This window comes from Carcharodon carcharias, chromosome 14 (genome assembly GCF_017639515.1).
Source record: "Carcharodon carcharias isolate sCarCar2 chromosome 14, sCarCar2.pri, whole genome shotgun sequence".
NCBI classification, from domain to species: Eukaryota; Metazoa; Chordata; class Chondrichthyes; order Lamniformes; family Lamnidae; genus Carcharodon; species Carcharodon carcharias.
In genome coordinates this window covers 143,392,995-143,448,091 of record NC_054480.1, presented here as the reverse complement: position 1 = coordinate 143,448,091, position 55,097 = coordinate 143,392,995, and the positions used below count along the sequence as shown (strand labels likewise).

Genomic DNA, 55,097 nt, shown 5'->3' with positions numbered 1-55,097 from the left:
TAAGTCCTGCTTGCTCATCACACTATAACCTGTACTGGCATCCTGTCCATCACCTTGATTTTAAAACTTTATGTTCAAATCCCTCAAAGGCCTCCTTTACTCTTACAACGCTCCAAGAACTCCAAATTCATTTACCTCTGGTCTCTTCTGCATTCCAAATATCTTTCATCACACCATTAATGGCCAAGTCATCAGCCATCTAGGCCCTAAATTCTGGAATTACCTCCCGAAACCTGTCTCTCTCTTCTCCTTCAAGACCCTCTTTTAAAAAAAAAAATGCTTTTGGTCACCAGTCCTTTCTCCTTGAGATCAGTGTCAATTTTTGTCTGATTGTATGCCTGTGAAGTACTTTGGAACATTTGCCTATTTCAAGAGCTCAAAATTGTGGACAGCATAGGAATCGTGGAGTCTGACGGTAGCAAAATCATAGATGAGGTTTCATTAGCAAATAAGTGGTAGTAGAGGCAGAAATGGATGATGTCAGCAACAGATACATATACCTCTACAACCAGAATCAGCAGCTGTGTTTTAAGAGCTTTCTATCAGCTTCCAGCTGGTTCAATTTGATGACCATCACAAGTGGGTGCATGCTAAAATTATAGATTGAATACAATAGTTCATATTGGTTAGCAAAGGCAGTTTATTAGCGATTATAGGCTTACAATTTTACAATAAAATATGCATTATTCTGACCACAAAGTACTGTCAGTCTTGCCTATAACTAGCTTTTTCTTAAATAAAACAATATATTTTCCCTTAAATGGGAAAGAATACTTTTTATATTTAACATTTCATGCACAACAGATTAAAATCTTGAAACAGGTAATGTCCATAACAGGAACTTTTTGAAATATATTCAAATGAATAAAACTGTCAGTTACAGGAAAAATAGAATCTCTCCAAGGAAATTTAATCTATTTTTAGTTCCAACAATCAGGTGACAAGATTACTTAAATAAAGAATTTTTAAAAAGGCCACTGATGGTCATTGGTAATGACCATCAACCATCTGGAATATACTGACAGCAATCAATTGTCTTCTGTGCAGCTGCACACTAAATTAAGTACTTTGGTAGTAAAGCATTCATATTAACCTGCTTTGAGAATAATCCATCAACTCCAAAAGTATCTAGACCATTCAAAGCTATCCTATCAATTTGTTGTACCACCTTTTGTCTAACATTCCCCCACAGTGAAATTAAGGCAAGAAAGCTGTTACACAGAAATAATGAAGGAAGAGGAAGGAGTAAAGAGCCAGACAGCCCATTCCCCAACATCAAGCTCCCAAGTGGCAATGCCTGAGGCTAGATGAAAGTTGCCGCTGAAGATTGTTGTGAGATGGTGAATTTTTTGTTACTATTCAATCTATTACTGCACTCTGAATGTGAAACATTTAACAGAAAGTGCATTAAAATCAGAAGTACACAAGATGTATATATTAATAAGATATATAAAATCCAAACAGTATTTCAATTGGTTTTTCCAAAGATAAATATCTTCCATAGTTTTGCTTTTAAATCTGATAATCAGAGTTTAAACAAGTTACTGCAATAACTGTCTAAGATGGCCAAAGGGAAGGAATCAAAATTCAACATCTTTAGTTTTGTTTTGCACCTAGTACTTATGTAAAAGTTGCAGCTAAAACCATAAAATAAAAATCTGTTGAGTCCTTAAAGGGAATGATCAATTAAGTTTTTTTTGAAAAGATAAAGTGTATTACAGTCCTAATACAAATAAATGCCAAAAGTCAATGGAAAGTTTTATTTAAATTACTTTCTCAAACTTCGTAGATTTAACAAACCCCCTTTCTAAATATCTAACTCAGAACATGTGGATGAAATTACACAATTATTTGGCATGAAAATCAAACACTGAAGGAATGTCTGGTGCATTAAAAGTAGTGAGTTAGAGCCAGTGTTTGCTTTAAAGATCTTGATTTTAAATATAAGTATTTATCTTTACAAGTGAATGAAATTACTGATCCAGTCATGACTGACTAGTTGTGGATGAAAAAGGACCTAAAGCACAGGATACATATTTCATTTACATGTGTTAACTTCAAATAAAGCTGCATATTTTACAAGTAATAACATTCTGAAGACTGAGAAATTGACAACAATCCCTGTTGTTTATGTAAAGTGAGTCTATCAGTAGAAATCGAACTGAAAACAATTTCAAACATTGAGCCACAACCAAGACATCTGATACCCAGTCAAGATATTAGCAACTTACTTAGAATGGTTGTATCATTCGAACAGAAATTGGTTGAAAATTGGACTTATTCAGCACATTTTCCTCTCTAATCTGTACTAAGATGTTCATGAATAAATGTGCATCACTGTCTTAAATATAAAAGCAGAAAATAGCAAAGTTGCATGGTAAATCGTAAGAAAAGGATTAGCGTAATATATAACTTCAATGATGAAGTTTCATACATATTTACATACGAATGAAAATTTTATGGATACATTTTTCTAGGATGAATGCTTTAAAGTCTAGATCATAATCATTTTACTCTTCACACGTAAAAACAGTTCCAAATATTAGGTATGGTATGCCAAATTAGTTTGAATTTAATACAAGAAAAACTTTTTAGCTAAATGTAGAACCAAAGTACATACCCTAAAAGACTTTGCACTGTACATCATGCATGGGCCTTAACCATGCAACATATATTAAAATGCTTATTGTTTTTAATCTAATTCCCACACCGCTTCTTAAAATGCTTGTTAGTTGCGCGATGTAGTCTTTCAATCAGCTAACAAAGTGCATTTTTGCAACATAGGTTGGTCAAAATGATTTATTTCCTTCCTTCGACTTACAAAAAGCTAAAAAGCATGCTGATGCAAAGTGTTTTCATGTTGTTCAGTCATTAAACTTTTGCAGCCCTGAACATTGAGCATCACTTCTTTTAATTGAGCAGGGAATCCCAATGTTTGCTATTTCAAAAATATAATAGGATTTTTAAGGCTTGCTCACAACGGGTCCTGGCTTGCACAATTCAGTGGCAAAAAGCAGCACCATGATAAAAAAAATCATAATATTGAACAGTTTGAATAGCGCTTGAAGTACTAAGAGACCAGGAGCAGTGTGCTAAAAGCTGAAGAAGTCACAGCTTAGCGCACTTTCTTCCATTTGAAAATAAGTATCTGCTTGGATAGCAGTTGGCGAGCATTAAAAGTGAGCAAGTTTGTGTAAACAACACACACACACACACATACCTGTAAGTATTTCCAAAGCAACACCAGATATGAAACATAGTAACTATTGTATAACAAATCTCTGTAGAAAGATCACTCAGCTCATTTTTTTCCATAAGAGCCTGATTATACACACTACATATGAACATTTCATCTGATTGCAACAGATGTAACCAATCTCAGATCTACAAACATATAATTTAGTACTCATTTTAAGTGTCTTGAGAATCAAAATATTGGATTTTTTCAGAAATCAACACCTTTAGAATAAATGTTTTCCACAGAAAAAAATGTTGAAAATTATTACAACAGACTATAGGGAATTACAAAACGAAATGTGTCAACTTGCATATAGAAAACCTGGAGGTGAACATTTCTATTTTCAGACATAAAGCAAAAAGACCAAAAACTTAAAACTTTTGTGCACTCTGTTCAGGCCACTAATTAAAAAAGGTAGAGACTTCAAATGCTAAGTCAGAAACAACTCCAGTCAACTACTTAATTTTAATTTTGAAGGTACTACTGTAGTTACTTAAAATTGATAAATAAAGTTCAACCAAAAGCATGCCCTTAATGCATATTGCGCTCTACTTTAATATGGAATGTTGAGTGTTATATATCCTATCATACCCTAAATAAACTAAACAGCCAAAGTTAAACAGCAAGCTTCAAGTCTAGATCCCATTATCTAACCAGACCTCTGCCGATTCAGCAAGGCAATTATTGAAACCTACATTAGCATACTTGACCAAAGACATTTTTTACATTTCCCTTTATGAAATAGCACTGTGCATATTGCTAATAAAAATAGTAAGAAATTTAGTTCACAGCTCTTCCTCACATCTGCTTGTATTTGATGACCCACTTCAAATCAATTACAATCTGAATATTCCAAAATTAAGTTATGGTTATTCTATACATTCCCAATGGATTAAGAGGTTAGCTTTTGGGTTATTATAACCTACTGCTAAAGAATTAGGTTTGCCAATTTACATGGATGCATATATTTTATTTCAAAATGAAGGTTTCTGTAAGAAACAAGGAGCCAGAACTATTATTTTGTCATATTGTAATAAACTTTTGTCATCATTCTCAGTCTTTAAAAATTTTCAAAAATGCAATTAAAATTTCTGAAAAAAATGTCCATGTTGCTTACAGCAACAAAATGAGTAAGATCTTTCATAAATATCATAACACTTCAACTAATTGAAAGGAAGCGTTTTGCGCAGGTTAAAGACGCGAGGTATTGCACTGATTTGCCACACAATCCAAAATGTTGAGAGATGCCTGCAAACATTTGGATGACCTTCAATTCTCCTTAGTTGCTGCATTTTAAGATTTCAAACAAGCAGCCTTGACAATGTACTATTTAGCTGATAAATACCTTCTCCATGAAATTAATGTACGCCCACAGCTCTCTCTCTCTCTCTCCCCCACTACTCAGCGTCACAGCAGACAAGATTTTACGTAAAACATCTACTCACTAGCTGACTTTGGCAAGCAAGGCCAAAACACAATACAAATTCAAGCTCCAGTAATTTTACAGCTACTTCCAATTTTAACACCTCGGCTTATGTGACAATTGGCAAAATACATTTCTCCTTTAATTCCCAATTAAAGTTGTTTCCATGAAAGCTATGTCAGATGTTCATGCAAGAATTTAAACATAGAAGGCAAGCCTGTGATATTATGCATCTACAGTAATTAATATTTAAACAGAATATTTTTGATAAACCAAGGGAAAACGTGTAATTTGCTGAATTCTCAGATTCCTAATGAATAACACTTATTCATGCATCAGTCATTTTCTGGCACTTCAGCTAACAAATTCTGCAATTAACCAGCTGTTCACAAACATTAAGAGTCTCTGCAAGTTTACATCAATATATCAAAGCAGTCCAAGGGTACAAATATGTTTGTGTTGACTAAGTAAACATTTAAGTCCAATTGCTTGAACAGCTAGCTTACAACATAATGACATTTATTTGGGCATATATTTTAAAAATGTTCCTCTTTTAAACCTTCTCTCCACGTCCGTCCCCCCCCCACAGAAATAAATTGGAAAAACAACAATTCAGAGGCAAATTCTTCTCTAATTTTCAAGAGTCTTAGTGACCCCCACTGCTTAATACACAGAAGTTCCAATTATACCCTGTACTTGGGAGGTATTTCAGTTAAAAACTGGAAATAAAGTTGTTCAAGGCGACACTAACTTATTCCCAAACCACACTGTCCCCGGTGTTGAAAACTATTCATTTTGCAACATATTTCTAGTTAGAAACACTTATAAGGCACTTGCACCTATCAGGCTTTGGTAGCAACAACATAATGACACTATAGGTAAATGCACTTGGGAAAATGGTTACAACACATTTAAATAAAAAGTTCAAAATATATGAATGATCACTGTTGAGTATCTTGTTGGTCCCTAAATTGTTTTCTAGTTGCAAAGAAAGCAAACAGAATATACATCCTTCTTTTATATAGTGTCGAAAAGAAGTAGATCTCTAAAGATGTGCGAGAGAAACAGCTTAGAAATGGTAGCTGCCATCATATTGGTCCATTAACTCCTTTTTATTCCTTTATATAACTACAGTAGATGTGACCAGTTGGATTAACTGGCAAGGATAATCTTCCTCCATAGGAAGCATGCCTGCTGTTGAAATAGCACTGATGTCAATGCCAGAGAAGCCAGTGACATTTTGGGAACACAGTTTCTTCATATTGCCTACTAAATACCCTCAAAACAACCCATTGATTTTATGAAGGTAATCCTTCACAAAAGGTTGACAGGAATAAGCAGCCAAAGAAAGGATGGAAAAGCTTCAAAAATTATTCAAGCTAATTTCAGAACTCTAAGGCTCAATATAATTTTCTGATAAGCAATAAACATATCTTAATTTAAAATATTTTCACAATTAAGTGAAGAAAATTTATTTTGTTTCTGATTTATGCAGTTATTTGGAATGCATGTAAAGTTTAACTGGCTCTTCATGTTCTTTTTGAATGACAATCACCAAATTTCAGATCACACTTCCAAGTCAACATTACAGCATTGAATAATATCCTGGAATGTTTTTGCTTTTGAGGCCAAGAAAAGTTTCACACATGGAATTAGGGTTTAGTATTACTTAAACAATTTATGTTGGAATTAGGTATTATGAAAAATTTTCACACCAATTAACTGATGAAAACAGCAGTCTTTAACTTAAGTAGAATTTGAGGGTTATAGGGTGAGTTTTTACATTGGGTAATATCTAGAACATCAAACAATGAAAATTAATGGTAACATTTCAAGATTTTTCAGATGTCTGTAGTTTATATTGATCTATCAACCAGTATCAAGTCACCTGTCATTTAGTACGTCTGCCATTATAAATATTTAAGGAGATAGAGAGATTTTCCAAACACAGGCAAAACCTGCATTTTTCAAATGCACTAACAGTTTCTCAGTTTCAGATGCTGTTACCTAAATCACGTTTTAAGGCCAAATATACATCGAGTAACTATTGCATTGAAGAAAAATAAAACTGGGAAGTAAACTTCACAGAAATAAAGGCTTGGTAAACAGCGTTGTCTTAGAACTTATACAAACGGTAACGCTAATGATTTATACCACAAAAGCAGCTCCATAATTGGTGATGCAATGCTTCACGGAGCCACCATATTTGCAACAGTGTCTCTCTCCCAACACTGTTAGCCACATACGTAATTTCAATTTTCAAATAATTGTTGCCATTATCTTCAATATCCAAAACATTTTTTTCCAAAGATAGTTTTGATTTGATGAAAAGTTGAGTATGAACCAAAGTTTATTAACCACTTCCATCCCCCAAAAAACTACAGACTAAGTTAGCCTAGTTTTTACCACCATGCCCCTTACTTTAAAAATTAAATTGATTCATAATCCTGGCTAAATGCATGTTGCCTCTCATGGCACCTCTCCTGAACATAAGCATATTCAGGCTAGGTTTGCTTAACTAATGTAAACTTGTATAATTCTGTTATGTCGTTCAAGCAATGGCAGCAACCTTTTTTGTGGAACTTGCACATATTAAAATCAATGCACAGGAACTTTACCAATTAATGAGGTAATTTGCAAATAAAGTTCTATTGCAGTAAAGAACACAGATGTCTAGCAGTGATTAAACGGGAGAAGTCCCATTGACAGTTCAGAACACTGTGTTCCAAAATTATTCCTGGGCAACAAGTTGAATAATGGATTCAGCAAGGATAGCTTTTACCTTTCTTTTTGATAGCAAACGGCAAAGCAGACCATGTATGGCCCATAAACCTTATGTCTTTAAAGTGGGGGGGGGGGGGGGGGGGGGGGGGGGGGAAAGAAGAGGTTGGGGAGAACACAAACTGAAGAAATTGTGATCTAATCAAAGTTTAAACAATATGCAGTAGATTTTGGGGAAATGACATCAAATATGAAAAGCAAGATACTGCAATGCTGAAAACCTGAAATGAAAACAAAATGCGGGAAATACTCAATTGATGAGGCAGCACTTGTGGAGAGAGTTAGCACTTCAGGCTGATGATCTTTCATCAGACAGTAGATCATCAACTTGAAACATTAACTGTTTCTCTTCCCAGTTGCTTCCTGATCCTGAGTATTTTCAGCATTTTCCATGACACTGCTGCATTTGACTGGTACAGGTCAACTGCTCTACATTTTGGTGAGATTCTGAAGAGTGGGGAAAAGTAGTCTAACTCTAGATCATGATCAGAATGAAAATAGCACAATATACTTCAACTTTTAAAAGTCACAAACTAAATTTTGGAAGCATTCACATCCAATCCGAGGTCTTTTTGAAGTCCGATTCCACAGCAGTTAGCACTGATCACAAACCTTAGTCCGAGAAGCAAATATGATGTACACATAATACAAGAAAATTAGGCAAAAAATCCCTTTCCGCTGCTACTACTCATGATTTGAGGCCTTTGTAGTATAGTTCCAATTAAAGATGCTTAACCTTTTCAGTACGTAGCATACCAGGCATTTACATTTTCTATTAAGAAATGTTGATTTGTGATTTAATGTAAATTTGCATCACAAAAACTAAGTACTTTTTTTTTGAAAGTTCACATCCTAAGACCACTCATCACCACAAGGGTATCTTGGAACTGTGGGATATTGTGGTAGAGTATTACCAGCAACAGTCTGAAATGCTAATTGCTTTGGTGGGGGATTTTGCCACGTGCCAGCACTCCATTCTTCTTGGGCCTTCTGAAAGCTTCCACCACCACCCCGATAGATTCTGTGCACCTGTTAGATTAAATTATAATAGTAAATATAAAACACATTTTAAATCTGTTTTCTAAACCTGTCCTTAGCTTTTCATATTTTACAATGTCTGAAAAGATTTGCAAACTCTACAAGGTTTCTACCAATCACGTTTAATATGCAATCATGTTTAATGTGAGGTCAAATATTCATTGAATCAACACCACCTCTTACATGAAGAATTCTACTTACTGTCTTGAAAATTGACAAAACTAAAAATCATCCAATACTTCAGATCAAGAGCTCTGCAGGGAGTCAAAGGCTGAAACCTATCCACTATACCAAGCTATGACACGTTGCATTGAAACATGGGCAGCAGAGTTTTGGATGTGCTGAATTATATGGAGGATGAAAGATAAGAGGCCAGCCAGGAGAGAATTGGAATTTTCCTGGCGGTTAATAAAAGCACGAACGATTTTAACAGATAGTCTGAAGCAAGGTTGGAAATGGATGATTAAACAGAGGAAAGAGAAAGAAGGTAGAAGATTGAAGGAGGAAAAGCAAAAGGCAGAATGAATAGTAGGAAGGAAAGCAGGAGAAACGGGGAGGGAGTAAGGGATGGATAAAATAGAATAATGTTCCCAATCTTTTAGATTACAGGCTTTGATTAGTCTCAGGCCAATGACATATCCTGTTAGTTGGCTCTAGGGGTCCCAAGTCAAATGCATTGGTGAAAAGTGCTCTCTTTTAAAAGAAAAATAAATTATATTTTCTATCTCTCCACTTTTGTGTGCATCACGCACTACTGGAATAGAGATGTTAAGCGAACCACCTACAAACAAATTTCCAATACTGAACAGAAACAATTGAAGTAACTACCTGTTCATGAGGTAATTCGGTCATCATTCAAAGCTTCTCCATGACTGTGACTTGAAATTCAACAAAATGAAGCAGACGGAAACCCATTCTCTTCTACTCAATAGTGGTGCTTATTTTTGCCACTACTCTATTGAGTTTGGGCAGTCTCCACCATCTTCCAATTCAGCATAAGCCCTGAACACAACTTGCATACATTGGCAAACCTCAACAGGGATTATTCAGTGAATGTTATGTAAAAAGTAAAAGTGTTCTGAGGTTAGGGTTGCAGCACATTTCTTAGCAAAGTAGAGGGGGCTTTACGCTATACTTAGCCATACTGTGCCAACCTAGGAACACATGATAGTGGCAAGTACCCAAACTAAAATTGACAACTTCATGAAGACAAGTATAAATACCAAACAGTTTAACTTAAATAGAGGTGTTTACTGACTCTACAATACATCACACTGGAGAAGATTCTTGGTAAACTTGGTAAAACTGCATCATGGTGGTGTAGTCCCTCTACTAGGCAATGAACATTGATAATGGAAATACATTTGCCTTCGAGATGAGAGGATACAAAAAAAGGGCAAGGGACTTAAACATTAAAAAGCACCTTATTTGTTTGGTGAGTATCTGGTAAGTGGATGAGGTCTAAGTTTAAGTTTAATAGTATACAAGCTGGTGGTAAAGTTAATAAAATGTATAAAAAAGGAAAATAATGAATAATATAAATAATTAAAACACATTAGTGATGGCAGGACAGGTGATGTGTCAAGGCTGCAGCACGTGGGAGCTCCTGAGTGCCAATGTGATCCAGGGCAAATGCATCTGCAGTTAAGTGTTTGCAGCTTGAGGAGTTTTAGTTCAGAATCATTGAGCTGATGGCTCAGCTGTGTACATGGTTACACATCAGGGAGGGGGAAAGTTACTTGGATGCTTTGTACCAGGAGGCAGTCACACCACTTAGGGTAACATCTTCTGATTTGGTCAGTGGTCAGGGACAGGTGGGTATGACTGCGAGTGAGGTAGATAAGCGAACTCAGGGGGCAGGAGTACAGGAGCCCCAGCCTTTGCAATTGTCCAATAGGTCTGAGGCTCTCTGAGCTTGTTTGGATGAGAGTGGGGGCTGCAGGGTGGATGAGCAACTGACCATGGCACCATGGTACAGGAAGCCACTCAAGTTGGAGAAGCACAAAGGAATGCAATGGTAGTAGGGGACAGTATAGTGAGGAGGATTGACAATGCTCTCTGCAGCAAAGAGCGAGAGTCAAGGCGAATGTGTTGCCCATCCAGTGCCAGGATTCAGGACATCTGCTCAGGGCTGGAGGGGAACTTGCTGTGGGAGGGGCAGTATCCAGTTGTCATACTCCATGTAGGTACCAATGACATAGGTAGAACTCAGAAAGAGGTTCTACATTCAGAGTATGAGGAGCTAGACATTCAATTAAAAAGCAGAACCTCAAAGATAATAATCTCTAGATTATTAGCTGAGCCATGTGTAACTTGGCAAAGGTTACATAAAATGAGAGAGAGATGAATATGTGGCTGAAAGACTGGTGTGGGATAAATGGGTTCCGGTTCTTGGGGAAAGTGGGGGCTGTACCGTTGGGACGGAACGCACCAGAATTGTGCTGGGACCAGTGTTCTAGCAAACTGCATAACTAGGGAAGTAGAGGGGGTTTAAATTAACTAAGCGGGTAAGGAAATTGGGAAGCTGTGGTAAATCAAAGAGTTGAGAAAGGCATTAATGTGTGGAATGATAAACAGACAGTGATAGAAAGAGACAGAGAACATAGGGAGTACAAATCTAAGAGTAAATCAGTAGATAAGGCTAAGGGTTACAAAAATGATAAAAGAGCAAAACTAAAGGCTCTGTGTACAAGTGCACGCAGCATTCAAAACTAAACAGATGAACTGAAAGCGCAAATAGAAATAAATAAGAACGATCTGATAGCCATTACAGAGACATGGCTGCAGGATGACATAGATTGGAACCTGAATATTGAAGGGTATATGACATTTAAGAAGCCCACAAAGCTAGGAAAAGGTGGAGAGGTGGCTGTTAATTAATGATGGTACTAGCATAATAGAGAAGGATGACCTGAGTTCAGGAAACTAGGATGTAGAAACAGGTTCGGTAGAGATGAGAAATGGTAAAGGCAAGTAGTCACTTGTGGGAGTGGTATACAAGCCCCCTAAGAGTAACCATACAGTAGGACAGGTTATAAAGGAAGAAATAACGTGAGCTCGTCAAAAAGTTAAGGCACAAATCATGGGGGATTTTAATCTGCATTTAGACTGGAAAATCAGATGGGCAAAGATAGCCTAGATGAAGAATTCATAGAATGTTTTTGGGATAGTTTCTTAGAACAGCAAGTTCTGGCACCAGAGAGCAGGCTATACTAGACCTGGTATTGTGCAAAGAGATAGTATTAATTAATAACCTCAGTGAAGGCACCCCTAGGTAGCAGAGATCAAAATATGATCGAATATTACAATCTGACTGAGGGCGAGAAGAGTGGGTCCAAGACTATTTTAAACTTAAACAAGAGCAATTATGAGGGCATAATTATGAGCTAAAAGTGAACTGGAAAATCAGGTTAAGAGAAGGTCAATAGTTTGCAGTGGCAGACATTTAAGGGGATATTTTAGAATACGCAGAATAGGTACATTCCAATGAGAAAAAAAATTCCAAGGGGAGGAGCCACCATCTGTAGTTAACAAAAAAAAAATTAAGGTAGTATCAAACTTAAAAGAAAAAGCACATAATAGCACAAAAATGGGTGGCAGGTCAGGAGGTTGGACAGAATATTAAGAACAGCAAAGAATGATAAGATTGATAAGGAAGGAAAAATTAGAGTACAAGGGAAAGCTAGCTAGAAATATAAAGACAGATAGTAAAAGTTTCTGTAGATATTTAAAAAAGAAAACTTAAAGTGAGTGTTGGTCCTATAGAAAGTGAGTTTGGGAATTAGTAATGGAAAATAAGGAAATGGCAGATGAATTGAACCTGTACTTTGCATTGGTCTTCACTATACAGGATACAATAACATCCCAGAAATAGCTATAAATCAGGAAATGGAAGGGAGTTAGGAACTCAGGAAAATTATAAATCACCAGGGAAGTGGTACTGAGAAAATTGTTGGAACTGCAGGCTTACAAGTGCCTGGTCCTGAAGGACTTCATCATAGGGTCTTAAAAGAAGTGGCTAGTGAGATAGTTGATGCGTTGATTTTAACTTTCCAAAATTCCCTCGATTTGGGGAAGGTTCCATTCGATTGGAAGATAGTGAATGTAACTCTTTTATTCAAGAGAGTGAGACAGAAACAGGAAACTACAGGCCAGTTAGCTTAACAACTGTCATTGGGAAAAAGTTATTAAATATGTTATAGCAGGGCCCTTGAAAAAAATCAAGGTAATCAGGCAGAGTCAATAGGTTTTGTGAAAGAGAAATCATGTTTAACCAATTTATTGGAGTTCTTTGAAGAAGTAACATATGCTGTTGATAAAAGGGAACTGGTGGATGTGCTGCATTTAGATTTACAGAAGCCACATCAAAGCTTACTGTGAAAAATAAAAGCTCATGGCGTAGGGGGGATAACATATTGGCATGGATAGAAGATTGGTTAGTTAACAGGACACAGTAGGCATCAATGGGTCTTTTGCTGGTTGGCAAAAACACGAGTGGTGTGCAACAGAGATCAGTGCTGAGGCCTCAACTTTTTTACAATTTATATAAATGACTTGGATGAAGGGACCAAAGGTATGGTTGCTAAATTTGATGATATAAAGATAGGTAGGATAGTAAGTTGTGAAGGAGGACATAAAGAGGCTACAGAGGGATATAGATAGGCTATAAGACCTGGCAAATGGAGCTTAATATGGGAAGGTGTGAAATTGTCCATTTTTGGCAGGAAAATTAAAAAAAGCAGCATATTATCTAAATGGCAACATAATACCAAGCTCTGATCTGCAGAGAAATCTAGATGCCCTAGTGCATGAATCTCAACAGGTTAGTATGTAGGTAAAGCAAGTAATAAGGAAAGCTAATAGAATGTTATCATTTACTGCAAGGGTAATTGAATACAAAAGTAAGAGGTTATGCTTCAATTTTACAGGGCATTGGTGGGACCACGTCTGGAGTACAATGCTCAGTATTGGTATCCTTATTTAAAGGAAGGGTGTAAATGCATTGAAAGCAGTTCAGAGAATGTTTACTAAACTAACACTTGGATTGGGCAGGTTGCCTTATGAGGAAAGGTTAGACAGGCTAGACTTGTATCCACTGGAGTTTAGAAGAGTAAGAGGCAACTTGATTGAAACATTTAAGATCTTGAGGAGTCTTGGCAGGGTCAATGTGGAGAAATGTTTCCTCTTGTGGGAGAATTTAGTACTAGGGGCCACTGTTTAAAAATAAGGTGAATATTTTTTTCTCTCAGAGGTTTCAGGGTCCTTGGAATTCTCTACCTCTAAAGGTGGTGGAAGCAGAATCTTTGAATATTTTAAGGCAGAGGTAGATAGATTCTTGATAAGCAAGGGGATGAAAGATTTTGGGGGTAGGCAAGAATGTGGAGTGAGGCTACAATCAGATCAGCCATGATCTTACTGAATGGTGGTGCAGGCTCCAAGGGCTGAGTGGCCTACTCCTGCTCCTAATTCCATGTCCTGAAACTTGTTTTGCCCAAGTTCTCAACGTTGCAACCCATTTTCTTGAAAAGGAACTTGAAGAGTGCAATTCAATATTCATCTTGGATGAATCCCAGTCTACTTGCAGAGAGATGTCCAGGTTCATAATCAAATATTTCTTCTAAGCGATTAACTTTGCAACTCAATAGAATCGATCATCATCTCTAGGAATGTACTGCAGAATGCTTACAGCACCTGCAAGTAGTATATTGAGCTGCTCATCAGTTTACTGAATAATCTGTTCATAGTGTGGGCTGTATTATCCTGGTGGCACCTCTAGATACCTATCACTGAAGGCCACTTGTGATTCAAATAGAAAAACGCACTTGAAAGAACATTTTCAGAGAAGGGGAGAGGGAGCTAAACTTACACGGAAAATAACAAGTGCACTCAGGATTGCAACTGCTGTGAACATGATCGCAGGGAACAGCATTACCACTCCAGCACCAACATTAACTGAGAAGAAACCTATGGCAGCTATCCATCCACTGAAATAAAAAAAACAAGTAATATGGTTAACATGTTATACATAATGATTTTTAATGTTGGTCCAGTATTCACTGCCGATTTAAAAACCCACTTCTTTCAAGATTTTTTTTTTAATTGTTAATGCCAGAAACGGAAGGAAAATCTTAAATAAACTTCAGAGAAAGAGATTTTGCTTCCTAATAGTTAATTGAATAAATGACTTTGCATTCAGACTTTCAGCTCAAGAATCCCAGATCACTTCACAGCCAATGAAGTACTTTTGAAGCATAGTCACTGTTGTAACATGTGAAAAGGCAACAACTAATTTACACAAAAGGTCAAACAAACAGCAATTATATAACCAGATCATGTTATAGTGGTCCGCAGAGGGATGAATATTGACAAGGACAACAGTACAGCTCCCTGCTCTGCCTTGGATAGCACATGGGACTAACATCTCAGACAGGCCCTCAGTTTGTCTGATCTGAAAGACGCACCTCCAAAACAGTTCTGCATTGAAATGTCAGCTTAAATTATGCACTCAAGTCCCTGGTGTAGAGCTTGAAAATGCAACTTGCTGATTCAGTGAGCCCAGGCTGACACTAATTTAAATATTATGTCATTTAATTATTTTTAAATAAACATCAATATTCCTTTGTCCTTCAGTATGTTTCTACAGTATCCTGTGACAGACTTTACTGCAGTACCATCTAGTATCAGTATGTCTTGGTGGCTTTGATTATATATTAGTTTAGTTAATTTTCTATAATTCTTTAAATACCTTACAATCCTTTTTAAATGACTTCTCGTAGATATTTTGCTAATCTGTTTACACGTGTCATTATCCATTTCTTCATACAGCTTTATATTTGGTGATCTTTAAACATTCTTTTCTGACTATAATATTACTCCATGTAAACAGATCAAACAATAGTTATTTTCAGCCTTTAGACAGGTGAAGGCTGAAGTGAAGACTTCACAACAAACTAGGTGAAAGCTTTATTAAAAATTATTGTTAAGGATAAACAAAATATTTGTTGCCATCTTGTGATAGGTATGAAGTACTGCATTAACATAGCTCAAGTGGTACACATTGGACCAGACCATACAATACCAAAGGGCCCAGGTGGAAAAGGGTAAAGCAAAGTGCTATATAAATTGGGAAAGGTTTCTAATTATGCTTCCTCCATAGTGGTAGGACTCACCAGGCTCCCCATCCTTTGAATCCAATTGCTTGTAAAGCTGCCAAAACAACTTGGGCAGCAAAAACGAAGAAAAACGCCATGAAATTAAAAGAGCTATCAGATCTGTTGGAGAAAAATAAATGCAACAATTACAAGCTTGAAAAGGGTCTGCTTAAGGTTGCTCAACATCTTTTATTTCTTTCATCACAAGTATTTACCTAAATGCTTTATAAATTGGACGAAGCCAGCAGACGTATGAACAGGGGCTGAAAAGAACTAGCCAAAGTATTGCCAGGCCAAAGTTGATAGCGCCACCTCCTGCTATCAGCCAAGCTAAGCAGCCTATTAAATTCACTGCTAGGGTAATGCTGTAAACTGAACACAAAGAAAAGCTCAGTTAGGATATCACTGTGATCAGTAATCAATGTGTTTTATAAACATACAAAAAAAAAATCTAGTGAAAATGGTTGAGAAAGTCAAAACTGAAAATAACCTAATAACCAAACTTGCAGGCTTTGCCTAGGAAGCAAACACCTCCACTTTATATTAATCTGCTCTTACACTATGCCATTCACTTGCAGAATACTGTGCTCCCATTTGGCCTCGCTCACCATACATTAAACTGGTTCATACTCAACTGCATGCTACTACACATCCCACGTCATTGCACACTACTTACATGCTGTCAACCAGAATTTAACTGGCCACATTATATCATATTCAAACTGGGTTGCATATAGGAATTTCCTTACCCGCCTTGATGGGCTCCATGCTGAGCACAAATTAGCCTTTGAAATGGAGCTGTCAAACAAGCTCCCTTTCCTTGCTGTGCTAGTTGAGAAATTTGCCGATGGGTTCTCTACTACTGTCTACCGCAAGCCTACCTTCACTGGTCAATATACACTTTGGGATTCCTTCATTCCACATCCTAAGATTGGCCTCATTGGCAACATCATAAATAGGACCCGAGCCATTTGCTCACCGTGCAAGTTTGATGCTTAAATAGGGCCATCCTGTGAGATAGTGGCTACACTGATCAGATCATTGCTCGCTGTATATTGCGCAACCTCAGAAAAGGACTTAAGGCCACCACTTTTGGTCCTGAAAGGTGCCCAGTCTCTAAGATTACCCCGGAACAACAAGGTGTCTCAAAAATTTGAGCATAAGGTGAAGCTAGCCATTTCACGCTGCTAGTATGCAGTGGCAACAAAAGTGGTATTCTAGACTAACAGGATGCTACCATCAAGCCAAAAAGATGTTCTGCCCATCACACAATTGAGTAACGTGGTATATAAATTTCAGTGCTGGTGTGATGCTTGGTATGCAGGCTGTACATCCCAACGGCAGGTGGATCATATCAAACAGCATGTCCTTCCCACTGTTCGCAACATGCAAAGTACTGACTTACCCAACCAGCCCACGTTTTCAAAACATAAATGACCAAGATTAGATGTGATTCCACGACTGTACAGCAGAATCAGGTTTGTTAAGTGCTAGGAATTACACTGACAACCAATTTAAGATCACCAGTTGGGCTCACAAGTGTGGCTCACTTACGTGTGCTAGAAGCTTTATACATGCACACACAAGGCCCTGTCCTTTGCAGATAGAAAGAGCAGGTCCACACATTGTGCCTTTTACAACTAAACAAAAGCTTGGAACAACCATTTCCTGGGGCATTCTCCATGGCAATTCTCCTCTACCAATTAGAGTCCACTCTCCTCCCATGCAGCATAAATTGTTGTTCCCTTTACAATTGGTATTCTTGCAAATCTGTCCTGATGAGCACAAGTTAAAAAGCTTCAACAGCATGTCTCTCCTTTCAGCAATACTAAAAAATACTTTATTCCCTCTGAGGTTGTCTTTGCGCAAACCACTCCAGTGACTTTAATGAGGGCAGGAAAGGATCTTCATGCACCCAGGGACAATTCATAGTAGAAAGGGAAGAAAGTGTGCAAATTCGAACAGTCTGAACAGTTACTCTGCAGGTGTCAGACCTCAAAAATCATGCTATAATGGGCATGCAAATTTCATCCAATTAGAATTACACTTTCCCAATCCTGTTTCATATAAGGTTGGACAGGATCAATTCCTGTCAACAACATTACCAGAGCAGGGGAGGGAATCCATTCTCTAGCATCTCCACACCAAGATCAAAATTGATGTTTTACCAAAGTGCAAAACTCAAATGTTAATATTTTCTTCCATAAAAATGGAATGGTGTGTTTTGAACAACAATCATTTCCCTTTTCTTTAAAAAGTTTGGAAAGGGGAAGAATGGCACAGGTCTTTCAAAAGTTTACCTTCCATATATCCAAAAGTGAACAACCAACCACAGACAAAACTTTCAATCCATTCTCTAAACAGATATTTATCCAATAAAACAGAAAAAGACAATTGAGGCTCCAATAAATTTGATAAACTTCCATAACATTAGCCCTCACAGCCATTTACATAGCTCAGGTATCCACTAATCAGCACCCAGGTGGGGTTTTTAAGAGGTGTTCTCAAATGAATTCATATCATCAGTAAAGATAACTCTCTGGGGAGGGAGGGTACCTGAAATGGTCTTTTAGGCTCAAAATTAATTGTGTTACAATACTGAAAATTCTCATCCTTGTTTTAAAATCTACGCATGGCCTCACCTCTGCCCATCGCTGTAACCTCTTCCAGCCCTACAATTTTCTAAGCTTTTTGCATTCTGCCAATTCAGGCCTCTTGCACATCCTCTATTTTAGTTGTTCCACCATTGGTGGCTGTGCTTTCAGCTGTCTAGGCCCCATGCTCCAGGAGGCTGCTCAGTAAGATAAGAGCCCATGGTGTTAGAGGCAAGGTACTAGCATGGATAGAAGATTGGCTGTCTGGCAGGAGGCAGAGAGTGGGGATAAGGGAGTCCTTCTCAGGATGGCAGCTGGTGACTGGTGGAGTTCCGCAGGGGTCAATGTTGGGACCACAACTTTTCATTTTATACATTAATGACTAGATGAAGGAACTGAGGGCATCCTGGCTAAGTTTGCAGATGATACAAAGATAAGTGGAGGGACAGGTAGTATTGAGGAACTGCAGAAGGATCTGAACAGGTTAGGAGAATGGGCAAAGAAGTAGCAGATGGAATACAATGTGGGGAAGTGTGAGGTCATGCACATTTGTAGGAAGAAGAGGCATAGACTATTTTCTAAATGGGGAGAGAATTCAGAAATCTGGAGTGCAAAGGGATTTGGGAGTCCTAGTCCAGGATTCTCTTAAGGTTAACTTGCAGGTTGAGTAGGTAGTTAGGAAGGCAAATGCAATGTTGGCATTTATTTCAAGAGGACTAGAATATAAAAGCAGGGATGTGCTGCTGAGACTTTATAAAGGTTCTGGTCAGACCACATTTAGAATTTGGTGAGCAATTTTGGGCCCCGTATCTCAGGCAGGATGTGCTGGCCCTGGAAAGGGTCCAGAGGAGGTACACAAGGATGATCCCAGGAATGAAAAGCTTAACATATGAGGAACGTTTGAGGACTCTGAGTCTATACTCAATGGAGTTTAGAAGGATTGGGGGGGGGGGGGGGGATCTGATTTAAACTTACAGAATACTGAAAGGCCTGGATAGAGTGGACATGGGGAAGATGTTTCCATTAGTAAGAGAGACTAGGACCCAAGGGAGCCTCAGAGTAAAGGGAAGACCTTTTAAAACAGAGATGAGGAGAAACTTCTTTAGCCAGAGAGTGGTGAATCTATGGAATTCATTGCCACAGAAGGCTGTGGAGGCCAGGTCATTGAGTGTATTTAAGACCGAGATAGATAGGTTCTTGATTGGTAAGGGGATCAAAGGTTACGGGGAGAAGGCAGGAAAATGGGGTTGAGAAACTTATCAGCCATGATTGAATGGCAGAGCAAACTTGATGGGCCGAATGGCCTAATTTCTGCTCCTATGTCTCATGGTCTTATTCCTTTCCTAAAGCTCTCTACCTTGCTACTTTTAAGAAGTTTATCAAAACCTGCCACTTTGTCCAAGCCTTGGTCATCTCTCCCATTATCTTATGTGGTTTGTTGACAAGCTTTGTTTAGTAATGCTCCTGTGAAGCACCTTAGGACACTTTACTGCTTTAAAAGGCACTAAAGAAATGCAAGTTTATATGCCAATTCTTATCTCCCCCTCTGCAAGGAACTACTCCCTGGTACTAAAAATGAGTCTGGTGGAGGCAAGCAAGGAATCCCATGGGTTGTCACACACAAATGGTCTGGACCCCAATCAGGAGACACATCAACCAAAAAAAGAGCTGATAAAATAATAAACACTTTTCTTTACCCTCCCCTCTGTTTTATTGCTAGAAACATCTAATTAGCAAGGTTGAAGCTAAGAATAATTAATAAACTCTGCTATTGAGAATGACTGTAGATAGGAAGCATATATGAAAAGCAGCCTACCTAGCAAAGAGTATATTCACTGATTACACATGCCACCCTAGAAAAATATATAGTTTGAAAACAAAATAGCTCAACTTACAGATCCACAAATGGTAGATTCGCTTTACAAGATGACAGTGATCTGGTGGGATCTCTTCTTCAAAATTTTGATAGAAACAAGGCTTCAAAGGAATAAACTTTGGAAGTGGGGGGAAATTGTTTGCTTTTTCTAAAAAAAAATTTTATAACATGACAGTTACAGGTGCATTTACCTTCTTTTGTTATTTATCATCAAGCATTAGACCATGCTCTGTGTCACAGAAAACAGGAGCAAACACGAGCAAAAGCAAAATACTGCAGATGCTAGAGATCTGAAAAAAGTGACAGGAAAGTGCAGCAAATACTCAGCAGTAATGCTCCTGCTGAACTGTGCACATGTACAGCTGCACAGCAATCTGGAAGGTATAGTGCAGGCCATTCACATTGTTCCCTGTAAGATAGCGTGTGTTCTAGGAATTCCTAGCTTAGTAGCATTGTGTTAATTTTAAAATGTCTGCTTTCAGGAAGCTCAAGAGTGCATCTCCATCAGGCAAAATATATACTTCCTGGCTCACACACAGCCACCACTTCAGAGAGAATGATTCACCTCTAAATGAGTTCTACATACAACTGTCATTGGCAGTGAGATTCAGTCTACCATTGGAAGGCGATCCCTATCAGAATTACCTGTTCCACAGGTATAAACATATTTCAGGTAGTTCAGGTAGAACCCAAAGACCTTTGAACCATGGCAATTATTTATTTGTGAAAGTTCCCTTGAATACTCTTCAGTATGGATTGCAAAGCAAAGGATGCTTCTGGTTAATACCCCCTATCTGGACTTTGCAGCTGATTTTGGCAGGCAGTTGGCAAGCTAGGAGTATAGTGAATGCTCATCAATATCAGATTTCACGTATAAACTTTGCCAGCACAGACACAGCTTCAAACTAAACAGCATGATCTCAGAACTACATAGAAATTACAACATGAAAATAGATCAGTTCATAAGAGTGTTAATCTTCCATAAGAGCAATACACTTAATCCCACATTCCCATCCTGTTTCTATACACCTTTGCCTTCAACCACTTATCAAACATTCTTAAATATTGGCACGGACCCTTGCAGAAAATTAGGACACTCAATCCAGTGTCCTAATTTTCAGTGTTAAAAAAAACTTTCTTCTGCTGTATCTCCTAAATCTCTTACATTTCTTATATCCACTATCCATGCCTCCTATTTCTAGATTCTTCAACCACTGGAAACTCCTTTAATCTGATCGTTCGCATCCCTTAAATGATTTTAATTACTTCTATCAAATACATGGAGTTCAAATTCCATCTTGGAAGATTGAAAATTTGTATTTAGATAATAAAATGGTGCCTTTAAAATAAGTGACCATGAAGCTATCAGATCATTGTAAAAACTCACTGGCTTGTTGATATCCTTTATAGAAAAAACCTGACAATCTTCTGTCTAGTTTATGGTGTGATTCCAGTTCCACACCAATGTGGCTCACTCTCGGTTGCCCCCTGATGTGGCCTAGCAAGACAATGTGTTGTATCCAGGGTAATAAATGCAGTGAGGGGGAAGGAGGAAAAGAAAGAAAAAGCTTGCTCCTCTTTGAACTATGCTTTTTAAAATTAAAAACCAGATACTTCCCCCAGCTATTTCTTCGTTCTTCCTAACACTCGTGCATCTTCGAACCACTCAGTGAAGAGGTCAGACAAATGGCTGTGCCCAGGCTGCTTTTGGCAAAAAGATCCGAGTGCATGAGGAAGGATGTTATTGTTCCATCATTCTAACAGACAGATCATTATGACATCTGTTTGGTTAGTCCTCTCTATAACTCAACACAATTAGAAACCTTCCATCTGAGGGCCATCACAAAGTTATTAATCTATGCTGTGCAAGTGTTTCAAGAAGATTTTTATTATTTATCATATCAGGTGTTAGAAAGTCAACAGAACCTACCAGTCATGGTCTTCAGTTGGTCTTAGCTACTGCTTTGACAGTTCTGAAGAACAGAAAACAATAGTTGGAAAATATAAGTAAAACAAATTAGGTTTTATTTTCAAATTATCTGAATATACAAATTCACAAAATTTTTAAATATATATTTACAATGGTAGCTCAATGACAATGAGTTGGTGTTATAACATATCATGCTAAAGGGCTTAGACATGAAAAAGCTCCTGATTTAAGTTAGGCCATCTGGGAGGTGGAAAAAGTGGAGAAACCAAGTAGTTCTAATGTTATTTCAGTCTGACCCCTAATGGATGAAATGGAGACAGCAATCTCAAAGGTTTATTGAAACATATAACATTCTGCAGGGGCTTGACAGGGTAGATGCTGAAAGGGTGTTTCCCCTCCTGGAGGAATCCAGAACTAGGGGTAGAGTTTCAAAATAATGGGTCTCCCATTTAAGACTAAGATGAGGAGGAATTTCTTCTCTCAGAGTTGTTACTCTTTGGAATTCTCTTCCACAGTGAAGGCTGAATCATTGAAAATATTCAAGGCTGAGTTGGACAGACTTCTGCTCAAAAAGGGAGTCAAGGGTTATGCAGTGGTGGGGAAAGCAGGCTGAAAAGTGGAGTAAAGGCCACTCTCAGATCAGCCATGATCTTATTGAATGATGGAGCAGACTTGACAGGTCAAATCGCCTACTGTTGCTCTTATGTCTTATGACTTATTTTGTAAATAAGATCATAACATTGCATGAGGAATCTGGTGATATTTCTTCCTGATTAAAATGGAAATATTTGCTTAAATGTTATTTACTTCATAAAGTTGAATCAGTTAATACTTTTCAAAGCATAAGTCTATTTATTCATACATAATATATTTGCTATATTCACAATAGTTATTGAAAAATGAATCTTAAAAGGAAGCTCTCGGATTTCAAATATGTCTCAAGGTGCTTCTGTGCACGAGGAATACAAGATCAGCAAACTGGCAAACAATATGGCAGAAGCACGCCAATATTCAAAGTAAATTGGCAAGTACTATTCACAACAATTAAATTATTTCTTGCCAAATTTCCAACACAATGATTACTCCTGCATTATACATGTCAAGTGCAGACAGTGCTCACGTAGACAGAAACCCAAATGAGGAAGAACACTCAGTGAAATACAAACGTTGACACGATACATATGCTTAAAAGTGGATAATTTTTCATCTAAGTATTTTTAAGTAATTGCAAAATTAATTTAAATCAAGTATATGTGCTTTTTGCAACTTGCTACAATCAGAGGGGTATCTACAGGCATGTAATTCAGTCAGATAACCATCTGTTCTCCTTTCATGCTACTTTTCCAGAGCATTTATATGGCACTTTTCATGACCATAGGACATCTCAAAGTGCTTTCAGCCAATGAAGCAATTTTGAAGTGCAGTCATTTTTGTAATGTAGGAAATGCATCAATTTGTACACAGCAAGTCCCCACAACTGCAACTTGACATGATCTGTTTCTGTGATGTTGATTGAGACACAAAGCTTAGCCAAAACATAGGGATAAATTCCCTGCTCTTTGAAATACTGCCATGGGATATTTTACGTTCAGCCAAAAGGGCAGACTGGGCCTCAGTTTTTCTTATTTGAAAGATGGCACCTCTGTCAGTGCAGAAGGTTTAAAGTTTCATCTCAAAGATGGACGACAGTAGTTAGCAAGACAATGCCAAATACCATGTCAAAAATGCCTTTAGTTTGGAGTATTGGTCACAATCCACAGCAAGATCAAATCCACACTACATAAAAGGCAGTTTTTAAATGATGTTACAAGCTGCTATACTAGAATTTTGCACACTGTATTGTAACTTTTACAATTAAATGTCTACACATTAACAATTCAACCATAGGGGTACGTTTACCTAAAACTGCATGATAATGACATTAATGACAGAAGAAAGTTCTAAAGTCATGACCCATAAATTTCTAAAGAAAAATCTTTAAGTGATGAGAATCACTTTCACTACAGCCCAATAAATCTTATATTAGCTCTATTCTGCTGCAATACCAAACTGTGATAGAGAGGGCCAAATAAGCACAACAGTGAAAGCAGTTCAATTTATTTCAACATTTCCACTTCAAATTGCAGAACAGCTTTGCGCAGATAACTCAAGCAACCTCTGTTACTTTAATTTCCAAAATATGAGTACCAAACTAAAATTTAAGTTTTTGACTAATATTTGGAACTCAAGAGGGAGCAGGATAACGCAGTCATCTGACAAATCCTCAGAACATACGCTGCAAATTGGCCCAGATTTTCACTTCATGTCTAGATCCATAATGGTCATCCCAATGGCAGAGTTTACACTTCACTATCAAAACTCAAGTTAAAACAAAATTACGACTTTTAAGTACATAAAGAATAGAATTAAAAAGGAATCACCCCCCACCAAAAAAAGGCTAGGGAAATGGGTGGGCCAGTGAGAAAGAGATCAAAAGTCTCCACAGTCCACCTCCCTGTACCAGCAGCTAAGTATTTACATTGTTGAACGTTTAAAACCATCTTAGGAAACCACAACATGCAGTCTCTTAATCATGAGACCAGCTTGGATTCCCTGATGGATCACTTTGCAACATTTCAAGGGGTGTTGGTAATGACACCCTTTCCCCATCTTGGCTGGTAATACTAGCCTAACAGTTCAATACCTTATTTAAAAAGTTTTAAATTTTAATTATCACCTCTTATGCTTTAATAGCCACAGGTTCCGGCAAAATCCTGGGATGTCAACTTTGTGTTGTTCGTTGGCACGGTAACATTAGGTTCCCTACAGGAGCCATTGCCTTTATCAGTTCTAAGGTATCCTGACTAATGGTGCTTGATTGACAGGAGCATTTAAAATAACAATTATACATATACACTATGATACAAAATGAAAAGCTATTTCTGTCAGCAAACAACCCCCATCCAGGAAACTCATTTTCAAGTTTTAGATTTATCAAAATACCAGTAAACAAATTTTACGCTGTAGATACAATTTTCTCCAGATATTGTAAAGGAGTAATTAGTACAATTTTATGATCTGAAGCACATTTTTAAAAACTTAAATGGCTTTATCATTTGTATCACCAATTCACAGCACCCTATTGTATTTAAATCCCTTTATGGCTTTGCTCCCTTATCACTGTAACCTCCTTTGGTCCTCCATAAACCTTGCCATTTCCCCACCTCACTTCTTACAACATAGCACTGTGACCAAACCTTTGGCCACCTCCCCTCATGGCTCAGATTTTGCAGTCAGCCACAAAGTGATTGCATTCACCACTGAGAGTGAAGAAAGCTACCCACAAATATCGAGCGTGATTTAATCTTTCCCAACATTACGTTCATTCTGGCATCCGCACAAGATGACCTCTGGCATCTGACAATGATGTCATCAAGCAGGTTAAACAGCCTAGATAAAAAATGAAGCAGTCTCACAGGCTGGATAGCAAACCAGGAAATAAAATGCATTAATTATCTTTCCATTTTTAACCATTTCACAGAAAGGAAAACGGAGATTGGGGCCATACATGTGAAATTAATGTCAAAGCTGAATTATCGAACAAATTTTAAAAAAAATCCAGGGTGTTTTAACAATTTTTTTAATCATAATAGAGAAATTTGACATTCTGCATACACAAAATTAGTTTTTTCAGGAACAGTGAAGTTGTTCAGCAGTAATTATGAATTTAGTATGCCATGAAAAATCCAGATACACCTCATTCCATAAGGCATAACTTTATCAAGTTTTTAAAGTGAGACTGAGTGGAAGTTCACACTAGTTCAAGTGATTCCTAAAGAATTCCATCTGTGTGGATGTTAATAGCACCCCCTGTGGAGAAAGGGGTAATCACAAAGTAACTTCCAGATTTCCACATTTAACGTGCATATAAAAACACCAGAATTGCTGTCAATTTTACAGTTATGGTACCAAACACTGGACTACAAAATCCAGATCTGTATCTTCTTTGGCTCAGTGTCCATTTTGGTCTGATTTTGCCTCTGAAGTGCCTTGAGATGTTTTTCCTCTGTAAATAGTACTATATAAATGCAAGCTGCTGACATTGCCATCCATCTGGGCAGATGCAGAGCTTTAAACTTGAAGTTGGTCTCCTAGCCAAAGACCAACAAGTATTGGTCTGTGGTTAATCTTAATGGATCAGTGAACACATCCCAATGTTAATGCATCCTCTTATTCTGTATCATATTGCAGCTATTTATCCAGACTTTGCTACATGGTTCTCTGTCTGTCATCTGTTAGTGCTGGGTATATTTTAAGTTATCAGATATCAGTTCTTGTTTTAAAAAAGATAAAGCTGGTGATTTTTTTTAAACAACTACTTGTCCTGCTATCTCCTGGTGCTGTAGCCTTAATAGCCAACGAAATATAAATATTTAAATTGAATTTAAACATTTATCACCCACAGTTGCAATCTATCCCAACAAGCTTTATGCCCTTTATACTTTACCCTGAATCAAAGTGTTGAAGCAACAGGGAAAGGTCAGTAAATAAAACATTAATAATTAATAGCACTACTGTAGATGCAGAACGTATAGTATGATGGCAGCACAATCACTACATCCCAAACAGGTTGCAAATAACAAACTTCACGTAATGAAAGAAAAGCTTGTCGCTGATCTGTGAATATTGCTCATGGATTTAGGGAATCATGTGTGGTGGTGTCTTTATGTTTACTTTGCACAACACCACCCATAATAAAAACTGTTATACTTTCAGGATTCTGATGGACCTTTTGTGTGTACAACAGCCAAACTGACAAATTACTATTTTGGAGTTGGCTGTTAGTGTTCTATACTCTCAACCTATGCAGAAGCCAAATGCAAAATATGGATGTGATGGGATTCCAGAGAGTCTAACAATCAAGTCCACAGATGTTGTAGAGTGAGAGAGTACTGAGATAGTCAATTTCTTACAGCTGTTGCCACTGCAGAAAAACACAGGTAAAAAAACATTAACTGATCAATGAACATTGTTGCACAGGATTGGTTTTTCTTTTGATGATTTCTTAGCAGACTATCCAGCTGAACTTACCAGAACATAGGCGATTGAAACATTGAAAGTAAGATGCATTAAACCTGAAATTGAAGGAGTGGTCGGTACTGTTCATTTGGAAATGGACAGGTCTTTAGGGGAAGGATGGTAAGACTGAGATAATGTTTTAAAAGGCTTATCATAGATACGAAGGCTAAGTAAACTTCAAAAATAACTAGAATCAAGAGGGAAGTTGCCCTTCTGTAATACACTTCAAAAGAGAGATAGAAGCCAGTTTCTGCAAATTACAAGTAGGTTATTTAACCTATAGATTAACTTGGCCCTGTTAATTGTCCGTGAAGGAGATGAGTGAGCATTGCCGGTTTAAAATTTACACAATCAGACCAGAGTATTTTTTTAAAATCCTGTAAAAGCAAGGCAATTTTTTTCCCCCAGAGTGGGTGTCAAAAGTACACAGATGACCAGTAAAAGCACTGTGCAATTTATCTACAGTACTCAATTATTGAAACATAACTGAGCATCAGCCCTACAGTCTTCACACAAACTTAGTCCTACACCTCTTTCCAGAGATTCACTCAGGGGCAGCTAAGATTTCATACACCCATTCAGAAACAGGTTATGCATTTAGCAACTTTCCCCTTCTATGCAACTGCCTAACTTGTAAGCAAATCACCCAGGTAGCTCTAATCTAAATGAAACCATCTGATTTTAACAGCTTTCGGAGTAGACATACCACATTTCCCCAGTGCCACATGCTGTTGGTATATTAGTCCCATAGCATGCTCTCATTCATTTTACCTATAAGAGATGCAGGTTCATAGCTTACAAAAAACTGTCATTTGCATTTGAGAGCACCCAGATCATAGAAACAGGGCTTCTCATCATAAAATGCCAGCATTTTAATCTTTGAAATGGAGTCCTGAAAGGCCTCCTGGAATGCTTTGAATAGGACTTTAAACATAAAATGACTGAGTAAAGTTGTATAAAACATTGAAGGAACTAGAATGTGATCCTAAAAAGGTAGTTTGCTCACTACCAATGTTAGCCTATTTTAATCGGTTAGCAAATAGATATCAATTCCCCAGGGGACAGCAAAAAAAAATTAGGTCTGTTTGTTTTGAGAAAATAGAAAATTTGTAGCTGACAATCTTTCACTCGTGAGCAGTACCATGCCAAGACAAGAAAGTAACCAACTAAAGTGGGGCTCTGGATTTACAGTTTGAAACAGTGTTATGATCCATAGCTGAGGTTATCCCTGGACAAACCTGATCGCAGCATGAAACCCAGCTTGAAAATCCTAACTTATATTTTTGTTTGTTTAGATACATGGAGAGTAGCTACTAAACAGAGGCACAGGAGTCAGCTGATGAACTTTTAACAAAAGAATAAAACATTTATTCAACAAGAAATGAAATATATTACAATATTCCTTCACCCACAACTATACATCTACAGATGTATACAGACCTGTAAGGATAACACAAGTTACAAAAGCTATCTTATACTCTAATATTCACAATAAGTACATAGTCCACGTAAACTTATGGCACCCTGTGGTCAGACACACCTCACTCAAACTAAGTGACAGATGCCACCTCAAACAGATGCTACAGATCTCTCAACTCCCCCCAGGCGCTTGTCACACTGTGAGCCAACCGGTCTCACTGAACCGTGTCCTTTACATGAGGGTTTCCAATCTCCATTCTCCAGGACCTCACCTTGGAATCTTCTCCCAAACTGACTTTTTCACTCAGACACCTTCCACAAGGGTTCAACTCCAGGGTTTTGAACTCTCCTTCTGACGTTCCTCTTCCCTGAGTCACCACATGCACTCAAGCTGTCTTCCATGCACTCTCTCACCAACTCAGCCGAAACAGTACATCACTGCTTCACATGCCCATAGCAAAGAATTACAGACCTTTACTTAACAAAACAAACATGTGTGGGAGGAACCTACCTATTTGGCCCCCCTGTTGCTAGGCAATAGCACTGTTCCTCCAACAAGTGCGTTTATTTTTACTTTACAGAGGTCATAAGCATCTCATTAGAAACGCAAGCAGCCTTTTAAAGTGAAACTAAAACATCATTTGACCTTTCTTAACACAGATACTGAAATACAAATTAAACTTAAAACTTTAAAGCTAAAACTCATTCCTAACACCCACACCTACAAGTATAACTTAAGCTATTTCTATTTCCTAACAACAGGAACGTTCAACAAAAGAGCTTAGCGGATTCACTTGGCACGTAATAACATTCAAGGCTATGGGCCAAGTGCTGATAAATGGGATTACGTAGGTAGGTCAGGTGTTTCTCATGTGTCGGTGCAGACTCAATGGGCCGAAGGACCTCTTCTGCACTGAGAGATTCTGTGATTCAGTCTTCTGAAGAGATCCAGGTATAACTGGAGGTAGGATCTAGCCAACACTGGATGCTACAGGGCCCACATACACACAATATCATGAATTTATTTCAGTTTGATCCTCATAGTACAGGATGTGAACTTAAATTGTGTCAAATCTTGCTCAATAATGCTGCTATGAAGCAACTGGAGGCATTTTTACAATAAAGTCGCTATATAAATGCAAGTTGTTGGTGGTAGTCTTCAGCGACTGCTATTATCCAAACTATGTGCCACTAGGGGCTAACGAATGACAACAATGCTCAAGTGTCCATCAACAACTTACATTTATAGAAGGCATTTAACACAGTAAAAATTCCCCAAAGTGCTTAACAAGAGTAATAGCAATAGAATAGGGGCTGGTAAATAAGGTGGTTAAGAAGGCATATGGGATACTTGCCTTTATTAGCTGAGGCATAGAATATAAGAGCTGGGAAGTTATGCTGGAACTGTATAAAACGCTGATTAGGCCACAGCTAGAGTATTGCATGCAGTTCAGCAATCCGCATCATAGGAAGGATGTGACTACACTAGAGAGTGTGCAGAGGAGATTTACCAGGATGTTGCCTAGGCTGGAGAGTTTCAGTTATGAGGAGAGATTGGATAGATGGGGGTTATTTTCCCTGGAGCAGAGGAGATTGAGGTGTATAAAATTATGAGGGGCATAGATAGTGTAGACAGGAAGAAACTTTTCTCCTTGGTCGAGGGATCAATAACCAGGGGGTATAGATTTAAAGTAAGGGGCAGGAGGTTTAGAGGGGATGTGAGGAAGATTTTTTCACTCAGAGGGTGGTGAGAATCTGGAACTCTATACCTGAAAGGGTGGTAGAGGCAGAAACCCTCACAACATTTAAGTAGTATTTGGATGTGCACTTGCAATGCCACGACATACAAGGCCAAGGGCCTAGTGCTGAAAAATGGGATTAGAATAGTTGGGTACTTGTTTGACCGGTGCAGACTTGATGAGCCAAAGGGCCTTTTACTGTGCTGTAGACCTCTATGACTCCAAACATTTTTAACATCAAGTCAAAGAAGAAAAAATCAGGGCAAATGATCAAAAGCTTGATCAAAGAGGTAGTTTTAAGGAGAAAATTATAAGAGGACAGATGGAGAGGGAAATAATTCCAGAGCTTAGCTTTCCAAGGCTACTGAAACAAAGGCAAATGATAGATTGATTAAAATTAATAATGAAGAGGCCAGGACTGAAAGAGCAGAGAGATTTTGAAGGCTTTTTGGTGCTAGAGAAGCAAGACCATGGAGAGATTTAAAAACAAGGATGAGAATTTTGAAACTCAGGTGTTGTCTGACAGGGAACCAGTGAAGGTCAGCAAGCACAGGTCTAATAGATGAATGAGATACAAGCAACAGTTTTGGATGCGCACAAATGTCAGGTGGAACAGTCAAGTTTAAAGGCATAGAGCTAACAAAGGCATGGTGCTGTCGCTCATTAACAATATCTAAAAATCTTGGGTCAAGTCCCATAAGTGGAGTTAATGTTGAAGTTCAGCTATGCTCTTACTGAATGGCAGAGCTGGCTCAAGGGGCCACTTGGCCTACAGCTGCTCCTAATTCATGTCTGCCAATGATCATTTTTAAAAAAAAATTAACTCATAGAACATGGAATTCTCTACTTTAGAGGGTGTGGATGGTCCATCATTGATTCAAGATATTCATAAAATAATTCTATCAGAAAATAAAGTATGGGGGGGAGCAGGCGGGATAGTAGAGCTGAAGCCCAATCAGCCATGATTGCATTGAATGGCAGATCAGACTCGACAGGCCAGATGCTCTACCACCCTGCTCTTGTGTTCATGCGTGGGCATCCCTATCAAGGACAGCATTTATTGCCCATCACTAACGGCCCTCGAGGTGACGGTGAGCCACTTTCTTAAATGCGACTGAGCGGCTGTCAGAGGGCAGTTAAGAGCGAACCAGGTTATAGAGGTCGGGAGTCGCATACAAGCTTCTTTCCCCAAGAGGCGAGACACTGGCGAACCAGTCTGCTTTTTAAAAGGACAATCCCCCGCCACCCTTGATAAAAACAAAAAACTGCAGATGCTGGAAATCCAAAACAAAAACAGAATTACCTGGAAAAACTCAGCAGGTCTGGCAGCATCGGCGGAGAAGAAAAGAGTTGACGTTTCGAGTCCTCATGACCCTTCAACGGAACTAGGTGAATCCAAGGAAGGGGTGAAATATAAGCTGGTTTAAGGGTGGGGGGGCGGGGGGGAAAGAGAGAGAAGTGGAGGGGGGGTTGTGGTTGTAGGGACAATCAAGCAGTGATAGGAGCAGATAATCAAAAGATGTCACAGACAAAAGAACACAGGTGTTAAAGTTGGTGATATTATCTAAACGAATGTGCTAATTAAGAATGGATGGTAGGGCACTCAAGGTATAGCTCTAGTGGGCGTGGGGGGAGCATAAAAGATGGAAATAAGCCCCGCCACCCTTACTGCTCCCCCCACCCCACCCCCCACAACCCACCCATACACACACACACACACACCCCACCCACACACCCACCCCACCCCCCACAACCCACCCCCACCCACCCCCCACAAACCACCCCACCCCCCACAACCCACCCCCACCCACCCCCCACAAACCACCCCACCCACCCCCCACAAACCACCCCACCCCCCACAAACCACCCCACCCACACACCCACCCCCCACCCCCCACAAACCACCCCACCCACACACCCACCCCCCACAAACCACCCCACCCACACACCCACCCCCCACCCCCCACAAACCACCCCACCCACACACCCACCCCCCACCCCCCACAAACCACCCCACCCACACACCCACCCCCCCACCCCCACAAACCACCCCACCCACACACCCACCCCCCCACCCCCACAAACCACCCCACCCACACACCCACCCCCCCACCCCCACAAACCACCCCACCCACACACCCACCCCCCCACCCCCACAAACCACCCCACCCACACACCCACCCCCCACCCCCCACAAACCACCCCACCCACACACCCACCCCCCCACCCCCACAAACCACCCCACCCACACACCCACCCCCCCAAACCACCCCACCCACACACCCACCCCCCCACCCCCACCCCCCACAAACCACCCCACCCACACACACCCCACCCCCACCCCCCACAAACCACCCCACCCACACACCCACCCCCCACAAACCACCCCACCCACACACCCACCCCCCACCCCCACCCCCCACAAACCACCCCACCCACACACCCACCCCCCACCCCCCCACAAACCACCCCACCCACACACCCACCCCCCACACACCCACCCCACCCCCCAGAAACCACCCCACCCACACACCCACCCCCCACCCCCCACAAACCACCCCACCCCACCCCCACAACCCACCCCCACCCCCCCCACAACCCACCCCCACCCACCCCCACCCCCCACAAACCACCCCACCCACACACCCACCCCCCACCCCCCACAAACCACCCCACCCACACACCCACCCCCCACCCACCACCCCACCCACACACCCACCCCACCCCCCAGAAACCACCCCACCCACACACCCACCCCACCCCCCACAAACCACCCCACCCCACCCCCACAACCCACCCCCACCCCCCCCACAACCCACCCCCACCCACCCCACCCCCCACAACCCACCCCCACCCACCCACCCCACCCCCCACAACCCACCCCCACCCACCCACCCACAACCCACCCCCACCCACCCCACCCCCCACAACCCACCCCCACCTACTCCACACCCCACCCCACACACACACACACACACACACACACTGGGTGTCCACTCCACTCAGCAACCCCACTCCCAACCCTTGCACAGCCATTGCAGATGGAGTAAGAGCAGAAAACGCCCGACGCTCTCCGCAGTAACCTGGGCAGAGCTTTGACATGGAAACGTGAGGGGAGGAAGAGGGTTTCCATCATCATTACATCTTTTACATTCAAGTCCAACGCACAAAGATAAACGTGACTGGGTATTTTTTTTTTGTGCGTGTGTGTAAAATTCAGACGCAGCAGTTAAAACACCCAGCGCGCGCGGGCGGGGGTTTTATTTATTTACTCACCTCACAAACCGTTAGCCGTTCAAAGTGAGCGGAGCCCAGGTGGCCAATTTCCTTCCGGCGGGCCGCAAGCTCCAGAGACACCCCCCGCCCCCCAACCCTCGGGGCGCCGCGCATGCGCATGCGCACCGCGCGCAGCCTGTCGGGACGCGCCGCTTGGTTCGTTTCATTTCATTTCATAACAAAAAACAGACTCACCTGGAAAAACTCAGCAGGTCCGGCAGCATCGGCGGAGAAGAAAAGAGCTGACGTCCCGAAGTCCTCCTGACCCTTCAGCAGAACCGAGTGAATCTTAGGAGAGGGGTGAAATATGGTTTATTTCACCGCTGGAACGACAACCCCCAGAATGCTGCGCGGCAGGCGGCCTTCCCGCGCATGCGTTTCAGCCGGAGGTTGGGGGCGGGGCTCGGGGCTGGGGGCGGGGCGGTTGGTCAGGGAGTCGAAGAAGAAGAAGAAGAAGAAGAAGAAGAGCCAATGTTTTGATGATGTCTACGGTCGCAGCTCTGCTGAATATTTCCAGAACTTTCCTTCCCTAGTTCAGAATTCCAACGTCCCTATATGTGTACATTTCATACGTGCCAAAGCACAGATCACAGTGGGATACAACTATATTCCCACGCATTAAATTGAGGAGGGTGAACATTTTCGATTGGTGACATTTTTCTGATATATAAATTATTTTTCCTCTTCTGTTTTGAAGATGCTTAAAAGGAAACTGGATAATTACTTGAAGGGGAGACATTGGCAGGGTTCCAGGGAGATGGCAGGAGGGTGGGACAAATTTGCACAGCTGTCAAAGAGCCAGCACAGGCGCAACGGGCCGAATGGCTTCTTTCTCACAGAAAAATGGCGGCCCATCGTGTATCGGCCAGAAAAACGTTCCCACGCGGTTGCCAACCATGCGCCTTTTTGCGTGTTAGGTGATAACATGACACTATGAAAACCCTGTGTTGTATATTTCTATGATTCACAGAGAAAAATGCAAACGCTGTGACAAAATCCAACTTTGGGTTGAAGCCAATGAGAGAAAAAGTAATAGCCCCTGGTTATTTTGCCCAATCGTTCTTTTTCCTTCTCATCACTTAAGGACCCAGCAAGTCACATACCTTAAGGTGGCTTTAACTCCACAAGGGAAGTTTGGTTTGGTTTGGTTTGCTTCATCTTTGCTTCATTTGCATTTTCTTTGGTATCCAAACCAAGCACTCATAATGTAATAAAAGTCTAATTGGTTTTACTTACATATGGTGGTTCAAAGTGGGAAACATATTTGTAATTATTGTCTACCTGTTCTCTAACCAATATTGAAAATAAATTCCCAACAGTGTGCAATAGATCTCTGAATCTACACCTATTGACCGATAATCTACATGGTTAGCCTATGGTATTCTGGAATGCACTTTAACCACTGTCCAATCTTTCATGAAAATAAAAGTATTAGCTTCCCCAACTCAAAGAAAGTCTCCCTTAAAGATTACCCTGGTTTTGGCCCTGACCACAAAGATTAGTTTTAATTGTAGGGAAATGAAATTATGAAAATGACATTGAACCATATGAAAATAAATTATGATCAATTAAAAAGGAAATCTGACTGCAATTATAGAAGGCTCATAACCACATGGAGGTTTTGTGGCGTAGTGGATAGTGTCCCTGCCTCAGAGCCAGAAGCTCTAGCTTCAAGTCCCACTTCAGGACTTGATGGCGATTGAAGGTGTGCTCATAATGTGGCCAAGTGGTAGATTATCAATCTGTAAACTCTCAGCATGCCTATGGTGAGACATTCTCCTGGTCAGCCGTGCTTGATGTGTAGTGGCGCTCCTCAAGCCATAGCCTCTGATGACAGGCGAGTGACCTGTTCCAGGAAAAACAAGCTATGGAAACAGACATAATCACATGCTTTGTCTGCCTCAGGCATCACTAGATGTGGGAAAGACTCCAAGTCTAAGTCATAACTGCATTCTAATATGACTAATCTTTCCCATTTATTCTGATATGGCATTAGGGTTACACAACCCATGTAATTTATCAGACCCTGAACAGATCTGATTAGTTACAGTACCGGCCATAAGGCCAAGTATAGTCTCATTGCCTGGCAAATTTCTGCCATTGCCTGGCCGGGAAAAAAGCTGTAAAAGACAAGGAAGAGGAATTTCTGAAAAGTATATAGGAGAACTTTCTTGATCAGTTTGTTTCCAGTTCAACAAGGAAGGGATCAGTGCTGGATCTAGTCCTAGGAAAATTTCAGTGGGAAAGCATCTGGGAAACAGTGTCATCACAATATTAAGAGATTTAGAGTAGTTATGGAAATAAAGCAATATTTGTACATATATAGCATTTTTCATAACCTCAGAACACCCCAAAGTGCTGAACAACCAATGAAGTACTTTTCGAAGTTTGGTTACTTGCATGGGGGGAGACAAGGTCCTGAACGTTTAGGGAATGATGCACTATAACATCCAGATCTACTTCTTTCACCATCAATCCTTGTAGAATATATACATATATTTAGCATTTGACCTGCCCACCGGTATAACAATACACTTTTCTAAATTAAATGTCATTTACCAAACACTGGTTCATTCCCCAACTCAATGAGATATGCATGCAGTTGGTGAGCAGCCTCTACAGTGCTAACACTAACAATCTGGAATAGGGCTGTTCTAGAGATTAATCCTTTTATCACAACGTTAGATGCATTTTCATGGACTAACCTGATAGGTTTATGCGAATTAAGATTTAGGAATCACGCAGTAGGGATCATCATCAAGTGACTAAAATTTAAGTCATTCCAAAAAAATTTATAATGTATCTCTATTGAATATTTACATTAAATCTGTTATATAATATGTGATGTTTTCTATGTACAACATAATAAAGGATTACTTTTAGTTTAAATGTAGGTAACAAATGCAGGGCTTTCCTCAACACCACTAAGATAACCTGCATACAACACCAGATTTTAATAATCCTAATTTGCTTGCCAGCATTAAACTTGTGCACTTCCCAGAAATAATTTCCAATATTGTACATCTAAATTTGAAATGATATACATTTTACTGAATAAAGATCAGCATCAGTGCAAAATGTAGATAGGATATGGGAAGTTTCTCAGCTAAAGCTGTTGGCCAGACTTTTTTCTTGTAATAATGTATTATATGTGAGATTAAATAAAATAATTGCTTCATTCTGTGATGGAATAATATATGATGAAGATATTGTTATGACATGACTGATGGTAAATGCTGAGCTGCCCAAATCCCAGAGGGAACCTTGAGACAGCCGCAAAAACGGGTTTTGCAATTTGTATAGTGTGAAGAGAGGTTCTGAAATCAGGAAGTGATGTCCCCAACTACTTGTGATGATTTTATAGTTGAGTAAATGTTCATTAAAAGAAAATAGAGAAAAAAAGCACAATTACACTTAAACACGAGAATGGTTTCACGCACTAAACATAACTTTAAAACAGTTCCACAAGATCTTAATTTAATAACATCAGAGCTAACCGTCCCCTTTTCTTTTCAGCAACTATCCTTATAGATTTCAAAATCTATAGAATTCCAGTAATTTTACCACATACTGCCTTTTTTCCTCTGAGGCTGACAGCACCTGGTTTTCCTGGTCTGGCCTTGTTCACTCTGCCTTCTGGGAGTTCTGGCGTGCTATCCCATTGTCTTCTGGGATATCTAAGCAGCTACCCCCACCTAGGCTTCAGTATGTTCTTAAATGTATTCCTTCCCTTTGATCTCTCTATTGTCTCAACCAGTCTCTTCAGAAATGCTTTCTTCCCAGAACTGATTAAACTCATTTCATTACCCTAGCTCTTAGACTTGTAAAAACAAACGTACTCTATCTTTACCTTACTTACACCTTTTACAACCTGCATATATCCCCCTTTGAACTAAAACAACTCAATTCAAAAACACTCCTGTTATTGCTTTATGTAAAACCCTGACTGAAGTTCCTCTTGGTTCATGAAAATATCAAAATCACTTCTTACTGTTGGCTTTAGACACTTGCAGTCACCCTAGCTCTTAATCCAATTACCATATTTGCACCAACAGCCTGTCTTCCAGTGCATAAGAAATATGACAAGGTTATTAACAGAAGAAAAATATTACAATTTCTTGTTTTCTTGACAATATAACTGTGCACACTGAGGGAAATGACCAAATTTTTCTTATTTTGCAATGCTGCATTAACTGTTGCAAACTGTAGTAGGATTTCAGCTCCAAATTTCAAAAATATAACAAAATTTGCCCATGTTTTATCATGAATTGAGAGTGAATTACCGTACATGACAAAGTACTGCACCAGAAATAGTTGTTGCATCAACATACTCCACCATGGATCAGTTGGCCCTAGATTCACGTCTGTGCTTTTCCGTACTCTGAATGGTGCAACTCAGAGCTGCTGTTAGCTAGATTATGGATGAGTAAAGACATAGCTTTTCCCCACAAATGTTACCAGATATGGAAGGCTTTAATTATGTATATTGACTAGAGAAACTGGAGCTTGTTTTCTTGGAACAAGGGAAATTAGTGAAGAGCTGATGTGGTTTATATGATCTTCCAAAAGGTATTCAGTAAGCTCCCACGAAAGAGCACATAGATACCCCTGAGGCAAAGTGCTGCCTCAGGGAGATCGGCTCTGATTTAAAACTTTCAGTAAAGGTGATTAAAAAATTTCCCTGTCATGTACCCTCATGTCACACTTTCACATGATACAGGACATGTCCATAGCTTTTATTTAAATATTTAATAAAAATTTAAATACTCTCATGAAACCTCATCGTGCCTTAAGGTTGGACGGGCAGGTCTATCAATCATGTTAATTAGTCTTTTAATGGGCTTAATAGGCCGAACTGAAAATCTAAATGACGCGGGGTGACATAAGGACGCAGGCCTGACGTATCCCTGCATCATTTTACGCATTGGCGAGCATGCCCCGCCCCCGCTCGCCGACCAGTAAAACCTGCCCATAGTGATAACATGAAAGCTTTTACATTATGAGGAAGATACAGTTTCAATGACATATGGAACAATAGAATCTACATATTAAAAAGAGGGAAACAAATATAAAGGAGAATGAAATGTTATGTGTCAGAAGGCCATGTAAGATCTAATAGGAGAGTGTGAAACATTCTTAATGAATCCTCCAGCATTTTTGATTAAGTCTCTATACAACAGAGCTGAATTTGGGGGAAAGCCATTTGGAATTCCACTATCCAGGGTGTTGTGTTAACTTGCTGAGTTTACTTTAAATAAAAAAAATCTATTTATGGACTGTTGCCTTAAAGGGAGTGTAACTGGGGGTCAGGTTAATTAGGAATTTTAGGAGTTATTATAATAGTAATTGTAGTCTTAGGTATGTGCTTGAAATCTTTTATTTTGTTAATAAATATTTTAATTTAATTTTTAAAATCTCTAAAAGTCTTGGTGGACTTATTACTTCTGAATTCAGTGCATACATCTCGTAATAAACACAAATTGCAAAACCGTTGTGAGAGTGCGACCATGTTTCCCTCATCAATTTGGCTGCCTGGCACATATCATCTACCATGCCTTAACACCTGGTTAGGAGAGTCGTTCGGCAGTTGGAGACAGCGGAGGGATAATGGGTAAGGTACTCAAATTAGAAGGAAGTGACCCACTAGGATTTGTACTAGGGTCTCAAATTTTCACTATACAGTAATTATTAATGACTTAGATAACACATTCGAGAGCCATGCATCCAAGTTTGCTGATAACACAAAGGTTGTTGGTTTGGTAAGTAGTGCAGATGGCAGCAACATTACAGAGAGACGTTGGTAGATTAAGTGAGTAGGCCAAACCGGCAGATGGATTTCAGCATAGATAAGTGTGAGGCCATCCATTTTGGGCCAAAAAATATGGATCCGAGTATTATTTGCTGGCATCGTTCTACGGCATTTGCTATTCTGCCAGAGGGAATGGCTGACAACGTCAACATAACTGGAGTTTCGAATCATCTGCGATTTCACTGAAAATAGTGAAGAGGTAGGAACAATGGAGCTCCATAGGGACTTAGGGTACATGTACACAGATCAATAACTTGTTGTGGTCAGGTATAAAAAGATAGTCAGAAATGGTAATGGAATATGAACCTATAACTAGATATTTGGAATATAAAGGGGAGATGGTTTTGCTACAATTATGGAAAGCCCTGGTCAGACCAAATTTGTAGCGCTGTGTACGGAGCTGAACATCTCACCTTGGAAGGAGTGTAGCGCAGAATCTCAGAATGCTAAAGCTCCATGGATTAAATTATGAGGAAAAATTACATAATCTATGTTTATATTCCCTGCAATACAGATCAAGGGGTGATTTGAATGAGGATTTTAGGATTTTGAAAGGAATTGATAAGGTGGACAAAGAGAAACTTTTTCCACTGGTGGGGGAACCGAGGACAAGGGGCCATACACTTAAACTCAGAGCTAGGTCATTCAGGAGAGAAGTTAGGAAGCACATCTTCACACAAACAAACTCTCCCACAAAAAGCTGTAGCTGCTAAATCATTTTAAATCTGAGGTTGATGGGTTTTTGCAGGCCAAGGGTATTGAAGCAAAGGAGCCAAGTTAGATAACGGAGTTAGGATACAGGTCGGCCATGATCTTATTGGATGACGGAGCAGGCTCAAGGGGCTGAATAGCCTATTCTTGTTCCTATGGGCTGGATTCTATGCTGTCCCAACAGCGGAATTGAAGGTATGGGGACACACAAAATCCAGCAGGTGACTTTCTTGCCACCTACACACCCGCCCCAACTTTTCTGAAATTTTATGAGGACATGGGATTGGAGCAAGGCCTCTGTCAGTACTTTACCTGTGCGAGGGGAAGGCCCACTCCATGCAGGAAGCCCAGCAGCTTTAGCTGTGAGTCCTGGTGTCGGGCAAGGGAGGATGGGGAACCTCCTTAGAGGGTTCCCTTGATAGTCCTGCCCCAGCTCACCCACACCCCATCCCCCCCTTTAAGCCTCCCACTCTGGCCTCTTGAACCTGGCCTCTCATTCCCCTCATCTCCCTCGCTGAGATCTCTGACCCGGACATTTGGCCTGCTCGGTGAGGTGAGACTACCAGTAGCTCCAGCAGTGCCCACTTCTCTGGGCTAGCACTGCTGGGACTATAAAGCTGCCGGCTATCCAATTGGTTGGCAGCTCTCTAAGGTGGGAGTTCCTCCCTAAAAAAGGGCGGTATTCCTGCCTTAAAGAAATTAAGGCTGCTCCCAATTTTAAATTGCTGCACAGTAGCTGTTGAGAACGTGGGCAGATTCCCCCCCAACCAACCTTTCAGTGGAGGTGCAGGAACTGAGGAACCCTGTAAAATCCACTGCCTTATCTCTAAATGTTCAAAACTATAAGAGCATGAATTTAAAATGATCACTAAAAGAATAAAGGGAGAGTTTAGGAAAAACATTTTTTACATGGAAGTTTTGAGAACATGGAACGCCTTACCATAACAAGAAGTGGAAGCAGAACTCACAATACCATCTAAACGTGAAGTGGATAAATAACAAAAACGGCACTGAGACGTGGATAGCTCTTCACAGAACCAGCGCAGGAGCGATGGGCCGAATGTCACGGATTGTGCTTTAAAATTCTGATTCAATTTTGTGATTCTGGAGAGAGAAGCAAAATTGGAAACCTTGCTCATAGCTATTAACTCGAGTGAAACAATAGAGAAAGCTTGGGAGAAACATTTCCTGTTTGCCTTTTTAACTGGACAAGAAGCTGATCTAATGACAACCACAATAACTTGAATGTACATAGTGCCATTTACATAACACCAGTCCCAAGGCACTTTACTGGAGCATTATGGAATAAAATTTAATACTGAACCACATGAAAAAGATTGTCGGAGCCAAACAACCAATTGCATGGTCAAAGAGGTAGGATTTTAAGAGCGCCTTAAAGAGACGTTGAGAGGCAGAGAAGTGTAGGGAGGCAATTCCAGAGGTTAGGGCCCAGACAGCTTAAGGCATGGCCACCAGTGGTGGAACAACTAAAATTAGGGTCAGAATTTTGTCTTTGGCTGCCGGGTTCAGTGGAGGCAGGTGGTCAGGACTCTGTCACATGAGCAGGGACATGTTATTGATTCAATTTTAAAACTTTTATTTTATTTTTATTTGCTTTTGGAAGCAAGCTGAGCAAACTTTTGGACAAGCTGAGTGAGTGGGTAAACGCATAGCAGATGCAGTATAATGTGGATAAATGTGAGGTTATCCACTTTGGTAGCAAAAACAGGAAGGCAGATTATTATCTGAATGGCTATAAATTGAGAGGGATGAATGTGCAACGAGACCTGGGTGTCCTTGTACACCAGTCGCTGAAGGTAAGCATGCAGGTACAGCAGGCGGTAAAGAAGGCACATGGTATGTTGGCCTTCAAAGCCAGAGGATTCGAGTACAGGAACAGGGATGCCTTGTCACAATTGTACAGGGCCTTGGTGAGACCACACCTGGAATATTGTGTGCAATTTTGGTCTCCTTATCTGAGGAAGGATGTTCTTGCTTTGGAAGGAGTGCAGCAAAGGTTTACCAGATTGATTCCTGGGATGGAGGAACTGACATATGAGGAGAGATTGAGTCGGTTAGGATTATATTCGCTGGAGTTCAGAAGAATGAGGGGGAATCTCATAGAAACCTATAAAATTCTATCAGGACTAGACAGGGTAGATGCAGGAGGGATGTTCTTGATGGTGGGGGAGTCCAGAACCAGGGATCACAGTCTGAGGATATGGGATAGACCATTTAGGACTGAGGTGAGGAGAAATTTCTTCATCCAGAGAGAGGTGAGCCTGTGGAATTCTCTACCACAGAAAGTAGTAGAGGCCAAAACATTGTATGTTTTCAAGAAAGAGTTAGATATAGTCCTTGGGGCGAAAGGGATCAAAGGATATGGGGAGAAAGCTGAAGCAGCCTATTGAGTTGGATGATCAGCCATGATCATAATGAATGGCGGAGCAGGCTCGAAGGGCCGAATGGCCTACTCCTATTTTCTGTGTTTCTATGGAAACCTCATCCCGCCTAAGGATGAGGTTTCCAAAAAATGCTAAGGCAACTTGGCCTTTTCACCTGTCCGCCAACCGTTAGGTTGAACGGGCAGCGAAAAATTTCAGTTAATTGATTATATAGTGGCCTTAACAGGCCTTTTAATTGTCGGCGGGCACATGCCGACTCTGGCGTGTGCCCACCGACCGAGCTAGCACGCGACCGCGCGTTGACATCGGCACGTTCGACTGACATCAACGCGGGTCATCTCAAGCTCAGGCGGGTTGGGTGTGTGCTCGCCGAGCGAAAATTTCTGCCCTAGGAATATTCAAGAGGCTAGAGTTAGCAGAGCGCAGAGATCCAGGGGGATTGTAGGACTGAGAAGGATTACGGAGATATGGAGGAGCCAGGATCTGGAGGGGTTTGAAAATAAGGATGAGAACTTAAAATCGAGGCATTGCTTGACCAGGAACCAATGGAGATCAGCGAGCACCAGGGAGGTGGATGAGCAGGACTTGGTGTGAGTTAGGACGTGGGCACCAGAGTTTTGACTGACCTCAAGTTTGTGATTGGTAGAACCTAGAGAAGGACAACCAGGAGCATGTTGCAATAATCAGACAGTCTTAGTGACAGTACGGACATGTGATAGGAAGCTAACTTTGGGGGTCAAATATAACCAAGGTTGTTCAGCATGAAGAGAAAAGCAAATTTAAAAAGGAGGAAAATGTACAATTTATGTTAAAGTTATTTGGGTCTCTGGGTCATTTTACCTTTTAACATTAAAGTTTAGATAAACAATTGCTTGCAGATCTTGCAGGTAAAAATGTGCTTATTCTAAAATATTCACCATTCAAAGGGTTAATCAAATGTTACAATAACACATCCTGTGGAACTCATTTTCAGCTGTGTGGGCAGTTTTCAATTATAGATTGCTCCACTTAAAGGCCATTTTCTCTTAGAAATAATTTGTCCAGTCGTGCTGAAAGCTGCAGCAGCAGATTACTAAAGCTCCACTCAGAAGCCCTGAGTTTAAATCCTTTCTGTGGCTTCTGTTCAATCCTGATTCCCTCAGTGGGGGAGTTTTGCTAGGTTTTACTCAAGTCACTAGAAATGGTGCAGTACAATAGAGAAGTGCTTCACTGCAATAGACTGAAATGGCTATTTGGAAAGCAGGAACACTAAGCTGAGCATAGAGTGATATTTTCTACATCCTTGCAATTGATGGAGAGTGCTTCTTAGTGGAGGCCAACACCATGGGATCAAACAGCATGGAAAGTGGCCTAAAATGGGCTTTACTGCAGGAGTATAAAATTAAGGAACAAATAGTAACGGTAGCAGACAGTGTTGCTGCATAACTCTTTGTAAACGCTCCCTCGTCTCCCTACACGTATGTTTTGCTCTCCCAAATTGGCTACCACTGTATCATTCAAAATTTACAGCTGAGAGAGTTGGATTGATGACCTGCTTGAGCCTATACAAATAATAATTGACCTCCAGTGACCAGGAACTGCGCACTCCCGACTTGGGTTGACCTACTCCCTGAGTTACACCTTCTTCCTGCTGGGCATGGATAACGTTTAGATCGGCCTGGCTGAGATTGGGAACCCACTGTAGAGTCATGGGCATGAAACCGCAGGTTATTTCTCCATGGTGCACAATTGCAGGCAATTTTTGATAGCATTCTGTCATTTTCCATGTACGACAAGTCATGGAAAATTTTGAAAATTTGCTAAGAAGTCGAGGACTTTATAAATAAATGAACTTCTACAGTCAGCTACAAAATGTGGACCTTTCATTGCTCACTTCTGTCTGGCAAGATAATCTGAGCTTGAAACTTTAACATGACTGCAACTGGTTTATGGGAAAGAAGAGAAACAGTGCAGTTGTCCATATAGATGATTCTACCTTCCACTCAATGGTGTCCAGCATAGGATGTAAGAACTGGAAACGGTGTACGTTGTTATAGATATTTCCCCTCAACAGATCCAGCTCCAAAATGGACATCTTTACCTAAATTTTCCAACCATGGCCTCCTGGTGCAAAGCAATACCCACCCACTGGAAGTGTATAATCGTAGAATTGCCTCAGTAACTCACTCCGTGTGCATTGTGACATTCTTTCAAGGGTGAAAATCAAAAGCCCATACTTATTGTATGCACAGTTCAGAACCCATTCACAAAGTGTGGACAATGTATGTAATTGACTTGTTTTCTTGTTTCAAATGGACCTATTAACATTGTTAGGCTAGTTTCAGGACTTAATGTGAAGGAAAGGTCAGGGATTATAAAAATACAATAGCGACATCTAGTACAGATACTCAAAAAGCTTTACTGTACCAAGGGAATTCGTTTCTGAGTGCTGTTTATTAGTTGCTGTAGAGGAAATAATCCCATGAGGCACCGAACAGCCTGTTAGTAGCTCTATTATCTTAGAGTCTTAGCAGTCAACTGTGAGTCAAAGAAAATTCATTGTGATCCTTCTTGTGTGCCTGGATTTGAGGGTATGAAATTACACAGGGCTTAACTTTGTGTCAGGCATATTTTATCTTATTTTCCATTAAAAGGATGAAAACAAAATTATTCATCTCACATTACCTTGATCTGAGTGAAAAATCAATCACAACATTAAATTGGCAAAGGTGTGAGGGCACATTTTGTGAGGCTCTGCTCACTGTTTGGAGACTTGCAGACTTGTCATAGAATTGGGGGTACAGACCCATCCTGATTTGCTGCACTGCATTTTCTAGGGAACATCTTCTTAAGTTTTTTGGGCTGCTTGCAATTAAAAAGTCTCATTTCACCTAAGATCTCTGCAAGCTGGGCCGCGCTAGATTAGTGATGCCACCTCTTCCTCCTTGACACAGTTTTCACATATTTTCTGAGTATGATGGTTTGGCTGGTCTGACCTGTAAGAGTTGACTCTTTAGATCCACATGTTGGAGTTTTTATATTTATTTGGAAAGTTTGGATTTTTTTTCTCAATCCATACTCTAACAACCTTCTATATTAGGAGCTGCCAGTCCACAATGCCAGTTTTACAACCAGGTAGTATTGAGGACCTACCCCCATATTTGTACCTACATGCAGCCGTTTGCCTATAACTGGACATTTTCCATCAAATCTCTTGGTGGAACACTGAGTGAATAGCTGCTTTGATGTCGAGGAGAGTCACTTCCACCTCAACTCTGAAGTTCAGGTCTTGTGTTGCTGTTTGGACCAAGGCAATAATGAGGTGTGGAGCTGAGTGGACCTGCTGAAATGCAAACTGTCTGGTGCACTCAATGATTTCTTAATGACACTTGGATTAACAAGACTGACATCATGATGGTGTGGACCCCTGGAGGAGGCTGAAAAAGGTAATCCACTTGGCACTTCTGGCTGAAGATATTGTGAGTGCTTTAACCTTGTCCTTTGCACTCATGTGCAGGGCTGCACTGCAACAGTGGATGAAGATTGTAGTACAAAAGTCTGGCACATAGAAACATGGAAACTAGGAGCAGGAGTAATTCATTTGGCCCTTTGAGCCTCTTCTGCAATTCAATATGATCATGGCTGATCCTCTATCTCAGCGTTGTACTCCCGCGCTCTCCCCATACCCCTTGATGCCTTTAGGGACATATAGGATGAAAATGGAACTGAGTACGGTTTCACCCATCTCAGCTCCAGGACATCACTGCAGGAGTTCCTCAGGGTAGTGTCCTGGGCCCAATCATTTTCAGCTGCTTCATCAATAACCTTCCTTCCATCAATAAAGTCAGAAGTGGGGATATTCACTGATGACAACACAATGTTCAGCACCATTTGCGACTCCTCAGATACTGAAACAGTCCTTGTCCAAATGCAGCAAGACCTGACAATATCCAGACTTGGGCTGAAAAGTGGCAAGTAACATTCGTGCCATACAAGTGTCAGGAAATGTCCATCTCCAATAGGAGAGAATCCAACTATTGCCCCTCGATGTTCAATGGCATTACCATCACTGAATCCCCCACTATCAACATCTTGGGAGTTACCATTAACCAGAAACTGAACTGGACTAGCCATATAAATACTGTGGCTACAAGGACAGGTCAGTGGCTAGTAATCCTGTGATGAGTAACTCACCTCCTGACTCCCCAAAGCCTGTCCACCATCTACAAGGCACAAGGCAGGAGTGTGATGGAATACTCCCAACTTGCCTGGTTGAGTGCAGCTCCCACAATACTCAAGAAGCTTGACACCTTCCAGGACAAAGCAGCCCACTTGATTGGCACCACATCCACTTAATATTCACTCCCTCCATTATTGATGCACAGTAGCAGCAGTGTGTACCATCTACAAGATGCACTGCAGGAATTTACCAAGCCTCCTTTGACAGTACCTTCCAAACTCATGATCACTACCACCTAGAATGACAAGGGCAGCAGATAGATGGGAACACCACCAGCTGGAAGTTCCCCTCCAAGTCACTAACTATCCTGACTTGGAAATTATCGCTGTTCCTTCACTGTCGCTGGGTCAAAATCCTGGAGCTCCCTCCCTACCAGCACTGTGGGTGTACCTACACCACATGGATTGCAGCAGTTCAAGAAGGCAGCTCACCACCACCTTCCCAAGGGCAATTAGGGATGGGCAATAAATGCTGGCCCTGCCAGCTGTGAATGAATAAAAAAAACAGTGATGTAAGAGAGCACATGTACCACACCCAAGGCCAGCCTAGTGGTTGGACAGAGCCATGTGTACCAGCAAGCATGGAGACATCTCCTAGTTTGTACCCTACACTTTATATTTGTAAATAGTCAAAAGAGTCAATAAACACTTAGGGCAGAATCATCCGCTCTGGGCCTGAATTCCGTGGTCAGGGCGAGAAACAAGAGTGTTTACCCAGTGGGAAATCGTGCTGAAATGCACAATGCTGAGCTCATTGATTATGCCTCCAGGGGTTCCCCAACGTTTCTCAGGGCAGGATGTTGTGACCCCACCGTCATATCCGAGCTACTGTTATGTCGCTCTTTAAAATGGACCAGGAGGCCAAGGAGCACAGACCCCAGATTCAGCAATGGATCGCTGGAAGTACTGTTGAATGGGGTGGAGAAAGGACGATGTACTTTACCCGAGGTATGGGAGGAGGAGGCTTACCTGTCTTACCACCCCTGTATTGGAGGCAGTCACCAGGGTGGTGAGTGCCAACCCCCCCTCACTGGAGGACCACCCTACAATGCAGGAAAGGGATGAATGACCGCATCCTCACTGCCAGGGTAAGTGAACCCTCTATTCCCCGTACTCATCTCACTGAATAGAAACTGACATGGGCCTCAGTGGCAAGGCCACCATCTGCGCTGCCCATGCATAGAGGCGAGTCAGAGCGTGCTGCGGTGATGCATCATTGTCCCATTGCAGTCCATCTAGTCTTCAGGTAGGGAGGTGACTGCAGGTCTCTAACCCTGCCACACCGAGAGCTCAAATTTTGGCAGGGAGGGGGTGGTTGGCATAGAGGACAACAGCATTCACTGCTGATGCCATGCCTCTGTTGGCCTTGTCCTTCTAGCTGCAGGAGCTCGCCGCTCTGGAAGGTGCTGCCGCAGAACCCTTGTGGATTAGCTGCACTGCACCTTGCACATGGCACACATTTGCCAGTGGGTTGATGATGAAGATTGATAGCATGTGAATGCCACTTACATCCCAATTGCTCTCAAAGCATCTTTTCTCCTTGCGTAGGACAAGTTAAAGCACAACAGGCATGAGAGAGGGAAGACAGGAGGGGGCATGCCCAATCTCTGCCATTTCACACCATTTGAAGGGTAGGCTTCTGAGCGGGCAGGGGAGAATCGAGACCATGAATGTGGAGGTGGTGAGGCCGAACTCCCCCATCTATCCAGTGAGGAATCATGCTTAATGTCTTCACATAGAAACCTAAGGGTTATGTTCAGTGCAATGTTGGAGGCAGGTCATGCAGTCACTCATTTTCTCTTTCTATTACAGGTGTCAGCAAGAAGAGGGTTAGGCCAGGCCCCAAACTCCAGTCTAGCCCCAGCTCCAGCCCACAGAGGAGCGAGGAGGATGACAACAATGATGATAATACACCTATTGAGCCATCACAGCAGCTGCCTGCAGCCTCCACCAGCCCAGAGACACACAGCTCGGTGGCTACAAGATGTAGTCCAGGCATTGTCTCACATCCTGGTGGTCACCTCATGGACACGTGTCTGCAGACAGGCACCGCCAAGGTCACCGGCCCTCGGAGGACTGATGGGGAGCAGGCCTCTGTGAAGTCTGAGCCAAATGACGAGCGTCAGGAAGCGGTCCGAGAAAAGATACTGGAAATGCAGCGAGAGGTGGGGGAAGATCAGGGAGAAATGTTGGAGGCCCCCAACAGGGTGGCACGTGGGGCAGAGATGTCCGTCCGCCAGCTGGCTGATGAAGTAGTCCTGACGTATGCTCGCACGGAGGTCCCCATGGGGAAGATGGTGGACGCCATGGAAAACCTGGTCCAGCAGAATGCCCAGTTTCTGCTGGGGATGGGCACAGACCTGCACTCCATCACTGTAGCCATGGGTGAGCTTTTGCAGCGACTATGTGAGAGGTGGGGGGGGCCAAGGGACCTCAACCTCCATCCAGGTGACTCTTCTCCTCACAGAGTCAGAGCGGGACCTTCCAGCACCCAAAGGGAGGAGGACACCCCTGGGATCTCCACTCAGGACTCTTTGAAGGTGGCCGGCCATTCCGAATCTCCTTTGTCTGTGACCCCATCAGCTTTGGCCTCTGGGACGGTGGAGGTTGTACCTGCCCCCAGAGCAGGAGACCCAAAGTAAGCCGGGGCCTCTAGGCCTCAAGGATCCAGAGGAGGCCTGCCAAAGTCATCATAGACAACAGGGCATTGTGGTTAGCATGCAGTCTCCACCCCTGCTGCGGATATTGGGGGAGCGCCTGGACGGAGTGGCAGGCAATGAAAAATTAAGAAGTCCTGATATCGTTATAGTAGCAGGGGTGCACTCTCATTATTCATTGCTGATGTTCAGTTGTTAATATACGTACACATGCACTTTAAGGAGGCGTGATGTGCTTTTATTGCATCTGCTAGTTTTAAAGCCCTTGCAAACGTCCTATACTCAAGGGGACAACTCAGGCTGGGTCTATGTCCCCCAGAATCATGCGAGTGGAGGGAGGCATCGATCTTTGTCAGGGTCCTTGTGAGCCATGTGCGAGAAGCCTCCCACGCACACTGGTCCTTTGCACTTTGCATATTCAGAACTCCATGCTGGGGTTCCCCTTCATTTGCCCAGTTCAGCTGACCTGCAACTCCACCCACCCGATGACCAAACTCCCATCCAGCATTTCGATATCTGGACTTTGAGGCACCGGGTAGGTTTGCAGCAGCCATGATGCGCGTGTCCATTGAGACTTGCTCCAATAGCTTCTACCCTCCAGCCGTCATCCACCATTGACCCACCCATCACCCCCGATGTCTCAGTCAACCTCCCCACAGTTACCTCTGAGTCCACCCCCCACCATTACACTTGGCCCATCACAGACACCGCCCAGGTCCCTTCCCTCCCCAAAGAGCCCACCCTAGTCACCGTGGAAATGCCCACCCTCATCCTTCCCACGCGAAAGATCCATGTTTTATTTTGTGTCCCCCCAACATCCGTAATCACCCCTTCACCTGTCATCTCAGGACCCTCGCCTATCCACCGTCCCCCTTAGCATTGCTCCTTTTAACAGTCACAATTCTATCCAACAACTAATTTCATTGCTTTGCCCCCCCCAGGGTTCATCAATCCAGTCCACAGACCTCTCCCTCTGAACCCCACCCCCGACTCACAGTCCCCTTCCCCACCAGCAATACCCCCACCCCCCACTCACAGTCCCCTTCCCCACCAGCAATACCCCCACCCCCCACTCACGGTCCCCTTCCCCACCAGCAATACCCCCACCCCCCACTCACAGTCCCCTTCCCCACCAGCAATACCCCCACCCCCCACTCACAGTCCCCTTCCCCACCAGCAATACCCCCACCCCCCACTCACGGTCCCCTTCCCCACCAGCAATACCCCCACCCCCCACTCACGGTCCCCTTCCCCACCAGCAATACCCCCACCCCCCACTCACAGTCCCCTTCCCCACCAGCAATACCCCCACCCCCCACTCACAGTCCCCTTCCCCACCAGCAGTACCCCCACCCCCCACTCACAGTCCCCTTTCCCACCAGCAATACCCCCACCCCCCACTCACGGTCCCCTTCCCCACCAGCAATACCCCCACCCCCCACTCACAGTCCCCTTCCCCACCAGCAATACCCCCACCCCCCACTCACAGTCCCCTTCCCCACCAGCAATACCCCCACCCCCCACTCACGGTCCCCTTCCCCACCAGCAATACCCCCACCCCCCACTCACAGTCCCCTTCCCCACCAGCAATACCCCCACCCCCCACTCACAGTCCCCTTCCCCACCAGCAATACCCTCACCCCCCACTCACAGTCCCCTTTCCCACCAGCAATACCCCCACCCCCCCACTCACAGTCCCCTTCCCCACCAGCAATACCCCCACCCCCCCACTCACAGTCCCCTTCCCCACCTACACAGTCCCCCTTTTCCCCCATTGCCCTTCCCACATTCCTGCTCAATTCCCCCTGACCCTAGAACCCCGCAAATATCAATCTCTAACCCCCAACCCACGCCCTATTCTGGCCTCCATATCCACCCCATCTCTTTGTGCCCCTCCTCCCGTCATTTCCCCCTACCCTGCACCACAAGGCACTCCATTACCTGCTGCAGCCATACACCTGTTACTCGATGGGCCACCCACTCAATGGTCTACATGCTGCTCTAGGGTCCCCCATCATGAGACTCCACCATCGGCTCTAAGGTCCACCATCACGAGACTCCACCGTCTGTTCCAGGGTCGACCATCACAAGACTTCACCATCTGCTTCGGGGTCCACAAGCTGCTCCAGGCCTCCATCCAAGTAAGCCCTGAGATGTGCATGCCACATTGGTCTAGACGTCTTCTGGGCTGGTGTGAGATCCTGCTGGCAGGGCAGGTGATTGGACAGAGCGGGCATTTGCAGGGGGACAATTCTCATTGGGTGTCCACTTGAATCCCATCTTTCAGAGTCGGAAGTGCAGTATGGGAAAATCCCATCGTTAAAACCTGGTCCCTGAATTGACACCCGAACGCAGCATCTGAGCTCTGTCTGAAATGGATGAAATCATTAATTAAATAATCCAGGAGAACGGTGACTTCTAAACTCAGCTGGGAGAAAGCAAAAGCCAGGATTAGACAGATTGGTAACTTTAGAGTAGAATGCTGAGCAAGGGAATGTTGCAGGCAGTTGATCCAGGCAGCCATTGTTGAATTTTTAAAAATTTTCAAGCTGAGCCCAATTGTCATTGTAGTGGAGCCCGCCAAAACCAGCAAGCGGAGGAAATCTGAAACATAAGCAAAAAGTGCTGGAAAGACTCGGGGGCTTGGCAGCATCTGTGGAGAGAGAAGGAGAGTTGACATTTCGAGACTGTGTGACTCTCCTTCAGAGTGGGGAAATTCCTTTGTCTCCAAGTGATGCGTGATGTCATCTTGAAATTCAAAAAGCTGTGAAGACAGAACCTACACTTTTTAAAATTTAACCAGGGATCAGAATTCCACACTTCCACATCAATTTGGAATAATCCAAGGCCCAGGTCAATCACATAATTGGGGACTGTAGTAATTATGGTTTTATTTAGTGTAACGTACATTTAAGAATAATACTGGCTAAGGAAGATCACATGATCAGTAGTAACCAATAGGAGAGTAGCGTGCGCTACCTCAGCAGTGTAGAGTTGGAAGTGAAAGCACACGTATAGTTGCTGCTGAGTATATTGTAAATAAACTTAATGTTTCCACCCAAGAAGTGTCTGTAGATCAACTCTACCATTAATATCACAGAATCACAGAATTGTTACGGTTCAGAAGGAGGCCATTTGGCCCATCACGTCTGCACCGGCTCTCTGAGCATTTTAATTTAGTGCCAATCTCCTGTCTTTTCCCTGTAACCCTGCACATTTTTTCTATTTAAATAATCATCCAATGCCCTCTTGAATGCTTCAATTTAAATAACAATATTTAGTAACACAATATAATAATATAACATATAATAATATAATCCTGATAGCACAACTTGGCTACCCTACAACAGGGTCTTTGGAGGAAAAGATTCCTAAGATACAGCATCACTTCGGGTTTAGACAAAACGGCAGAAGCACTGTAGGTCAACACACTGCTTTACTCAGTAGGCCCACTTGTGGATGACATTATTGCAAAACAGTGAATCGACTGCTAAATTTGAAGAAGTTCTAAAATCATTTGCTATTAGTTTAATCTAATAAGCAATAAAATACTCAAAAGGGCTAAATTTAACAAGCGAGTGCAGCAGCCATTGACAGGAAAACCTATCGCTTCATTCATCTGTACAGGATGGCAGGAGATTATGAATATGGAAACTTAAAATTTTAATTAATCAGGGATAGAATAGGGGTAGGAATGGTGGATGAGGTACTCTCTTACCTCATCCAAGCAAAATAAGATCTAACCCTGGAAGAGGCAATCTAGCTAGCTGGAGAGTCAGAACTGAATGAGCGGCACAAAACCATTCTCAGGGGGGAAAATAAACCATGGTGCAGAAGCCAATCCACAGTTCAGCTAGTTAAGCAACAAAGGCACAGGGACACTACAGGGCAGGGAAAGTAATACCTGAACCAGCCAACACAGCCAACACTGTGGAGCAAACCATCCCCAAAGGCAAGATTAATGTCCTGCAATTTGGGCCCAATGCTTTCAGTGCAACAGGAGAGGACGCTATGGCAAACTGTCCAAGACAAAAGCTCTGAAAAGCACAGAAGGAGCAAAGATCATCCACTAGGTTGAGACTGCAAGCCCAGAAGACACACAGCCATGCTTCTTGGGTGAGGTCAAAGATCTTGGTTTCTTATTCTGGAATGTGGAAATTTTAGTCAATGGCTATTTAACAAATTTTAAATTAGACACAGGAGCCAGCATACCAGCCCTATCAGACAAAGAACAATGGCTAAAAGACCTCTGGCTTCGAACAACAGACAGACCTATGGGCCCAGAGGAATCCAACTTCCAGTCATAGGCATGATTCTGGGACCACCTAATGTATAGCAGCAAACAAATCTTTGAGCTAATGTACATCGTCCATAATGATCCTTCCTCTCTCTTGAGCTGAGATGCTTGTGTAGCCCTAAATCTCCTCAAAACAGCAGAAGATGTTAAGGCAACCACTGTCAGTAACCAAACAGAGCTGCAAGTTCCTAAGAGCTCAAAGAAGAAAGAGTATCCTGGCTGGGACTTAGCTCTGTACTGTCTTATCTCTTTGTGGAGCAGGTTTGTCCATTCTCGTTACAGGTACGTAAACCTTCAACGGTCAGACCAGCCAACCACCCAGGAGGTAACCAGGATGTTTTCAGTGGAGGATGCAAAAGAGAGCAGCCAGCAGTCTGATGAGTCTCAACCTCCAGTTCTGATGATGGTACAGTAGGTCAACACTGCAACCACCAAACAAAAGCTGCAACTCCCAGCCAGCAAGCCTAAGTAACAAAAGATGCTGGAACCTGGTTGCAGCCGTTCATTGCCAAGAGTGAAATGCAGAGGTGACTTGTATCACTAAATCTCATTCTCATCACACAAAAATTCGTCCTCCATCACAGAGGACGTTGCTATGACACATGACAACAAAAGAAGCAAAAGAAACAATAAGAAGATGAATACATTGTCTGAACAATCTCAAAACCTACAGGAAGAACCTGCAGGGACAGAGCCTACCACACCTCTGACAGTAGTGCAAACAAGATATGGACGGGTTATAAGGCCTCGAGGCCACCTGAACCTTTGAGCTCAAGAACTTGAAGGGGGGAGATGGGATAGTGATAATGTAGTAATGACAATGTAGGTCTATTATAGTAATAACAATGTAATACATAAGGTAAACTATAATCACTGAAAATACATTGGATAAAGACCTGGAGGAGGTATAGTATAAGGGTCTGTCACATTTAGGGTTAATGTGGGACTGAGTGCAGTAACACCCACACAGTGATATAAGACATCATATGACACACAACTAGCATCAGCCTAGTGTTGGACAGAGCTGTGCGTACCAGCAAGCATGGAGACAGCTCCTAGCTTACATCCTTTGCTGTATATTTGTAAATAGTTCTAAGAGTCAATAAAGACTTACCGTTAACCTACATGTGACTATGAAGCCTTGTTCAGACCTACTGAACTCTAACCAGCGCCATACAATGAAGATGTTTACTGAACCACTTCCACCTGTTAGTTGCTTAATTATACCCCATCATTCCTGGTTGCAAAACTTTGACCTGATCTATCAGTTGTAGGATCGCATAGCAAATAGGAGCAGGAATAGACCATTCAGCCCCTTGAGCCTACTCTGCTATTCAACTAGATCATGGCTGATCATCTGCCTCAATACTATTTTCCCATACTATCCCCCTATCCCTTGATGTCATTAGTGTCTAGAAATCTACCGATTTCTGTCTTGAACATGCTCAATGATTGAGTTTCCACAGCCCTTTGGGGT

At 41.7% G+C, this 55,097-nt stretch overlaps 1 protein-coding gene across 2 annotated transcripts; it reads right to left on the bottom strand.

Annotated features, from left to right (window-relative positions):
• Nucleotides 1-7,537: 7,537 nt before the first annotated feature.
• LOC121286968 (secretory carrier-associated membrane protein 4-like) lies at nucleotides 7,538-33,855 on the bottom strand. 2 transcript variants are annotated; one of them, XM_041204327.1, is made up of 7 exons: nucleotides 33,719-33,855; nucleotides 22,032-22,074; nucleotides 20,121-20,249; nucleotides 15,847-16,003; nucleotides 15,650-15,751; nucleotides 14,347-14,464; nucleotides 7,538-8,471 (listed from the first exon to the last, which is right to left on the bottom strand). In XM_041204327.1, the coding sequence occupies exons 2-7, from the start codon at nucleotides 22,036-22,038 to the stop codon at nucleotides 8,295-8,297; spliced, it is 690 nt and encodes a 229-aa protein (XP_041060261.1). In that variant the 5' UTR covers nucleotides 22,039-22,074; nucleotides 33,719-33,855; the 3' UTR covers nucleotides 7,538-8,294. The 2 variants fall into 2 exon arrangements, with proteins under 2 accessions (XP_041060261.1, XP_041060260.1); XM_041204326.1 differs by lacking the exon at nucleotides 33,719-33,855 and adding an exon at nucleotides 33,524-33,650.
• Nucleotides 33,856-55,097: the final 21,242 nt, after the last annotated feature.

Excerpts from the sequence above, each read along its gene's own strand:
- LOC121286968 (XM_041204327.1), bottom strand. Across the intron at positions 16,004-20,120 it reads AATCTACCATTTGTGGATCT|TTTACAGCATTACCCTAGCA; the intron begins GTAAGTTGAGCT and ends CTTTGTGTTCAG. Across the intron at positions 14,465-15,649 it reads TTCAAAGGATGGGGAGCCTG|TGGATGGATAGCTGCCATAG; the intron begins GTGAGTCCTACC and ends TTTTTATTTCAG.